Raw genomic sequence first — 61,067 nt, forward strand, 5'->3', positions numbered from 1 at the left:
TCTACCCATGTTGCTCTTATGACATCCCTGTTGAGTGCATTGCTAGATAGGTCTAGATAGAATAGGGTTTTGGGGAGATGAACAGTGCCCAAATTAGGGTATCTCATTACAATTTATATTAAGAATAATTACAAATTTGCCTTTTGCTAACACAAGATTACACACATGTGGTTCACATGTGCAACATGTGTGAAACACCGAAATACTTCCCCTCAAACTGATGGCAGCTATGGCAACATTACTTTATAGAAAGCAAAACCAAGAACCAGTGAGACAATTGGTAAAGACATCAATGGTCTGATCAGTTGAGGGAACAAAGAAAACACACAATTCAATACACATGTCCAATTCCCAAACAAAATGATAATCTATCTTAATGTGCTTTGTCCGAGCACAAAACACAAGATTACAGACACATGTGTCACATGTCATGCCTGTGAAATATCCAAATAGGTTATGTATCTTTGTTTTGGGCATTGCAGCTTCCTCATTGTGGCCAATGTAAGTCGCTAGAAATATCATCATCATCTAACCCTTTTCCATATCAATATCATTTGGGGTTGGGGTTGGATTTTAGATGATAAATCAGCAAATCCTTTACGATTGGCATTGAATCTTTATATATATATATATATATATGGGAATGGGAAATGGTACTATGAGGTCGACCTCATGGGAACTTCCCATGAGGTCGAGTTGTGTGGGCCCCACTTTTATGTGTGTCAAACATCTATCCCATTAGTCAGATGCACCATCCCATGGTGGGCCACAAGCTTAAACCTCGAGCCAATGCATGACTTGGGTGGGCCACACCACATACAACAGTTGAGAGGGGTTATCCTCCTGTTAAAACATTCATAATCATTTATTGGGCCCACTGAGATGTGGTTCACAAATCCATTCCATCCATTGTGTGTGTCACATTTGTATGAGGGGGTCAGACCAAGTTTTAGCCGCATCTAAAAATTAGGTGGGCCCCGCAAAGTGATTTTATATACTTTAGGCATGTCCTCACATAGTTTTAAATTGTATGGCCCACCTGAATTCCATATATGCTGATTTTTGGGATATAACATAACCTAAAGGGGACCCATCAAATGCACGGTGTTGATTTTTGACACACATAACGGTGGGGCCCACACAGCTCGACCTCATGGGAAGTTCCCATGGGGTCGACCTCATAGTACCATTTCCCTATATATATATATATATAAAGGGTGATGGTGTTGATCTGTTCATAGCCATGGGCTCAGTTTGGAAACATGCCCAAAACAACATTTAGCCCCATTTGAACTCCTGCGAATGACACACAAAAATTCAAATTCAGCCTTGGGAGCAATCTCATGTGCTTTCTTCTGTTAAACCAGATCTAAATGGTGAGCAAAATGCCACACCCAGCTGAATTTCATTAAAATGTCCATTCCTCTCGATAGAAATGTAGCAACTTCCAAACTAGGGCTGTACACGAGTCAAGCTAGCTCTAAAAGCTCGCTCGACTCGGCTCGACTCAGCTCGGATTGACTCGGCTTGAAAGGCCAACTCAAGGCGAGTCAAGCTTGTTTACTAAAGCTCGAGTTGATTTCAAGCCAAGTTTGACCATGGTGTATTTCAACTCAACTCAACTCGAAGCTCGAGCTCGAGCTCGGGTAATATATTTTAATAATGTATATTATATATATTATATATATTTAAGTTTAAAAAAAGAAGTTAAAAACTTAAAAGTTTTTACTAAAAAACCCTACCCGACCCTACCCGTCCCCATTCCCTCTTTTTCTTTCCCTTACACTGCCGAGGTAAACTCGAACAACTAGCTTGACTTGAACTCGACCCGAAAGCTTTGGCAAACAAGCCAAGCTTCAATGTTGAGCTCAAGCTCGAACTTGAGTATAGCATGGACGAGTCAAGCCAAGCTTGGCCCACCTCGACTCGACTCGGCTCAATGTACAGCCCTATTCCAAACACACCATTTGATCCTGTTGCCTATGACTTCTCGACGAAGAATATCTAGGCATCAAAGGTTTCAGTGTTGTTGTTGAAGACTCATTCTTACTTAGTGGTATATGATTTTATCGATTTTGGGTATCGGGTTCCTCTTGTAGATAACTGGGTTGTGCTAACATGGGCCACCTGGTGCATCCAAAGGGTGGGTAAGATGGTACGGTGGGGTCAGTCTTAGGGGTGTTAGTTTGTTTTGGGCTACCAAATACCAATCTGAAAGTGTCATGTACTTGTGTTATTTTTTTTGAGACGTGACGAAATATTATAAAACAAGAAGAAGGATACAAAAGAGGGGCTTGAGCCGCTGAGATAGCGGACCAAAACACCTATGAAAAGGGGAATGAAGACAAATTACAACTGCTTAAATGCAGCGCGTGGGAGGCCCATTCCACTATAAGGAAATGAACCCTCTTAATAAGAAACCCAACAACATGAGATTCCCCTTTGAAACATCTCCCATTACAGTCTTCCCAAATTACCCACCACACTGCCGCCAGGGACATTCTCCAAACCAGAATTTTCTGCTTACCGAAATCTGCCCCATGCCAGGCTTTAAACTAGCAGTCGGAAGAGTAGGGGAGGACCCATGAGATATTGAGATTAGTATCCGATAACTGAGATCATGGATTAATCTACTTAAGTGATAATTCCAATTTCCAAAGATGTTTGGATGCACTATTGAATTGAATTTGAATAATTAGCTCAGGAAAAGAGGAAATGACCACATCATGATGACCTTAGTATTCATGACGAGGAAGTACGTCAAATTGCAGTTACATCCTGTTTCAATCCAACTTGAAAAAAAAAAAACCATAATGGAAATTTGGATCTGAGTTCCTCAATATGAAGTCTTAAGGTAACTGCAACTTGCTCACTTGCATGTTATTGCAATTCATTTGGCATCCAAACACGACCTATGCCCCAAATTTGACGAAATTTCACGTCTCCTCTCACCATCCAACAACGTTATACATCCCAATTGGTTGACAGATTATTTTTTTTAGCAAATTATGTTTATATAGGAATCATACAATGCTCATTCAAAGATTTTGTACTGTACTGTTCAGGTTTTCAGTTTCTGCAACCATAGTTCACTGATCCAGACCATTGACATTATTGTCCCCACAATGCATGATTCTTTGACCAAAATCCCCCAGATTGGAAGACTCCCGAGTCCTGACCCTTAAATAGGTAGCCAACAAATATCGGAAAGAAAATAGAGCCAAAGTTCATGTTCAACCTCAAAGAAATTCAAGTACCGTCTATAGCTATGATCTTCCAATATGGGAAGTTTTTTTTAATTAATGGGTTATTTTCTGTGTGGCCCACCTTGTCTGTGGTTTGGATCACTGAACAATGGGCATCACTAGTACAAACTGAAAATCCTCACAGTAGTGTATGAACTTTTGGTCCGAGCATTGTATAACCCCTTGTGCTGTACAAGAAGGATACACACTGATCTGCTGTTACCAGAAAGGCAGAAACAGATGGTGGGATGAAAATACATTGTTTTCACTTGGGGTTTTTCTCTGTCATTTGTACATGCAGTATCCATCAGCACCTCGGAAATCAGCATCGATGCGAGTGCGTCCTGAAAATGATGGACAGAAGGAGACTGAACAAGTCCCCAGCAAAAGCAAACGCCTCCTCAAGGCCTTGCTCAGCCGGCGTAAATCAAAGAATGATCAGATGCTCTACAGCTACTTGGATGAATATTGAGATACAAATATAGATAGGCATGAGAACGCAAGCAAACACAACTTCTTTTCTATGTTTTTCCTTGTTTTTGCTTTTTCTCATTTCCAGAGTAGAGAGGGATGACCTTCAATAATGTATCATGGATGATTGCTTCTGTTATATCTGATTGTAATGTATCTTCCAAAATTTATATGTATACCAAATCGATTTCAATATTCTGAAAAAAGAAGTTAAATTTAGAAGTCTGCTATAGTCAGTTTGGTATTCAGGAACGAGCAATCTACAAGAGCACAAGAAACTTAGGGCATGTTTGGATGGACAGAATCCATGTGGAAATGGAAACTGTTTTCCATTGACGAGACAATTGGGGACTTTGGATATATTAATTCCATGCAATAACTATTACTCTCATCCATGAACAGAGTTTTCTGGCACAAGAAATAAGATGATAGCTGTCTAATGGATCCCTGGATTCCACTTGCTATCTTGACAGGCACCCAGTTTTTTGAAATTGTATTTTCGATGACGACGGCCATGGAAAATTTATCATTGAGTTATTATTAAATTGTCCACAAAATCCAAATGAATTCCACATCCAAGCATCTTTTTAAACATGTTTTTAAGGGTCAGCTTGGATAAGAGAATTCCAAGGTTAAAGAAATGATGTAGAGCGGGTCGCGGACAATTACATGGCCAAGATGGATCAGAAAAGGCCCGGTCGACGACAGAAGTGATCCAGACTATCGAACCTTAAATCGGGCGTATCTTGCAATCCGGAATGAGTTATGTGACGTAAAATATATGATTTTGGGGTAGAACGAGCTACTGAAGCCAACCAACCCTACTACGCTGGGTTGCGCAGCCCGGAATTGCGAAAAACCCCTGGATTGATGGTCGTTTCCCTGTTTTAATTTCGTTTTTACTATAAATAGTAAGTTTTAGTTTGATTATAACTCTTCATCCGTCGGGCTTTAGGAGTTGCGCCCAACGTGAAAAGAGCTTAGAATAATTAGGAGAACGGTTTGGTGAAGCCAAATAGGACACTTACTATTTTTGGCCGAAAACCTTGCGCACTAGTAGACATCACGACCGTCTATAAATAGTAAGTTTACTATTTATAGTAAGTCGCGGATTCTAAGAGTTTGAGTTGTAGTTTGATTCTAATTTCTTTCCCATTGCTTGGTAGCCGTATTTAAAGGGTTGTAAACTCATTTTTATTCATCAATTAATCAATTTCAAATTTATTAGAATTTATTTCTATTTTCTGCTTTCTTTCCTCGTGGATTCGAGAAGTCTCTGTGAGGAGTCCAGAGAAGCTCCGTGGATTCGGAGTAGTTATCCTCATCACGTTCATCCCTGCGTCAATTTCTTTCAAAGCGAGGATTTTCCTTGGGCCGATGGCAAACAACGAAGGTATGAATCAAAATCCTGTGGACGGTGATCAGGGATTCGTTATCTTTCGAAAGAATGAAAGCTTTCCACCGGAGAGTCGATTGACCATGCAAGGGCCGCAGCAACTCTCGACCGTCTTGCAGATGCGCTACTTCCGCCCGAGCCTAGGCGGTGCTCCACCACCCGTGGTTGTTGTATGATACAACCCCGATTTTCGTAGAGCACTACCGTGGCAAACCGTAGGGCTACACCGAGATGATTCAAGTTCTAGCGACGAGGACCTTAATGAGAGTTTTGCTCGACGACCAATCCATGGAGGTGATCATCTAGATCGTCGTTGAAAGAGACTATCGAGGTAAGGTGAACTTTCTAGTTTTAACGGTTTATTACGTATAGAAGATTTTCTCGATTGGCTAGCAAGTAGAGAGATACTTTGATTACATGGACGTGCATCATAAAAGGGTAAAATTGGTAGCGTTTAAATTAAAATCGGGTTCCGCATGGTGGGAACAATTACAACTCTCACGAGCCCGCCAGTGAACAAGGCACCCATCTCATCATGGCCACGATGAGACGTCTTCTTCGATCACGATTTCTCCCCTGATTATGAGCAGATATTATTCCAACAATATCAAAATTGCAGACAAGGAAATCGAACACATATTACATCAAGAATTTCAACGGTTGGCTACACGAAACGATCTGTCAGAATCTGAGTCACAGAAGGTGGCACGATTTGTAGGTGGGTTGCGACCGATAATTCAGGATCGAGTTCAGATGTACCCAATCGGGACCGTGGATGAAGCAGTTCAATTGGCGGGTAGGGCAGAAACACAACTTGCAAGAGCTCCTGCTCGTCCATATCCTTCAAATCGACCCCCCATGACGGGTCCCACGCAGGATCCAGTGCTGCCACGAGGAAAAGATCCAGTACCTCAACTTCCTACAACCGCAAACTGTGATACGGGGAGCGGCTCATCCAGACCTCAACGTGCAGCACCCACAACAGCAGGTCCAAGTAGAATTTCAAATCCTTATACTCGGCCAAGGTCGAACAATTGTTACCGCTGTGGCCAACCAGGCCACTTATCAAACACTTGTTCTCAACGTCCCGCAGCGCACTTGACTATAAACGAAGGGGGCACTGAAGATGAGGCCGCAGAAGAAGACCATCGCTTTGATGAACATGAACAAACCACTGAAGAAATAGCAGGTGGCGATGAAGTGACGGGCGAGGATCGTGGTGAATTTCTAGTTGTGAGGCGATTACTATATGCCTTATGAAAGAAATTACATCCACAGCGACACAATATATTTCGTACTCGGTGCACCGTCAACGGAAAGGTCTGTGATGTGATTGTAGATAGTGGTAGTAGCGAAATTATCGTCTCGAGAGTAATGGTGGACAAGTTGCGGCTACCAACGATGAAACATCCTTCTCCATACTCTATTGGCTGGATAAAAAAGGTGAATGAGACCAAGGTAACTGAACAATGCACTATCTCGTTTTCAATTGGCAAAAATTATAAGGATCAAATACTTTGTGACTTGGTCGATATGGAAGCTTGTCATATGTTACTCGGTCTACCCTGGCAGTCGGACCGTGATGCGACCCATCAGGGACGAGATAATGTCTACGTATTCGTCAAGGATAGTCGAAAAATAATCCTTGCCCCTATGGCACCAGAGAACCACCCTGAAGCCTCTAAAGTGGAGGGGAGTTCCCTCTTGACCATTCGGGATTTCATGGAGGAATCCAAGGAAACTGGTGAGGTATACGTCGTAGTAGTAAAGGGCGAGGAAGAGGAACCCTCAAACATCCCTCCAAATTTAAGACTGTTGCTAAATGAATTCAAAGAAGTTTGACCTGAGGATTTACTTGATGGATTGCCTCCCATGAGGGACATCCAACATCACATAGACATCGTCCCTGGGGCTAACCTGCCCAATCGCCCTCATCATCGGATGAGTCCGAAAGAGTGTGAGATACTTCAAGGGCAAGTGGATGAATTGATCCGTAAGGGTCTCTTGAGAGAGAGCATCAGCCCTTGTGTCATACCAGCATTATTAAAGCCAAAAAAAGATGGAAGTTGGCACATGTGTGTCGACAGCCGAGCAATCAACAAAATTACTATCAAATATCGGTTTCCAATACCACGGTTGGACGACATGCTCGATATGTTAGAATGGGCCAAGGTGTTCTCTAAACTAGATTTAAGGAGCGGGTACTATCAGATTCGTATTCGACCCGGTGATGAGTGGAAAACGACATTCAAGACCAAGGAAGGGTTGTATGAGTGGCTGGTCATGCCCTTCGGCCTATCGAACGCACCAAGTACTTTTATGCGTTTAATGAATCAAGTTCTAAAACCGTTCACTGGCCGATTTGTGGTAGTATATTTTGATGACATATTGATATATAGCCAGGATGAGGCGGAGCACAGGAAACATCTCAGGCAGGTGCTACAGGTCTTACAACTTAACAAGTTGTACCTCAACTTGAAGAAGTGTAGTTTTTTAACTGACAGCCTATTGTTTCTAGGATTTGTTGTAACGTGCACAGGCATTCGTGTAGACGATGAAAAGGTGCGAGCTATTAGGGAATGGCCGATCCCGACAAACATTCATGAGGTGAGGAGTTTTCACGGGTTGACGACTTTCTATCGTCGATTTGTGTGAGATATTAGCACCATAGTCGCGCTTATAACAGATTGCATGAAAAAAAAACCGTTCCAGTGGACCGATAAAGCTGATAAGAGCTTTCATGAGATCAAGCATCGTTTGTCTACAACACCGGTCTTGGTGCTTCCTAATTTCGACAAATTGTTTGAGGTTGAGTGTGACGCTTCATACGTCGGAATTGGAGGAGTATTATCACAGGAAGGCAGGCCGGTAGCCTTCTACAGCGAGAAGCTCAGCGAAGCCCGAAAGAAGTGGTCGACTTATGAGCTTGAGTTGTACGCAGTTGTTCAGGCGCTGCGACATTGGCGGCATTATCTGATTCAAAGAGAGTTTGTTTTGTACACTGACCATCAAGTATTAAAGTTTATTAATAGTCAGACTAACGTGAATCATGTGCATGCTAGATGGGTTGCGTTTTTACAGGAATTCACGTTCGTTCTGAAGCACAAGTCAGGGCAGCAGAACAAGGTGGCTGATGCACTTAGCCATCGTGCATCACTACTAGTTACAATGAGCAACGAGGTAGTTGGCTTCGACTGTCTCAAGGAGCTGTATGCCGAGGATGAGGACTTCAAAGATTCTTGGATGAAGTGTCAAGAAGGTCACCCCAGTGACTTTCATATACAGGACGATTTTCTCTTTAAAGGGAATCGATTGTGCATCCCCCAAAGTTCTCTGAGGGAGCAGATTATTCAGGAGCTACATGGAGGTGGCCTTGGTGGACACATAGGGTGAGACAAGACGCGAGCTCTTGTGGAAGAGCGGTATTACTGGCCGCAGTTAGTACATGATGTGGGAAAAGCCGTACAACGTTTTCATATTTGTCAGACCTCCAAGGGGCAATCTCAGAATACGGGCCTCTACACCCCGTTACCTGTGCCTAACGACCCTTGGGAGGATTTATCAATGGACTTCGTGCTTGGTCTCCCATGAACACAATGCGGCATGGATTGTGTTCGTAGTGGTAGATCGTTTCTCAAAGATGGCGCACTTTATCCCATGCAAGAAGACCCTCGATGCAACACACGTGATGAATTTATTTTTCAAGGAGGTCGTTCGGCTACACGGGGTCCCCAAGACCATTACTTCCAATCGTGACATGAAGTTCATTAGCTACTTTTGGTGGACTTTATGAAATCGATTCGATACACGATTTCAATTCAGCAGTGCTTACCACCCATAGACTGATGGGCAAACCGAAGTTGTAAATCGCACATTGGGAAATCTCCTTCACTGTATTTCAGGAGAAAAACCGAAGCAGTGGAATTTGTCCTTGTCCCAAGCAGAGTTTGTATTCAACAACATGGTGAACCGCTCGACAGGGAGATCACCGTTCCAGATTATCTACGGACGAGTGCCTCGCCACACACTTGACTTGTTCCCTCTACCCAAGCACCTGGGCACGAGCATTGCAGCAGAACATATGGCAGACAAGATCATGGGCATCCATGCAGAAGTGCAGACCAAGCTACATGCCTCGAACGAGAAGTATAAGGAACAAGCGGACAAGTATCGGCGACAAAAAGTGTTTGAGGTGGGCGACCGCGTTATGGTCCATCTGCGCAAAGAGAGATTTCCGACCGCGACGTACAACAAGTTGAAAATTAAGAAGATTGGACCCGTCCCAATCATCCGAAAGATTAATGATAACGCTTATGTTGTTGATCTTCCAGATGATATGGCAATCTTACAAACTTTCAATGTCGCGGACCTGACCGAGTATCATAAACCAGAGTATGACGAGAACTCGAGGACGAGTTCTTTTGAAGTGGAGAAGACTGATGTAAAGCGGGTCGCGGACAATTACATGGCCAAGATGGATCAGAAAAGGCCCGGTCGACGACAGAAGTGATCCAGACCATCGAACCTTAAATCGGGCGTATCTTGCAATCCGGAATGAGTTATGTGACGTAAAATATATGATTTTAGGGTAGAACGAGCTACTGAAGCCAACCAACCCCGCTATGCCGGGTTGCGCAGCCCGAAATTGCGAAAAACCCCTGGATTGACGGTCGTTTCCTTGTTTTAATTTCGTTTTTACTATAAATAGTAAGTTTTAGTTTGATTATAACTCTTCATCCATCGGGCTTTAGGAGTTGCGCCCAACGTGAAAAGAGCTTAGAATAATTAGGAGAATGGTTTGGTGAAGCCAAATAGGACACTTACTATTTTTGGTCGAAAACTTTGCGCACTAGTAGACATCACGACCGTCTATAAATAGTAAGTTTACTATTTATAGTAAGTCGCGGATTCTAAGAGTTTGAGTTGTAGTTTGATTCTAATTTCTTTCCCATTGCTTGGTAGCCCTATTTAAAGGGTTGTAAACTCGTTTTTATTCATCAATTAATCAATTTCGAATTTATTAGAATTTATTTCTATTTTCTGCTTTCTTTTCTCGTGGATTCGAGAAGTCTCTGTGAGGAGTCCAGAGAAGCTCCGTGGATTCGGAGCAGTTATCCTCATCACGTTCATCCCTGCGTCAAGAAATTAATTATGTAACTGGTTCCAATGTACGGATAGATGAATTTCGCAAAGTAATCATTAGGCTCATCCATAATTAAAAAAAAAAAAACTCTCAAGTGAGGAACGAGGCGACCATCATCTGTAAATGTGTGAATTTGACTTGCTAGTTGCTATTGACTCCTACTTTCCACATTAAAGATGGAAATAATTATGCACAATTATTATAATTTCCATATTCATGCCTTGGATCCCTTCCCATCCAAGCATAGTAGAACTATAAATTATCATAATTTCAATTGTGATTTCTTTTACCATTTTTCTAACAATGACCCCAGATGACATATTATTATTTGACGGTTGATTTCACTTATGGTGACTTGCTTTGTAGTACATGTGGAGAAATGTTTGTGACATCTGAAACAATAATCAAGTAGTCTAAGCTTTGGGCAGGCCAATAAATCACAGCGACATGACAGTATTAGCCACTTGATCGGTGAGGGTTTGGATCCATGGCTCAGATAGACTTTGTTTGAACACAGAGATCATGGGAAGGAAAGTGTATGGGTGTGTTTGTTAAAATAAAAAATAAAAATCAGATGGATATCCGTATCTATGCTTTATGTAATTTCAAATCTTCCAACTGAATGTTAGACCATTATCCATTTTATTTTCCTATCATTGCGTTAAGACCCACCAGATGGATGTGATCATCTGATCAATGTGTATTTCCAACCCCTTTGTTGTTGAGAGTATGGTAAACTAGATGGACGGATCCGATTCTTATATCATCATACCAGTCTACTTGGGAGAGATGGCTCTTTATTATCCTTGTTCTTCTGCTCTACCACATCATATTATGACCGAATTAATGACCGTTAAAGACTGTATGGCCCACCAATCATAGGACTTTTTTTTTTTTTTTGAGAGGCGGATTGCTTGCACGGTTGCCCCGCCCGGCTGCAGGGGATTCCTGCAGCACTAAGCTGTGTGGGCCCACTGTGATGTATATGTTATATCCACGCTGTACATCCGCTTCGCCAGATCACCTTAGGGCATGATCACAAAAATGATGCAGATGTAAAGCTCAAGTGGACCACAATGCAGGAAACAGTGGAGATTGAACATTCATCATTAAAAAATTATTGAGGGCCACAGAAGTTTTTGATAAGGTTATACTTTTTATTTTTCTCTTCATGCATGTTGCAGTGATCTTATGAACGGGTTGGATGGCATCAAGGTGGGCCCTAGGAAGGTTTCAACGGTGGGCGTCATTATTCCCAATGTTTCCTGTGGTGTGGTCCACTTGAGGTTTGGATCTACCTCATCTTTTTTTAACGTCCTAAAATGAGTTGAGAAACGGATGGACGGCATGGATATAACACATACATTACGGTGGGCTCCACAGAGCTTAGTGATGGAGGAATCTGCTGCAGCGGGGCGCTGCAGGTAATCTGCAACCGGATATTCGAGGGTATATTTCTGGGAAAGCGAATAAAACTTCCAACCAGCGTTAAGATACGAAGTTTCATAATTCCATACGCATGTGGGATCCGTACACATCCACACGGGAGAACATGTGTCGGATATGACACTGGTGTAAGATCTGAGCTTTCCATCAGGCGAGCTACATAGTTTAGATCTACCAGCATAAAAATCAGGCTATTCTATTCTTCATGTGGGCCACAGTATATCAAACAGAAGGAATTGCTAGAAGGAAAATCCAACCGTCAATTTGTTTTGTATTTTGTGGCCTATCTAAATAGTGAAATTATCTAATTTTTCAGGAAGAAGATATAAGCGTCCTTTCAAATCGTATGAGAAGCTCAGATCTCACAAATATTTTATATTTAAGGATCTCCCCGGATGCGGATGTGTACGGACGTACATGGGGAGTTGGATGAGCAAACCTCTTAAAATACCTCTCTCTCTGTCTCTCTCGGACGGAAGCTCTTTTCTTTTCGTTTGAAAGCTGCTTGAGAAGAAGAAAAATGCAGGTCTCTCTCTCTCTCTCTCTCTCTCTCTCTCTCTGTTGATTTTATTTGATATCTTGATCTGCTTTAGCGTTTGGATGTTTTGATTATGAAAATTCCGTATTGGAAGAATTTTCAGAACGTTTGACATATGTTTGTAGAAAAGAGAGTACATTAGCTACGAACTGATACAATGCAACCTCTCTTCTTCATACACATATACATCTGGCCTTTCTTTCTACTACTATTTCAGCCAAAACGGCACCATTCAAGAGATAGAATCGACGCTGTAGTCGGAAGCTAGGTGGGGCCTACCGTGATGTTTGTGAGAAATCCAACCCGTCCATCCGTTTTTCCAGCTCATGTTTGGAGGTGGATCCAAAACTCAAGTGGGCCAGACAACAGGAAATGGTGGGGAAGAAAATGCCTAGCGTTGAAACTTTCCCACCTTGATGTTTATATGCCATCCAAACCGTTCATAAGGTCATTCCCACTAGGATAAATGAAACACAAAATATTAGCCTGATACAAAACTTCTTGTGGCCCCACAAATGTTTCAACAGCAAGCGTTCAATCCCCCCAGTCTCCTGTTGTGTGGCCCACTTCAATTTTGAATCTGCCTAATTTTTAGTCTTATGTCCTAACATGAGCTGGCAAAACGGATGGACGGGATGGATTTCTCGCAAACATCAGACTCTCAGGCAATCCGCGACCAGATATCCGAGTTGGATAAATTGATGGCTGACATGCCCAACTGGGACTCGGTCAACCAACATGCAAAAGCGGGCCTGGCTATGGGTTGGGCCGGGTAGCGAGGTTTCCAGGCCTAGCCAACCTTTTTCTGGGCCTATTGTAGCCCACCCTATCAATGAGCCCGTCCAGACTCTTTTTCGACTCCCTTTTCTATTAAGATCCATCTTCAGGCCCATTTGGAGCTGTCGTGAGCTGGGTGCGGGCTATGTTTCGGTCATGATTAATCATTGGTCTAGCATGGACTGAGCCTCAGGCCCACTAAGAAAGCCCATCCATTTCCACTAGTTTTGGTACACAGATGGAATTGTGAGGGCTGCCGTTGTTTCTTTTGGAAGAGCAAAAATCCAAGTACTAGTGTTGAACAGGTAGGTGTAACTATCATATTTTAAAAAGCTAATTCGAATAGATGTTCAATCGGATTGGCCTGCAAATGGATGTTTTGTTTGGAAAAAAAATTTATTAATTCATGTATAACATTTCATGATGTACCTTAGGAAAATGAAAGAAAGTCCTAAGGATAAAGAAAGAAAATTGCAGAGGAAAGCAAATATTTTCTTGCTTTTCATTCTCAGTCATGAAGAGAACAAAACCTCTAATCTGATAATAGGCATTGTTTCAATTCCTGGGAAAATTTATACATTGGCTACTTGAAAACTAATCCTCACCAATCTGCCCTTTGGTTCTGTGGTAGAAGACAGTTTGAGCTATAGGGACCGAATCGCAGCCTACTTCTCAACACCAATACCCTCTCCGCATTTCCACTGTGAACTCTGTTGGACGAGCTGTGTAAGTGAGTACATGACCCTTGTCTTTGTTTGGCAGCAGAAAAAAAAGAGCGCCTCGATCTCTTAATGGGGATTTGAACTCAACACTGCATTTGTATAGATTCTCTAGCTCCTACCAACAAAAGGAAACATGCTAATTAGGCTACAAATAGTTGAAACTCATCCACTGTACAGATATAGGAATCTAGTGCTTGCAAAACATGCTAATCAAACTGATCAGATTGTCTGAACCATCTGATTTTGTTGGCTGGATTTGGACCACTGTCCAACTTGTGGTCACTGGTTGGACAGTTGAATCATTCAATCAGCGTGATTTTCAGACTACAACACATCACAACGGGCCCCACAATTTGGAAGTTCTGGCTTAATATGCATGTACACTACGTATATCAAGCATTTAGAAATTGTGGTGAATGGTGAATGCAAAACGTAGTCTTGTAGTCGGCAAGAAGTTTAGAAGCCAAGGAAATTGCAACTCGAGCTCAGGAACATATTAGGAAATGATGAGTAAGAAGAATTTAAAATAATCCATACCTTATGAGATGGATGATCCAACTCTAACTGGTTTCCAGCTTGTCAAAAATTTTCCCGCTTGTTCGAATGCCATCATCAAGAAACCAAATAAGTATACAAAGCCAATCTGCATCTTTGCTAGGACATCAAAGATACATGCGAGACGATCTTGTCCCTCGCTATTCCTTCTACTCAATGACAATCTTTCCCCCATTGCTGACAACGAAAGAACTAACCATATGAGAAATCTAATCTGCAACGAGTGATGGGACTGATGGCAGCTTACCCAAGTGAAAAGAGGGGGGGAAAAAACATAGAATGCTTGTACCAGAAAAGTCTACACATACCAGTGCTGTTCTTGGGCAAATTCGACCACTCCTGTGGACTCAAATTTGATTCTGATGCCTTGATGAGCTCCATAAGAGCTGCATTGACCTGAAAGTCCCACATTAAGGTAAGCATCCAATAGCCATGAAATGTTAATCCATGAAGGAATTCTAATTCATAATCTATTAGCTGCCATGTTCTGGCTTCCTCATGCCAGACAGGATCCAATCTTAGACATGCTGAAGCTACTATAAACCAAGGTGTTCTGTAATGGTAACGGTAGCTGTAACGGCCATCACCGTTACCTTTACAATACAGGGCATAACGGCTGTTACGGCCCCATAACGACCATTACGGTCTCTCTTTTTTATTTTTTAATTTATTGAAAAAACCCCCCAAAAACCTGTATCTGCCCTGTAATGTTGATTAAAAAGTATGAAAAACCTCTATATGTCCCGTAATAGACCATTACGAGGTTATTATGGCCTTTATAGGGGATGTAACATGTCGTTAACGGCAATTACAGGTCATTTTTTTCCATAACGGCTGTTACGGCCGTTATGACCCCGTAACGTGTAATGGTTGCTACCGTTACCTTTATGTAACGGCCCCGTAACGGCCTTTACGGCACACCATACTATAAACTAGGTGTGCAACTTGAGTTGGTTGGGTTGGGTTGGGTTGGGGATCAAAACGAGCCCAACTCGACCTCAAAAGAACCCAACCCAACCTGGTGTGCCCAATCCAAAGTTCTATTTACTTGACCCAACCTGACTTGCCAGCCTGACCAAACCCGACTTGAATTTGCAAATGAAATACATACCTCTTCGGGCCTTTCATGGCTCACTAGATGTCCTCCATGAAGATCTACCATTTGCGCAGCTGGCTGCAGCTTCTTCGCAAGTTTCTTTGCATGATATATTTGGGCAATGATGTCAAACCTATAAGAAAAAGGCCAAACCTTGTATCAGTCCACAATTTTCAGTGACCAACCAGTTTCATCAGTCTTTCCTCCGAAATGAAATAGCACATCAAACACAATTGGATTCCAAGGGTGACAATATGAGGATGGGCATTTTGAACGCCAACCTGCCATGAATGACTGAAATAAGAAATCTGGCAGAACGGATTGTGTCTATTTCTTTCGATGTCATTTTGTGCGTCCAGCATGCATTAACTTGTCCTTCAAAACCATAGTTAGACTGCATCCCAGTTGATGATATATTTTTCACATATTCCTGCAGAAAACAAATTTGGTCATTGCCGATTGTTAAACACATCATACAAAGAAAACAGCCACATCAAGATGAAAATATTTTCACACTAGTAATTTACTCTTTAAGCTGTCGCACTTTTATCTAATGAAGTAACCCCTTTTTGTTTTGCTTTTTAAAAGCTGAAAGCTGAGATTTAGGATTACAAGTTAGAAAATCTAAGAACTGGAGTAGCTCAGCTGGTCAGAGCTTCTGGCTGGTAACCACAAGGTCGAAAACTCAAAACCCTTTAGCGGGGAGAGAGAGCACTTTTATCTAATGAAGTAATCCCTTTTTTGTTTTGTTTTTTAAAAGCTGAAAGCTGAGATTTAGGATTACAAAGGTAGAAAATCTCAGAACTGAAGTAGCTCAGTTGGTTAGAGCTTCTGGCTGATAACCACAAGGTCAAAGGCTCAAACCCTTTAGTGGGGAGAGAGTCATTTGATGAATGGTAGATAAGGCCATTTTGGTGCAAATTATACGCATGGGGTTAGCTCTTCAGTGGTAGCATAAGTCGATATGGCCCATTCTTCCATTACATCATCATTCTAGGCATAGTTACAAATCTGATTCTCAGCAATTTCTTGGCCCAGTAACTTCTCAGAAGATCTTTAAAATTTTGAAGGGTAGATAAGGCCATTTTGGTGCAAATTATATGCGTGGGGTTAGCTCTTCAGTGGTAGCATAAGTCGATATGGCCCATTCTTCCATTACATCATCATTCTAGGCATAGTTACTAATCTGATTCTCAGCAATTTCTCGGCCCAGTAACTTCTCAGAAGATTTTTAAAAATTGATGTTTCTCTCTAATATTCTCGGGAAAATCTTGCTAAAAATAAAATATTATATATATATATTTTATTATAAATCAGTAAATGATTTTAAAATTTAGAAATATAATTATAAAATGATTTATTTTAACTTTCAAATAAAACTTTTGGTAAAATTGGGATAAATTTTGCAGAAAAAATGGCGTTATTTTGAAAATCTTGTGATATTATTGCAATAATATCGTTCGAACAAAATGTCGCAATAATATCCTGATTTTTAACAAAATTCTAAGCAATATTTGCCACACTGCTGGTAGATTCCTCAGCTTCTTGTTGAGCTTCTGGGGAACTTATTGCTTATGTATGGGATTTTATTATTATTATTGTTTTGGGTAGGTATCGGTATTCGACATTTTAATAGTTCTCACTAGAACATCTTGTGTGTAAATCTTGAGAAAGCTGCCCATAGGGCTTGGAAAGGCTGGACTTTTCTGTTGGGTTTCCTTGCCTGATTGTAAGGCTTGATAAGCTTCCTGCCGTAGTCTCGAAAACCTCTTCTATATGCATCCTGCAAGCCCAGATCCAGTCCCATTTACACTTGTTATGTAGCTGATGACTGGGCCTGTTTTTCAGGCCTGATAAATAAACAGGCTACAGGCTGCTCCAGGGCCTGATTTCTAGCCTCAATACATGAACAGACTGACTGGATTAAGGCCAAACCCGACCCATTGCCACCCTGTGTGATAAAACATGCACTTTAATTCCACAACATTAGCATGTTTTTCTAGGTTCAGTTTTTAGCAATTACAACATGATCCAACTGTTGAAAAAAATGATCAGATACCACTTCTCCATATGAGTCATGTGATTGCCATCCTAGCAGTAGCATGGCTAATGCACATAAGTAATGATATTGGTATAAAATTGTGGCTTAGTATACAAAATGGTGGACTGTAGGTTTTCCGGTACATTGAATTACAAAGGAAAAAAATCCACTTCTGATTTCAGACACTGTTACTCTGAACTAATGCATCAGAAACATCAAGAAAATCCATGGCTGGACAATTGGAAAATCAATCCAGAAGCATCAAGCCATGACAGGCAAACCACGAAGTACAACATCTCAGTAAAGATTGTTTTCATAGAAAAGCACATGTGAATCTCACATGGATGATATCCTGCTTCAATTGCAAATTCGCAAAAGAGAAAAATCTAAATTTCAGCATGATTTTCTCAACTTTCTTAGCTATTGCGCAGAATTCATTTTAGAATAATCAGCATGCTGGTGTTCCTTACTTGATATAACATTTTTCTTCGTGTTGTGGATCCAACATATTCATCAAGGTATTCCTGCGCATCAAATGAATCGTTGAAAATTAACTTTGAATGATATCATGCACGGCACAAAGATTACAAGATAAATAGCACTTCGAATAATGTTGGAAAAGATAAGAAAGAGATAACATGACTTCTGCTGTCAACAATAATAACCCATGATTGTAACGAAAAATTAAGATCATATTCTAGCTTACCTTTGTGTAGTGGGTGTCCAAGTCAACGGCAGCCCTCTGTTCAGGAGTCCTTGCCCTTAAGAAACGGATTGCAATGGATATCATTTGTTTGTCGATCTGCAAAAGATAAACAATGACAATCAATTCTCTCAAAAAATCATCGAATTTTGTCATTTCAGTAATATAGACAATGATGCATTAAATACTTGCCGGGATCATTTATCATTTATTTATATGCACTGGGAAAGAGTAAGAAAAAAGAAAAGAAAAGAAAAAAGAAGCAAATAGAGATCCTCATTGTCCATACATGTGTTAAAATCTGGACCATTGTGTCTAACTCACTTTTTTGTATGGACAGTGTGGATCTATGATCAGCGTGGGGATTTTATTTTATTTTATTTTATTTTATTTTTTGGTCTTTTGCTGAAAAAGTTCATATATATCATAGGAACAAAGCTTAAAGGAATGAGTAGCTGACAGTCCTTTAGTTAATGAATTTTAGTTAAAGTCCAATTATCATCTATGATTTATCTTCTCTTTAGAATTATTCATCATGTCATGTTTTTATTTGACAGTGCTTTATTCTGTTTCTCATCTCGTATTATATCCCTTCTGGCTATTTATTGTAGGAAGCCAACTTTATTCTCCCACACATAACAAGTTCCTTCATATCATGGTATCAAAGCCATTGCAATAAGCAGCTGTGGAGCCCTAAAGGCGAAGAGCGGCATGCCGCTCAGGAAGCTTCTAAAACCATGGATTCACATCACTGTAAACATAAAGGTATGCAGTACATAAACAGAGGAAAATAAACCATATTAGAAGTGTCTGCAAGGGACAGTTTCATGAGCGTACCTTTGGAAAACATTCAAAACCTCCTCCAGTGACGTTAAGTAAAGCCAACGATGATATCCTATCAGGTGCCATTGCTGCCAACTTGCAGGCTATCATAGCACCTGCTCTGACAGCAAAGATGTTCAACAAAAAGTTAAACGGGCCAAAGCATCACTGAAATAGCTAGCTGATCATCCTGTTTCAACATTTCTTCTATTCTAATTATTCTAGCAGAACAGTCATCCACATACCCAACCAATTCAAGTTTTTGGGTTATATGAAACTATCAGGCTGTGTTTGGATCCACAAGTGAATTGAATTGCAAACATTGAGTTTAATTAAGAGGAAATGGCACAAACCAATGACGTCACCGACATTCATAATGAGGCAGGAGCCCAAAAATTGCAGTTGGGTGCCTTTCAAATTCAACTTGAAAGCAATGCAGTTGCAATTTGGAGCCCCATCGAATGCTAAGGGATGCAACTAAAAATTGCTAATTTCCACATTAGTAAACTAATTATTGCAATTCAATTTAATAGTGTGTCCAAACACACCCTTAGAGATCTTAGTTGACATCTCAAAACTGGATAAGAGGAATTAAGGTCTCTGACTCACCCATCGAATGCCCAAAAACATGAGCCTTTCTCCAACCTAAATGATCCATCAGAGCTAACGCATCTTTAGCCATGATGGTCGTTCTGCCACCCATTACATACAAAACTCTATTAATTCCAATCTCCATATAATCTTCAAAAACCATCTTTGTAGAACAGAACTTGAAATTAATTGCAAACAGAGTAAAAATTCACTATCAAATGTGATTTTCTTTCTTTCATCCTCTCAACATCTCAAACACTAGATTTCAAAGTCATTGCTTGCTTATTTCTTTTTGGGTTTCTTCCATTGCCAATCTAGATTCCATGTAATTACCCCATTAAATAGCACGATCTTCCCAAAATTCATAGGAAAATTCACATTTTCTTTTCTTTTTTCCTCTTCCCGCTACACGGAATTCTTCATCTAATCAAGCAATGAATTTGAAATCTTACCTACGTTTCCGACAAACGTAGTAATCAGAAAAAAATTATAAAAAAATAATCACACAATTTAGATTTCCACTTTCATTTGAATGAAAAATAACCCCCTCAAAATGATAGACACCCCCTCATAACCCGAAAAAAAAAAAAACCAATTAAGAAAATCGAAGAATAAAATGAAAGAGGCTTACGTGTATTCCGATTTCTTGGTGGGCACTGAGCTCCGGCCCATCCCACGGTTATCAAATGCGCACACCTCTATCCCATCTTCTTCCTGATCATCTGGGCCGTTGAGATTCTCATCAACGGTCAATGATTCAGCATGGCTGGACACCTCGGTGCCCGTTAAACCCTTAATCTGAGGGCCCCAGGAATCGTGGGTCCCTGCCAAACCTGCATGAAATTCAACAGAAAATTAAAAATAAAAAATAAAAAAATTAAAGAAATAATTAAATATAAAGAGAAACATAAATTCAGAGAGAGAGAGAGAGAGAGAGAGAGAGAGAGAGAGAGAGAGAGAGAGAGAGAGAGAGAGATACCAATGATGAGGAGAACTTTGGTTTTCCCATAGCCATATCTTCTGTAGAAAATCTTAATTCCATTGCCTGAAGCTGATAATCTCTCTCCTTTCTGGTGTTCGCTTGTATCACAGAAGGGCATTTTTGGAATCTCAGAGAGAGATGCAATGCTAGAAATGGAGACGATTTCCAGAACAGAGACAGATGTTGGGTTCTTATGGAGAAGGTCAGACGTTGGCTGAGAGACACGTGGAGAAATTTGGCTGGATAAGAACCACGTCGGATGGTCGGCTCCGACTGCTTTTGTAGGTTCCAGGCGCCCTCCCTCCAACTCCATCTTCGATCGCCAAAAGACGGAGTCTCCACACGTGCTAAGGTAGCTCGTGTGCGGGATCTGGCACTTTCCAAAGGTGGGCAGTGTTCCCTGATGAATATATAGCCCGTGTACATATAAAGGTAGACGTTTATAAAAATAAATAATAAACGTCTGCGTTGAAAATGCACGTATTAGTGTCCCTAGTCAACGTTCTATCCTCGCACGCGCATGTGCCACGTAGGCACGTACGGGGAGTGGGTTTTGGTGCGTGCGTGAAGATGGGCGGCTGGAATTAGCATTCCTCGTTAGTTACGTGATACTCATGAGCCAGAGATCTGCATAGTAGCGTAGGGTTTTCGGTTTCAAAGTGAGATCAACGGTTCAGATGCTAGTATCTTAGACATCAGATCTAGGCCCTTTCAAGCTGAAGGTTGATCCAACCATATTTTCCTTACTCAGTTCTTCTTTCTTCATTGGGTTCGTATCAACGGTCTGGATCACATAACCATGTCCCACTTGCACCTAAAGCCGGCTGGATGATCGCATACATGACACATTCCCTCAGGTCGCGGGTTTCACGAAGACATGAAATATGGTAGAACCATCACGCCACGGACGCGGATGGGTAACCACCCCCGTCCGTCCCCTACCTACTAATGGACAGGGCCTCTGGGAGCCACCGTGGTGTATGGGTTTTATCCACACCGTCCATCCATTTGTTTTCATATCATTTTAGGGTAGAAGTCCAAAAATAAGACAGTTCCAAGGCTCAAATGGACCACACTAGGGATTAAACATCTACCGTTGAAAATATTTTTTTTAGAGCCCACAGGTTTGGATCTACTGATATTTGTGTCTTCCCTTCTTCCACTGGGTGTACGTGACCTTATGAATAGATTGGATGGCAATTAACCATCACGGTGGGCCCTAGGAATTCTTCAACCGTGGGTGTCATCATCAGTACTACTGCCTATTGTGTGTTCCACTTGTGGCTTGGATCTGACTCATTTTTGGTACAAAATGAATGGACGGTGTGAATAGAACCCATACATCATGGTGGCCCCTAGTACCCAATCTAGGTCCTTACGCTAGAGGACACGTGGCAGGATGATATATCCATCGGGTGACCCATTTACTCTCCTCATATGGGACGCGGATTGGGTCCTTACTGTGGGGCCCACCTTTGATAATGTGTTGTATATCCACGCCGTCCATCTATTTCACCATATCATTTTAAGGATGTGATTCCAAAAATTAAGCAGATTCAAGTCTCAGATGGACCACACTACATGAAACAGTGATGTTTGAATGCCTCACCATTAAAAAATCCAAAGGGCTCATCCTAAGGTTTTAAAAAAAATATATACAAAGATAACCTTGATCCAAAACTTTTGTGGCCCACACAGAGTTTGTAATGGCTATTTGTCATTGTTTCTATGACATGGTCCACCTGAGATTTGGATCATGCCCTTAAAATAAGATGAAAAAACAGATAAACGGCGTGGATATACACCAAATGCATAAAGGTTGTCTCAACGTAATTAAGATAACGCCCACTAAAGTGTTACTGGGTAACAGCTAATCAGGTGCTGGCCTTACCGTGGCCCCCACATTAATGTATGTATTCTATATTCATACTCACTATCCGTTTTGCCAATTCATTTTAGGGCGTGGCCCCAAAAATGAAGAAGATCCAAATCTCAGTAGAACATACTATGCTATGGTCTACCTGAGAATTGGATCTGCCTCATTTTTAACTCATGCCCTAACGGATGGACGGTGTGGATATGGAATACAAACATCAAGGTGGGCCCCATGGCAAGGGCTGCACTGTCTTGGGTGAGGCTAGGCAAATAAAGTAAAGCCCTAGCGTGGGAATCGGATTGGCTACTGACCCTACCATCGGTGCTCTGTGGGCCCACCATAATGTATGTGTTTCATCCATGCCGTCCACCCATTTTTCCGGATCATTTCATGGTATGAGCCCAAGAACGAGGGTGTTGATCCAAATCTCAAGTGGACCACAAAGTGTTGATTGAACGCCCACCATTAAAAACCTCCTGAGGGCCACAAAAGTTTTGGATCAAGCTGATATATTTTTTTCCCTTCATCCAAGTCTTAATGACCTAATCAACAGGTTACATGTCAAATAACCATTACAGTCGGCCCTAGGAGGTTTTTAATGGTGGACATTCAATAACTACTTTTTTCCCATGGTGTGCTCCACCTGAGACTTAAATCTACCTAATTTTTGGGAAAAAGCCCTAAAATTATCTTTCAAAATGGATGGATGGCGTGGATAAAACACATACATCATGGTAGGGTCCACGTAGCAACGACCACTAGCCACCTGGCTGGTGGTAAGGTTCGATCTGTAAGAGATCAGGCCACCTAAAGCATGCGTGAAAATGATTTGTCCGTGTCTCCTTAATGGCTTACATTTTAAAACGAAATTTAGGAAGATTCAGTCGTTTGCTTTTCTACCGTTTATCTCAATGTAGTATATTTGGCCGTTAATGTTTTTGTTTTTCACGTCACTTCAATGGCTAGAGAAGCAATTTATTTTTAAAAATGACTAGTTTTTGAGTCAATCTATCCATGTGCCCTGCTTGTAGGTGAACCCAGTGTTTGCACATCAGTGCATCACTCACCCAGCCATACACATGCATCTATAGAGAAATGGACCAATTGTAGGAAATATTATTTTGGATACACTGAAAATATTTTTAAAAAATAATTCGAAAATCAAATGTTTCACTGGGCTGAATCACGTATAAATACGCTGTTCTTAAAGCGTGATTCGCCCCCTTATCAATTGTTGATGGGTTATAGGCGAATTGCTTTCAAGATAAGAAAAGCCTTCTAGATCCAGCGTGCAGCAATCACGATAGGTCCATTGGGAACAATTTTAACGTAGTAGATTTATTCTGGCAGATTCAGACGGTGGAGATATTCTACGTATTTTAGAATGAAGTTTGTATCTGATCTGATGTGAGAGGGGAGTGTGTTGAGATTATGAAAACGGACTGGAATGGTCCAGTTTATATAAGCATCAGGTAGTGGACCATTGCTAGACTGCCATCAATGGTCCAGAATGCTTGAAAAATATTTCTGGCCGTTGTCTATTAATCACAGACGTTTCTGATCGTCGGATCAAAGGATCTAACCGTCGGATCATCATGGTCCGTCCGTTTTCGGACCGTTTGGCTTTCAAGGCATAGAGCCGTTTTCTGAAACTACTGATCGTTTTGAATTTAAAATCCGACTGTTCTCAGTCACCTATAAAGCCACATGCCATTTCAGATTCACACCGCTTTAAGGCTCTGACCAGACTTATCGCACTAGACCCATCGCACCGTCTCGCGTCGGTTCGCGTAAGGTCACGAGGGAGCGACCACTCTGCGACACGATGCGCACGTGCGAAGTGCGCTATCTAGCGCCACTACAGCCACACTGCCTCATTGCCCACGCCCACGCCCGAGCCCGAGTACGTGCGCGTGCGTGCGTGTGTTCCAGTGCGACGCACTGGAACACGCAACCCGTGTATCACCTCCTCCAAAAGCTCCAAGTAAGAATAGTCTTCACAACATCTCATATAAACCATAAAAAGATTTCAACCATTTTCGATGTGGGACAAAGCACATACCGCACTTTTTTAATTCAAAATTTTTAAAAAGCGTTTTGGCTAGAAAATCTCAAAATTTTGAAATTTTTAAAATTTTCATTTTTATTTTGAAAAACCATTGATTTTCAACAATCCCCCACTGGTTTTTTTAAAACAATGAAAACTCTGCCAGAATAATAACAATTAGTATGCGTAAAGAAAGATATCTTGCGATTTAAATCTTTCCTTAGTATAAGTATTTTAAAGTTATTTCGAAATTTCTAGTTGTCACAGTATTGAAGCAGTTATTTCCATATGATATAACCGAAAATACCACACACATAATAGCTCTCTGCGTTACGTGTTTCTTCATAATCTCGCTCAACACTTTTAATGGTCATGTGCTCTATCCTGTTTCATGAACAATTCCGAGATAACTCTAACTCTCATGAGAAGCAGCACCACTTCTACGTTCATATAGGTGAAATCCTTCCAGTGTTTCCGTTTAAAACACTTGTCCCATTTGATTGGACTTTATTGAGAGTTTTAATACTCATCCCTCTTTTATAACGACCAGCACTATCATCCTGGATGAGGTTATTAATTTATTTAGTACTGAAACGTTTCACTTATTAGTGAATTGTTGTTACCCATTAAACCCAATATTTAGAGATTTTCTAATTTAAGATTGGGTTTCTTTCACTGGTGAAACTTTAAGTAAAGAGTTTCAACCTCATCCCTCTAACTGTTGTCCTTACTACCTCTCTCGTTAGAGGTTTAGTAAAAGGGTCAGCCAGGTTATTACTTGACTTTACATATGAAATTGTAATGATTCCATCTTGAATCAATTGCCTTACATAGTCATGTCTCAAACTTATGTGTCTAGACTTTCCATTATAGGTACCGCTATAGGCTCTCGCTAGAGTGACTTTACTATCACAATGAAGTGAAACAGCCTGTATAAGCTTCGCATAGAATGAGATTTCTAATAGAAGATCCTTTAACCACTAAGCCTCTTTACCTGTAGCAGCAGCTAAAGCTATGAATTCAGATTCCATAGTTGAGTGCATTATGCAAGTTTGTTTTTTGGATCCCCAGGATACAGCTGCACCTCCTATGGTGAATATCCACCCTGTAGTGGACTTGTTGTTCCCTGCACTCGATATCCAACTTGCATCGGTATATCTTTCTAACACTGCTAGAAATTCTGAGTAAAATAGCCTTAGTTCTTTAGTTTCTTTAAGATAACCTAGAACTTTACTTATTGCTTTCCAGTATTCAACACTTGGATTACTCGTAAACCTGCTTAGTTTACTCATAGCGTATGCTATATCCGATCTTGTGCATTGCATCGCATTGCATACATATGATTACCTATAGCACTAGCATACTCTAGTTGTGCAACTGCTCTTCCACTGTTTTCTTTTAACTTGATACTTGGATAAACGGGGTCTTTGCCTCTTTAATTTTCAAGTGATTAAACTTGTTTATTATTTTCTCAATATAATGAGTCTGGCATAATGCAAAACCCCCACTATGTTTTTTAACTTTGATATCTAATATGGTATCCACTTGTCCAAGATCCTTCATTTTGAAAACTGAAGAGAGAAACTTTTGATTTCAGTTACAACTTCCATTTTATTACTGATTATTAACATATCAACTATATACAAGCATATAATTACAATATAATCATCACACACTTTAGAATCAAATTTATCATGCTACTGTTTTGGTGCTTGCTTTAATCCATATAAAGATTTAATAAGTCTACACACTTTTCTTTCATTTCCTGGTAGAACAAACCCTTCTGGTTACTCCATGTAAACTTCCTCATCGAGATCACCATTCAGGAATGCTATCTTCACGTCCATTTGATGGATATGAAGATGATGTATGGATGCTAAAGCGGATAAGATCATAATCGATGTTATTCGAACTACTGGTGAATAAGTGTCAAAATAATCGATTCATTCTTTCTATCGAAAACCTTTAGCAACTAATCTAGCCTTAAAGGTTTGAATTGTACCATCTGTGTGATATTTTTTCTTAAATACCCACTTACAACCTATTGGTTTAGAATCTGGAGGTAGATCTACAAATTTCCATGTTTGATTAGACATTATGGAATCCATTTTATTATTAATGGCTTCTTTTCAAAAAACGAAAATGAAAAGGCCAAGCTATATGTCCTAGAGGGGGGGTGAATAAGACAATGCCAAATAAAAACTTATAACAGCGGAATAATAAAGAAAATGATAGCCAAATTAAATAACAATGCAGGAAAGTAAAACAACCTCAAAATTCAGATCTTGAGAGGTTGATACAAACGTTATTCTAAGGACAACCTTACACCAAAAACAGAGTTTATGGTAGGACAACCTTATTTCTAGAAAGGTCTTTGTATCAAGTCTCAAATCGAAGAGGAATACAGAATTAAATATAAACTGAAATGAAATAACTTGTAATTAAAGATGTATTGTTCTAGGGACAGCCATACACCATAAAAATGGCAGGGCAACCTTGCTGGAACAACTTTCAAATGAAATTGAAAATCAAGCTTATAAAGGAATAGCAGAAAGTAAACTCTAAGCTATTACAACATTCTCACAAAGCTTGAAATAATTACAACATTCACCACCATACATACATCCCACAAAAAGAATAAAAATTAGAAGAGTAAAACAATCAACCACAACACAAGGGTTTATAGTGGTTCGCCTGTGTGTTCACCAACTGTTATACAACAGCCACACAAAAGCTACTCCACTCCTAATATCCTCACACAGGGGATATTAGCGTTCACTAAAAATAGGTTTTCCCAGGTTCACCCAAAACCCTTACAATTGTGTCTTTGTATGTGGGCTTACACAATTTAAAAAACCCCACTTCTGAGTTTTCTGGCTCTCCTCGGATAACCAAAATAACAAGATTTTTAAGGCAAATCTTGAAAGAAACCAAAATAATAGAAAGGAATTTACAATATGTAAAATACCTGAATATCTTCTTCGTTGTAGCAGCCCGGTAGAACCAAATCAAAGTAGATGATTGAATGTCCAAGTTCAATGTCCAGTACTCGATTACAATGGTTCTAGATTTAATTGATTTTAAATTAAACCAAACAGGGCTTGCCTTAATTGATTTTGATTCCAAAGAAAGGGAATAACAATTCCTCTTTTCAAATCAGATTGGAATAACAGAAACAAAATCAATTAAAATAAAGCTAAGGAAAGAAGATATTATATAAGCACACTTAGCTTAGATGGAGCACAGAATTATCTCTCAGAAGTTCGACGAAGATTGGCTTGAATACTATAATTAAATTGATGATTTCTTCTGAGATTCATTCTCTATTTATAGGTGAGAAGATCGGGTCTTCGACTGGTGTAGAGTGCTCTTCGACTAGTCGAAGTTGTAACAGATATTTGAAAAATCCGGCGGGATATGCTCTGACCGTTCTACGACTGGTCGTAGCCCTCCTACGACTGGTCGTACGTCACCTATGACTGGTCGTAGGTTTCCTTCGACTGATCGTAGGTCCTGCAAAGGTTCGCTGGACTTCGAGTCGTAGATTCTACGACTGGTCGAAGATGAAACTCTTGTTCCTACGATCGTCGAGCAGTTCGGGACTAGTCGAAGGCTAATAGATTTTATCCTAGGAATTTGTAACAAACTTACGAGTGATCGAGGATTCTTAGACTGGTCGAAGTAAGTCTAGGACTAGTCGAAGCAGACCTAAGACTGGTCGAAGAACAGACCAATCACATGTAAAATAACATTCGACTTATGTATCTGAAATGACTTACTTCTAAGGTCATCCTATGGTCAAACAAACCTCAATCATGAAATATGGACATTGAAACAAGAGACCATGAAGAATGAGCCTTGAAGTCTTGATGTAGACTAAACCTTGAAGTAGCTCAATCTTGAAAGTGGCTTGAGTTTCAGCTTGAGTCTTGAGTTCAGCTTGACTTTCAACTTGAGTCTTAAGTTCAGCTTGAGTCTTGCCTTGTACTTTCTTTTTCTTTTCAGCTTGAGTCTTGTGAGCAGTTCTTGCATTCAAGAGTCTTGTCTTGTGATCAGTTCTTTCATTCAAGATCCTGAGTCTTGTACTTGAGAGCTTTGCTTGATGTGAGCTTAGTTTGTTCATGAAGTCATGAATGTTGATCCTTGAGAGAGCTTCACTTAAGCAGGTTATATAAAACATAACAGAGATTTTGTCACCACAAATTTGACAACTTACAGGGATATAAACTATAGCAATTACAATCTCCCCCTTTGTCAAATTAGTGACAAAACACATAACCAAACAAAAGTAAATCAACTGGTTAATACATGCAAATCAATATTCAACATTTAACATTCAACCAGTTTCAACATTCAACCAACTTCATTCAACAAGATCAAACATATACTCCCCCTAACTCCCCCTGGGTAACATAACCACTGCTATTCCCCTCACACAATCACATTAAAAACAAACCATTCTCCCCCTTTTTGTCACAATATGACAAAGGAGAACCAAATAAAGGAAGTCATGAGAGGAAACATGAGGAAGTAAGAGAGTATAGCAAAAGAAATAATCAGAGTGACATAGAGATACTCAAGATAGCATCACATATATTCAGCATTACATCAAGAACAAATATTCAGCATAATACATAAATAGAATCCAACTCATACCCAAGCAAATAAGTGCTAAGTAAGAAAGTTATTACAAACCAAAAAGTCTCATAAAAACTAGTCAGAATTAGAACTTGAAGATGGAGCAGGAATAGAAGGATCAAGTTGGTGCATGCCTTTGTTCAAGCGCCTAAGATATTTGCGCATATACTTGAATTGCAAATCATGAGCAACAAACATGTTTTCCAACTTAACATTTATATCCTCAACTCTACCTTCTAATGTACTCAGACGTGCATCAACATCAGATGGTACAAAATCTGGATCATTAGCAGAGTCAGAATCCAGTTCCTCAAAAATATCATCCATATTAATATCAACACCAGCTTCTTCAGGACCACCATCAACACCACCACCTTGTTCAGGAAGCAGATCCAACTTCATCTTATTAATATTTGTATTGTTGAAGATCAGATGATGGATTGGTGCTTCATCAACAGGCATATCGACTAACATATGAGTAGCCAATACAGTCATAAAGTATGCAAATGGAATGTCACTATAACCAGGATGGAGATGAAACTGAAGAATAAAATGACAGATTAAGGAAGGCAAACAAATTCAATTTTCTAGCAATTTTTACAAAAATTGAAATACAATATAGCAAATATATACAATATTATACAAGAAGGCATAAATTATCAATTTAAAATGCACATGCCAAGATCAAATTTCATCTTTTTGAACCTACTTTTATCAAGAGGTTTTGTGAAAATATCAGCACGTTGATCTTCAATAGGAATATATTCTAGAGATATAACTTTTTCTTCTACTAATTCCCTTATATAATGAAATCTAATGTCAATGTGCTTAGTACGAGAATGCTGAATAGGATTTTTTGAAATATTTATCGCACTGGAATTATCACAGTGTAATAACATAGAATCCTGTTTAATTCCATAATCACTTAGCATTCGTTGCATCCAGACAAGCTGTGTACATGCATTACCAGCTTCAGCTTTTGAAAGTGATATAGAATTTTGTTTCTTACTAAACCAGGAAACTAGACAATTTCCAATGAAAAACAACCACCACTGGTTGATTTTCTATCATCCAGTCAGCATCCGAGTACCCAGCTAATTGGACATTGGTTTCATGAGGATACCAGAGACCAAGATTTACAGTACTTGCGACATATCTAATAATTCGCTTGACAACAATCAAGTGAGATTCTTTTGGATCAGATTGATATCTTGCGCAAATACCAACACTTAGAGAAATATCAGGTCTACTAGCAGTTAAATATAACAAACTACCAATCATACTCCGATAAAGTTTTGAGTCAACATTTTTACCATTAGAGTCTTTTGATAGTTTCAGGGTAGTACTCATAGGAGTATCAAAATTTTTGCCATTTTCAAATCCAAATCTCTTGATTAGGTTTAAGGCATACTTAGATTGAGAAATGAATATTCCTTCAGGTTGTTGCTTTACTTGCAGTCCAAGAAAATAAGTCAATTCCCCAACCATGCTCATTTCGAACTGTGATTTCATCAAATCTGCAAACTCAGCAGTCAAGTCAGTACAAGTTGATCCATAAATGATATCATCAACATAAATCTGTACCATTAAGATATGATCATTATGTTTCTTAACAAACAAAGTTTTATCAACAGATCCCATTTGAAAATTATGACTTAAAAGAAATTTTGTTAGTTTCTCATACCATGCCCTAGGTGCTTGTTTTAATCCATAAAGTGCCTTTTTAAGCCAATATACATGATCAATATTTTTGGAATCTTCAAATCCCATTGGCTGTTCAACATAGACTTCTTCATGTAAATCGCCATTTAGAAAAGCACTTTTCACATCCATCTGATAGATCTTTATATTTCTAAAACATGCAATGGATATAAATAGTCTGATAGATTCAAGATGTGCTACTGGTGCAAAGGTTTCATCGAAATCAATCCCTTCAATTTGAGTATAACCTTGTACCACCAGTCTCGCCTTGTTTCTAATTATATTTCCACATTCATCAGACTTATTTTTGAAAATCCATTTTGTTCCAATGATGTGTTTATCTTTAGGTCTTGGTACGAGATACCAAACATCATTTCTTACGAATTAGTTGAGTTCATCTTGCATCGCAACAATCCAGTTTTCATCAGCCAGAGCTTCTTTTACGTTAGATGGTTCAATTTGGGATGTAAAACATGCATAATTACATATATCCTCAAGTTGTCTACGGGTGCGAACACCGGTGAGAAGGTTTCCAAGAATTTATGTTGTTGGATGATCTTTAACAGTCCTTAACTCAGAATCAGTCTGATTCGATGAAGTATCGGGTTTATCAATGATTAGTACTTCATCATTATCTGAATTAGAGATTGGTGTGTTTAAGTGATCATCAATGACAACATTAATGGATTCTTGAATCACACCAGTCCTTTTGTTCAGAACTCTACAAGCTCGACTGTTTAAAGAGTATCCTAGAAAAATACCTTCATCACTCTTCGTATCGAACTTTCCCAAATTTTCACGATCACGTAAAATATAGCACTTGCTGCCAAAAACTCGAAAGTATTTAACAGTAGACTTTTTATTGAACCACAATTCGTAAGCCGTTTTATTATTATCTTTTCTAGTGTAGACTCGGTTAATAATATAGCAAGCTGTGTTGACTGCTTCAGCCCAAAGATTTTTAGAGAGCTCCATGCTATTTAACATAACATTAGCCATTTCTTGAAGCACCCTATTCTTCCTTTCTACAACTCCATTTTGTTGTGGAGTTTTAGGAGCAGAGAATTCATGTAATATTCCTTGGTCGGTACAGAACTTCTCAAAATTGCTATTCTCAAATTCAGATCCATGATCACTACGAATTTTACTAATTTGAGAGGATTTTTCAGTTTGAATCCTTTTGAGAACTTTTCTTACTTCTTCAAGGGTTTCAGATTTATCCCTTAAGAAGACTACCCAAGTGAATCTGGTAAAGTCATCAACTATTACCAAGATGTACTTTTTACCACCACGACTTTCCGTTCTGGTAGGTCCTATCAGGTCCATGTGGAGAAGTTCGAGTGGTCTTGATGTGGTATTTGAATTCACCTTTTTGTGTGAGTTCTTTGTTTGTTTGCCTATCTGGCACTCACCACATATTTTATCTAATTTCTGAAGTTTGGATAAACCTCTTACAAGTTCTCGTTTGCTTAATCGATATAGATTTCGATAATGTACATGTCCAAGACGTTTGTGCCATAAATCAGTCTCCTCTGTATGGATCATGTAACATGTTTGATTAGATGAGCTGGATTCGCTAATAATATAGCAATTTTCAGACGTTCTACGTCCAGTTAATATTACAGAACCCTTATTATTTAGTATTTCACAGCTTTGATTAGAAAACCGAACATTATGGTTATTATCACATATTTGTGATATACTAAGCAAGTTGTGCTTTACGCCTTCAACATATAAAACATTTTTAAACACTGGAAGATTAAAAAGTTGAACCGTACCTTGGCCTAAAATCTTGCAGTTGCTTCCATCACCAAATGTGACTGAACCATCAGTCATATCTTTCAGATCGGTGAATAAGGCTTTGTCACCTGTCATATGCCTGGAGCATCCACTGTCTAGGTACCACTTTGAATGACTTGTTGCTTTGAAAGCAGTGTGAGCAACCAAGCAGGTGACTTTAGGAACCCATTTCATAACTGTTTTGGGTTTAGGAACATAGTTGGTCTTCTTTTGTGTATACTTATAGGAATGACCTATAGAGTTAGATTTTAATAGCTCCTTGAGTAAATCAACTATCTTTTCAGCTAGTGAATTTCGATTCTGATTAAAGTTGACATGGCTGTTTCTAGGTTTTTGAAAAGTTTTTGAATTTTTAGAAAAACCTTGATAAGTACTTTTCCCTTTTGAGTTTGAGGACTCTCCTTTAACAAACATCGGAGGAGTATACTTTTGTTTAGGAGGTAGATTTTTATCATACCCCAACCTGGATCGATCGTCACATTTTCTTGATCCGGATAAAAGTTTTTCTAACTTTGGATCACCTTGGGCATATTTCCATGTGTCCTTTAAACTCAGAAGAGAAGATACTTCAGTTTTAAGATTCTCAATTTCAGATTTTAAATCAACAATTAGTGAGTTTTTGAATTCCAAATCACATTTTGATTTTTCAAAACTATCTGAAATTTGTGATTTTTCTAAGACAAGTGAATCAAAACAATTTTTGAGTTTAGAAAACTTTTCTTTTTGAAGTTTAAGTTTGACAGCAATTTTACAACTTTCCTTATATAGGGCATTGTAAGCGTCTTGAAGATCATCTTCATTTTCATATTCACTATTCAGATTTTCTTCACTTGTAGAGTCATTATCTGAAAATGTGAATTTGGCTAGAGTCATAAGAGCTTTGACCTCATTGCACGACTCGGTTTCAGAATCTTGATTCAGAAGAACCTTCAGAATCAGATGATTCATCCCATGTAGCCAACATACCCTTCTTCTTGGGTTTGTCCCTTTTAGGACATCTATTTGCTAAGTGCCCATATTCTAGACAGTTGTAACATTGACTATCTTTCAAAGATTTTTGAGATTTGGGTCTAAACTTCTTTTTGTCATTTGATTTTTGAAAATCAACCCTTTTCTTGCTTTTGAAAATCTTATAAAATTTTTAGCCAAAAGAGCCATATCATCTTCTGAATCAGATTTTCTTCTGAATTACATTTAGAAGATTTTAGCGCGATAGATTTACCTTTAGGAGCTTTAAAGTTTAACTCGTAGGTTTGTAGAGAACCAACTAGTTCTTCAACCCTCATATTATCCGTATCACGAAGTTCCTGGATTGCGGTTACTTTAGAATTGAACCGTTCAGGAAGTGAGCGTAGTATTTTTGCACACACTTTACTTTCTGGGATTTTATCGCCAAGACCCCACATTGAGTTTATAATGTCATTCAATCTAGTGTAGAAGTCCATAAACATTTCATTTTCCTCCATATGAATTTCTTCAAATCTGGTTATGAGGAGTTGGACTTTAGATTTTTTGACAATTGTAGTACCCTCGTGTGTCATTTCTAATACATCCCAAGCTTGCTTTGCAGTATCACAAGAGATGATTCTTTTGAACTCATCCGGTGATAGTGCGCAAGTAATTGCATTTAGTGCTTTAGCATTTGCACTACTCTCACTTTTCTGAAGGGTGGTCCATTGGTAATATGGTGTGGTTTTCATAAACTTTGAACCATCAACCCTAGTAACTTCCATGATAGGAGGATTCCATTCAGTCACTGTGGCTTGCCACACATTTTCATCCATTGATTTGAGGAAGATCCTCATTCTGGCTTTCCAATAAGCATAGTTGGAGCCATCAAAGGGTGGAGGCCTAGTGACTGAAAGGCTATCAAAATTTGACATCTTAAATAGCTTAAATCGTTAGCTCAGGAATTAAATCCAAAAAAAAAAACGAGCTATTAGGCTCTGATACCACTTGAAAAGGCCAAGCTATATGTCCTAGAGGGGGGGTGAATAGGACAATGCCAAAAAAAAAACTAATAACAGCGGAATAATAAAGAAAATGATAGCCAAATTAAATAACAATGCGGGAAAGTAAAACAACCTCAAAATTCAGATCTTGAGAGGTTGATACAAACGTTATTCTAAGGACAACCTTACACCAGCGAGTTTATGGTAGGACAACCTTATTTCTAGAAAGGTCTTTGTATCAAGTCTCAAATCGAAGAGGAATATAAAAATAAATATAAACTGAAATGAAATAACTTGTAATTAAAGATGTATTGTTCTAGGGACAGCCATACACCATAAAAATGGCAGGGCAACCTTGCTGAAACAACTTTCAAATGAAATTGAAAATCAAGCCTATAAAGGAATAGCAGAAAGTAAATTCTAAGCTATTACAACATTCTCACAAAGCTTGAAATAATTACAACATTCACCACCATACATACATCCCACAAAAAGAATAAAAATTAAAAGAGTAAAACAATCAACCACAACACAAGGGTTTATAGTGGTTCGCCTGTGTGTTCACCAACTGTTATCCAACAGCCACACAAAAAGCTACTCCACTCCTAATATCCTCACATAGGGGATATTAGCGTTCACTAAAAATAGGTTTTCCCAGGTTCACCCAAAACCCTTACAATTGTGTCTTTGTATGTGGGCTTACACAATTAAAAAAAACCCCACTTCTGAGTTTTCCTGGCTCTCCTCAGATAACCAAAATAACAAGATTTTTCTGGCAAATCTTGAAAGAAACCAAAATAATAGAAAGGAATTTACAATATGTAAAATACCTGAATATCTGTTGTAGCAGACCGGTAGAACCAAATCAAAGTAGATGATTGAATGTCCAAGTTCAATGTCCAGTACTCGATTACAATGGTTCTAGATTCTAATTGATTTTAAATTAAACCAAAAAGGGCTTGCCTTAATTGATTTTGATTCCAAAGAAAGGGAATAACAATTCCTCTTTTCAAATCGGATTGAATATACGAAACAAAATCAATTAAAATAAAGCTAAGGAAAGAAGATATTAAATAAGCACACTTAGCTTAGATGGAGCACGAAATTATCTCTCGGAAGTTCGACGAAGATTGGCTTGAATACTATAATTAAATTGATGATTTCTTGAGATTCGTGCTCTATTTATAGGTGAGAAGATCGGGTCTTCGGCTGTCCAGAGTGCTCTTCGACTAGTCGAAGGCATAAACAAATATTTGAAAAATCCGGCGGGATATGCTCGGCCGTTCTACGACTAGTCGTACGTCACCTACGGATCGTCGTAGGTTTCCTTCGGCCCAGTCGTAGGTCTGCAGTTGGACTTGAGTCGTAGATTCTACGGCCGATCGAAGATGCGGCTCTTGTTCCTACGGCGGTCGAACAGATTCCAGGACTAGTCGAAGGCTAACAGATTTTATCCGGAATTTATAACAAACTTACGACTGGTCGAGGATTTTCTTAGACTGGTCGAAGTAAGTCTAGGACTAGTCGAAGCAGACCTAAGACTGGTCGAAGAACAGACCAATTACATGTAAAATAACATTCGACTTATGTATCCGAAATGACCTACTTCTAAGGTCATCCTATGGTCAAACAAACCTCAATCATGAAGTATGGACATTGAAACAAGAGACCATGAAGAATGAGCCTTGAAGTCTTGATGTAGACTAAACCTTGAAGTAGCTCAATCTTGAAAGTGGCTTGAGTTTCAGCTTGAGTCTTGAGTTCAGCTTGAGTCTTGCCTTGTACTTTCTTTTTCTTTTCAGCTTGAGTCTTGTGAGCAGTTCTTGCATTCAAGAGTCTTGTCTTGTGATCAGTTCTTTCATTCGAGATCCTGAGTCTTGTATTTGAGAGCTTTGCTTGATGTGAGCTTAGTTTGTTCATGAAGTCATGAATGTTGATCCTTGATAGAGCTTCACTTAAGTAGGTTATATAAAACATAACAGAGATTTTGTCACCACAAATTTGACAACTTACAGGGATATAAACTATAGCACTTACAGAAAAGTTTAGTCATAGCTTCACTAAAGGTTTTACGTTCATCTTCTATAGTTAAAACCATAAGTATTTTCCTAATTACTTTTTCTTTATCACCCTCAACTAGATGAAAAGAGAGTTGTTGAGAGTCTATTTGATCAGGATTAAGACTCTTTTTTATTTTTGCTCTTTGACTCTTACAAGGTTCACTAAGAGTTTTCTCTTCTATTTGTGTTTCTTTTATAGTTTCATTAGGAGATTGAATCTCAGCATTCTTTTTCTCCGTGAATACAAAATTCTCAAAGAATTCTACATCTCTAGACTCTATGATTACATTGGTATCTAAGTCTAGAAGTCTATAGGCTTTACTATGTTGTGCATATCCTACAAGAACGCACTTAATAGCTCTTGGTCCTAATTTAGTTCTTTTAGGTTCTGGTGTTCTGTAGTATCCAAGACACCCCCACACTCTAAGATACCCTATGTTTGATTTTCTTACTTTCCAAATTTCATATGGAGAGGTCTTAGTTTTTTTAAACGGAATTCGGTTTAAAACATGACATGCAGCTAACAGTGCTTCTCCCTATAGGTTTAATGGTAACTGTGCTTGTATTAACATTGAGTTAATATTTCTACTAATGTCCTATTTTTTATCTCTGTTACACCATTTTATTGTGGTGTATAAGGTGTTGTGCACTGATGTATTATGCCGTGTGCTTCACAATAGTTAGAAAATTCATTAGAGAAATATTCTCCTCCTCGGTCACTCCGAAGGATTTTAATATTTTTATCTAATTGATTTTTTACTTCAGATTTATAGATCTTGAATGCATTAAATGCTTCATCTTTTGATTTTATCAAATATACATATACATATCTTGAACAATCATCTATAAACGTTATAAAGTACCTTTTACTTCCACGGGTAAGAACGCCATTTAATTCACATATGTCAATGTGCACTAGGTCTAATATTTGAGATAATCTCTCAACGCTAGGGAATGGTTTCTTAATAATTTTAGACCGTATGCATACTTCACATTTATCTTTGTCACTGTCATTGTATGATATTAGGCCGTTCTTAGCCATGAGTTTTATGGTACTGTAGCCAATATGAGCTAATCTACCATGCCATGGCGTTACAGACTCAATCATGTAAGCAAAAGAATTCTTTTCATTCAGAAATAATTTAATCATTCCATTACAAGCGTATCCCTTACCCACAAAGTTCACATTCTTAGACAAGATCAGCTTACCTGATTTAAACACAACCCTAATCCCAAGCTTACTTAAGAGATCCCTTGAGACAAGATTTCTTCTTATGTCTGGGACATGCAGTACGTTGGTCATAATTACTTTCCTTCCAGAGATAAAGAGTAATTCCACGGTTCCTTTTCCTGCAACTTTAGACCGTCCTTCATTTCCCATTTAAACCTCCTGATCATTGGTCTCGTCTTTATAGGTTTTGAAGGTAGATCGATTATTACATACATGGACTGTGGCACCTGTATCATACCACCAACTAGGAATTTTTTTTCTTGATAGGTTCACTTCTATAACCATGGCTACGATTTCATTGTCTACTGCATTAGCCTCTTTCTTAGGCTTTTTTCGGTCCCTACAGACTCGAGCAAAATGCCCGGTCTTGCCGTAGACATAACAAGCTCCCTTAGGTTTACCGTTTTTCTTCTTTTGGGTTTTCTTGAATTTTTCTTGATCTTTGTTAGGTTTAAGGGAATCAACTTTCTCATATGTATTATTTTGGGATGGCCGTTCTACTGCGTTCACCTTAGATGAGGATGCACCATTAGCACCATCCTTTTTGTCTGGGTTACGGGATTCTTTTTCAGATGCTTTTGGATTTGTTCCAAGGTGAATTCTTTAGATTTATGCAGTAGTTTCTTCCTGTAGTCTTTCCAGCTCGGAGGTAATTTTGCAATTATAGCTCTAACTTGAAAGAATTCAGGAAGATCAATTTTTATGGCTTTTATTTTATTTACAATAAGCTACAATTCTTGGATTTGGGCAAGCAGCGGTAGATTGTCTACCATCGTGAAGTCGAAATACCTGGCAATTAGAAATTTCTATGTACCTTCCTCTTCAGCCTTATATTTGTACTCCAGTGCGCTCCAAATTTCTTTCGTTGATATGGTCTCCATATACAAATCGTACAAATGATCAGAGAGAGCATTGAAGATGTGGCCACGACACAACAATTCATCTTCTTGTCGCTTAATCTTAGCAGCAACTTGTTCAGGAGTATCAGTGTCATTTGCTTCAGGCAGAGGCTGAAGAGTCGGGTCCAGGATGTAATAGATCTTCAAAGCAGTTAATAGGAATTTTAGTTTGTCCTGCCATCTAGTAAAATTTGAACCATCGAATCCGTCCAATCGGATCAGATCCTGGTTCATCAGTTTGACTGATGCAACACTTTCGGTGTTCATGGAATCACGCTTTAATATTGTAGGAAATATTATTTTGGATACATCGAAAATATTAAAAAAAATAATTCGAAAATCAAATGTTTCACTATGTTGAATCACGTATAAATACGCTGTCCTTAAAGCGTGATTCGCCCCCTTATCAACTGCTGATGGGTTACAGGCGAATTGCTTCTAGGATAAGACAAGCCTTCTGGATCCAGCGTGCAACAATCACAATAGGTCCACTGGGAACAATTTTAACGCAGTTGATTTATTCTGGCAGATTCAGACGGTGGAGATATTCTAAGTATTTTAGAATGAAGCTTATGGATTGTATCTGATTTGATGGGAGAGGGGAGTGTGTTGAGATGATGAAAACGGACTGGAATGGTCCAGTTTATATAGGCATTAGGTAGTGGACCATTGCTAGACTGCTATCAATGGTCCAGAATGTTTGAAAAACATTTCGAGCCATTGTCCATTAATCACAAACGTTTCTGGTCGTCAGATCAAAGGATCTAATCGTTGGATCATCATGGTCCGTCCGTTTTTGAACCGTTTGGCTTTCAAGACGAAGTGCAAAGTGCGTCATCTAGCGCCACTACAACCACACTGCCTCACTGCCCACACCCATGCTGGAACACGCAACCCGTGTATCACCTCCTCCAAAAGCTCCAAGTAAGAATACTCTTCACAACATCTCATATAAACCACAAAAAGATTTCAACCATTTTCAATATGGGACAAAGCACACACCGCACTTTTTTAATTCAAAATTTTCAAAAAGCGTTTTGGCGGGAAAATCCTGAAATTTTGAAAATTTTGAATTTTTCATTTTTATTTTGAAAAATCATTGATTTTCAACACCAATGGTTCTTTGGGTTTCATGGGCTTATGTTGATGGTTCAAAAGGGTAGGGGAATTATTTCATGCTATGGTTTGGTGGTACAAATAAGGGTGAACATCGAGTCGAACCGAGTCAAGCTGGCCTCAGCTCAACATGGCTCGAACAGTGGCTGACCTCAACTCGAACTCGGCTCGGCTCGGTCCTCAAGCTTGATTGGCCAGCTCGGCTCGGTTCGGTCAGCAGCCCGAGCCAACTCGGGCGAGTTTAAGCCAAGATTGAGCCGAGTTCACCATTGAGGCATTTCCACAAGCACATGAACTGCAACTTCAAAATCCTACTATTTTACAAACAGAGGCAATGGTTTTATAGGTATTTTCTCAAACACCTTCTAAGTAAAACAAAAAATAAAAAAATAAACAAAAATAAAAATAAAAATAAACAAAGAAAAAAAATGTATTGGTTTCATGTACATACCTTCCTTGCCACCAAGTAAAATAAAAAACAAAAAAATATTTTAAAAAAAAGAAGAGAAAAAATGTATTAGTTTCATGTACATACCTTCCTTGCCGCCAGCCACATTTCGTTGAGTCATTTTATCAAACAGTTGGTGAGCAACATTAATGGCAAAGTAACCGAGTCACTGAACTGGTTTGATCCGAGTTCAATTCGAGTTGGATTCGATCCGAGTCCAGTCAACTTGGGGCCTGCTCAAACTCATTTTTGAGCTCAAAAAATCAGCTCGACTCGGCTCGAACTCAGCTTCGAACCGAGTTGAATCAAGCTTTTTAGAGTTGAGTTGAGCCAGCTAACTGAGCTAGCTCGGTTTGTGTACACCCCTGGGTACATACCATTGATCTGTTGCCTCCCAACTTGGATATTTCATCACAAAAAAATATAATAGACTAGAAGATCTTAATCACTGATCTTGGGGCTTTCTTTTTTCATCTGAACATAGATTATAAAGGTGTTCTTGACTAATCTTTGTAAGACAACTTTAAAGGTAATGGGTAGATTATTATTTTTTGAATAGTATAATTATGTTTATTTAAAAAAATCACTATACATCAAATCATCATTTTTTTTCCCTTCTTTTTCATGCTACTCTATTTGCATGCATTAGTAAAAATGGATATAGGCCGAGTGGGCCTAGCACGATAGGCCAAAGCTCTAGCCGACTAAAAATTGTTTACCATCTTTCTCGAAAATTTAAAAAAATCTCTATTTTCCACTTGAAATTATTCAATCCATCCCTTGTTAAATGGGTTACATATGTAATAATAAACAGACATTTTAGAGATATGTAAACTAACCATCTACATTCAAGATAGATGGGTTGTCAAATTTAAGATTAATGCATGTTTGCAAGATATAACACATTCATATTGTTTATTATTCAATCAAATATAAAGTTACACGTTATATATCAAAAACTCGTATTCAATCAAACGTGTGCGGTTAGGATAGTGTGGGCATACCAGAGTCATATTAGACCCAAGTTCAATTAAACGCTTTGTGACCTGAGACGCTGAAATAGATTGATTAAGATTGGATACTTGGGATCGGTCGTCTTCCCAGCCACCTATTGTTGCAGGCGATTAAGCGATTTAGAAGAAGCAGGGTTTGTCCTTCTAAATGGGAACTATTTTTCCTTGTGTTCAGGACTTTTCTTTCAACAGTAATTATAAGTCTTGTATTTCTCAATAGAACAATGATGGATGAAAAGAATAAAAATTAAAATGAGCTAACGATGCCAATTTTTTAAATTTGTATTTGAGGGTCAATACAATCATCGGATGAACAAAATAAGAAGATAAATATATACAATCGCTTGTATGGACAAACAATTGAAGATGTGACCGGGGTGTGTTATTCTAAGTAAGGATTCGGTTGATTAGTAATTCAACGATGGTACTTCGTGTATATTTATACTACTCATAGGCATACTGTAATGATGACGCTGAACAATAGCCATATCAGCCAAACTAAACTCTTGACGTTTCAGTAAGACTGGATAGAAGTGGAGGAATTTAAACTGAGATAAGAAACATTGTGTTATGTAGAGAGATTGTATTTGATATGGGCCCCAAGTTCTTCATCGCATGCTCCTTATATAGCTTGGGAGGTGGCAAACTCTTGTTGTGTTTCTTTGCTAGTCCAGGATCCTTGGCGATCACAATGTCCATGAAGATTATAGTACAAAACCGTTTTCCGATCTTTCCAACCTAGCTAAAGAGATCTTCGAACATTGCGGTTCAAAGCTATTTTCAAATCTCCTTGACAACATGATTGCAGAGATCATTGACCGTTATGGTATCGTGAGATTATGTGGTGGGATATATAGTCTACCACAACGTGTGCGGAAGCTTGGTGGAGCTATAGAATTATACCTAAGTTTTATAGGATGGGTGATTAGGACCAATTAAAAATTATATTATTAAAATAACAATTCCCTACCTTAAATCAATTTACCAATTATAGCTAAGAAGACAAATTAATACTAAGGCTTTGAAGCTAAAGTGGGTCCAATTACATTGACTACAAATGAGATTTCGATCAAACAACTAGTCTATAGGAGAGAGAGTGAGCTTGTCTGTGCTTAATAGTTAAGTATCTAGCATACAACCCAATTGAAATATTTATATGATTTAACTAATCAAACACATAAGCATGAATTAGAATTACAAACATTTACAATCACAAACCAAACATGTATAGTGGTTTGGTTTTCCTATTGTACTTTCGATGGATGCACTCTCCTCAAGTATATCGGTATTCACTATCAGAGGTTCACCTTTAATCTTTACAAGCGTATACTCCTACTAAAGGCCTATACAAGGACTTGCCCATGTACTCACCCGTGTCGGTGTCTCCCACGGAAACTTAGTTGGTCTTGTATCAGCTAACATACAACTATTATCAGTCATAATTCAATGCCCTACGTACACTTCCGTCGAAGGCTCCAATGAAGACTAACACATATACACTTGTGCCCAATGGACCATGTACACATTCATATCAGTGAATTTGGCCCTACAAAAGATCTTAGGTCTTATACAAGAACTTATTCAAGTTTAGGTCACAAAATCTTATTCTTAATCCTACACAAGAAAATAGTGATGGACTCACTATTTACAGCTCACTTGTCGGATTTAGCCCATTTTGTAGTGTCTTGCTTGAGATGCTTCTTAAGTACTCTCCCGTACATATATCAACTCCTCAATTACTCACCTAAACATTGATGTCGATGCTTTAGCTCATACGAATGTTCGCCTTGCATTTAATGTACCAATGAGGTAACCAAGGTAAGGGAGGTGGTAAAATCTCATATAACTAAATGTGTGAATAGGCTCGTAGAAGGGATTCACCTAAATGTGTCTCCCTGAAGTGTTTAGATAAGGATATACCTTTGGTGATGAATATGAGTGGAGAATTACATAGTTTTATATTGCACAAAAAACTCATCGAAATACCCAAGAACCACATGTCCTATATAAAGAAACTAAGTTCCAATAGTAAAAAAAACAAGTAAAAAATTGCTCTCGATTGATCGAGCGATGCCTTCAATTGATCGAACTCTCATTCGATGGCATTGAAGGATCCTTCAATGGGTCGAGAAACTCCAACCATTTAGTGAATTTGTTGCTTGACGTTTTTAGTGACCTTCGATTGATCGAGCCCTGAGTTCGATTGCTCGAACCCTGACATTCGATTGATTGAAGGTTCGCTCAAGACACATTGTGGGTCTGTCGATTTCTCATCAAGCTTTACTCGAAAACTAATGTTTTGGGCATATGTTTTCACAACAGCTTTACATCTTTTTTAGCCTTACTTATCATGTTTTAATTTGGCTCCTAAAGCTATTTAATAATCAATCAAGGTTTATAAATAAATGTTAGGATCATCTAGAGGCTAAGGTTATTTTTGGTGTAAGGTTAAGATTATCAAGGCACCTTATTTATCTGTTATTTACTCATTGATGCTTCATGTCCACTTGTGTCTTCGGTCTCCAAATTACAGGGTCTTAACCAACTACATGACATATGAACTCACGTGATTAACAAAACAACTACATAAATAAGTACACTAACATATTAATCTTACTGGACTTAAATTCCTCATGGCTTCTTTCAATTTCTTTCTATTTCAAGATCTTGAATCTTCATAATTGCTGCAAAAGCACTAATCATGTGTGGGAAGGGTTCCCATCTTAGAAGGATAGTGTGAGACAACCTCATCAAACATATTTGTATTATGATGGGATTCCTATCTTCATGGATCTTTATAGACTTGTCAAGCATACTACCTCAACCACATATGACACTCATGTAAGTACCATGTGTCATTTGTTATAATGTCTCATTTGTATATATGCACGTGGATATTTCGTCCACCATTTAGTAAATGGTGTTGACATATAACTCCATCTTACTTGTTCGTGTCAATGTGCCCGGCGAGTGTGAACGACACACGCGTGCCTCGAAAATTAATTGGCTCATGCATATAAGGTAAGCTCAACATGCGAGCCTAGTTAATAGGACCAAGCCCCAGCCTAAATCAAGCTGGTAGGGTCCATGGCCTATCCACCCGCAGATCAAGATAGAATTATATAGTTAAGGCATGTACCTCATGGGTCTTGATTGAATAAGCTTATTCTACAAATGTTATTGGTCAGCCAATTGTGACGTGTTTATTGAACGTAATCAACCTACTATGGTCCAATCACGATGAAAGTTGGACGCGATCCAACCATCATGTAAGTCAGCATTTGAATTTTGAGGTTTTAAGGTGGTTGGCCATCATTTTCTCTGGTGTGGGCCGCAGAATGTTTCTATAGGACTGGGTTTTGATTAGTTAGACCATCATGGTGGGGATCATGTAATGCACGGTTAGGATGGCATATACACCAATACGGTAGCCCCATCATAGAAATCAATGGACATCCATTCAAAACCTCCAAATCCGTGCAATGGTCCACCTAACGGTTGGATCGACCCGACTTTTAACGGTCAATAATCGTGGTGGGACCACCCTCTGGACAATTTGGATGCCATGCACGTTCCCCTGGTGGGCCCACCCGCAGACCAACGATCTCCTTATAATCAACCTTTTTTAAGTGGATATTTTTTTGGAGTTTTAGTCTTTATTGAATCGGGATAGGAAAAGGTCTCTTTCTTGGAAACGGCCTCTTCTTTGATTTTTGTCAGCACACGTGATAAACGTGTTGCAGTCAATGACGCTATCTGTTGTCCCACGTGTCAACGTGGCGCCGATCTAGACCGTCTGATCCATGGACCATAGCCGGAAATTATATCGATGCATTGTTCAATGGACCATCATTACTCGTAACGTTTGCAGACTGTCAACAAACGTATTAGTGATCCGACGGCTCAGAATATCCGTCCTATCGTTAGCTCTGATGTGGCTCTTAATCAGGTGAGCTGACTGATGGGCAAATGCTCTTATCCGGCGGTAGAGATTGATTAAACAAAGGAAAAGTGTCGGATCATACGTCCTGCTCATAAGCAACCTTGCGGTTTGCTGATGCGCAAGATTCCGCACATGTGAGGGCATGTTTCAGTGATCCAGACCGTTTAAAACATGGGCCCTACCTTGGATTGGGCAACTGAAAAACATGTCACGTATTGAGATATTCCAACCCTTTGATCATTAAACACTTTTTTTCTTTTGAATACTGACCGTTTATTTAACTGTTTTTTGTTGGCCATTGTAATCACTGAGTTTTTTTGGAGGAAACCTTATTAGCTGTGTATCTTATCATATCAACGGTTTGGATCACCAAACCATGGCCCTAAGGGAACGTTTTCTGATGAGCAGGACCGTGTAGTTATTCTACAGTAAAATATACCTTGGAAAAAGTCCTGACTTTTGACTTGTTGCAACACCTTTCGGTTGGTGCGTACAGCAGGCCCAGTCAGGGAGAAGGCTCCCATGGTAGTTGACCACTACTTTAATGGTGGTGACTCCTCAACCTCACAAATGACATACTGGTAGGACAATCCAGACCGTTCTAATCGCTGGTCCACTGTAGATATATTATCTTGGAAGTTATACTGAACAGTCGATAACATCTCGCTTGGAATCCAGACCACCTACTATGTTAAGGATACATTTGATAACCATCAATTGGATGGATGTGATTGCTTGATTAGTGTGATTTATGAGGTATATACTCCATCTAAAATGTGGCCCCACATTTCCGATGGGGTGGATTACCTACACGTGAGTAAGATGGATGAGTCAAAATCGTGGTGAACCATCATGGATTTACTCACGCAAAGATGGCTTCTATTGTATGGATGTGTAGAGAATACAAAACTGATGGGCGTGCTTTCTTGAATTAGGAAATTTGCTGGCCGAACACCATCTGTTACCGTATTATAACGTGGTAGTTGTGGCCTGTGGGGTGGACGCGGGAGCGGATTATGTGAGACCCTGGATCCACCGAGGTGGTTGGGACCCCTGAGTTTGGGGTTCACAGTGATGTATTTGTCTTAAATCCACACTGTCCAACGATTTTGAAAGCTTATTTTTGGGTATCTTCCCAAAAATGAAGCTGCCTTAAAATTTAGGTGGACCACACCACTGGAAACAGTTATGATTTAAATCTCTACCATTGAAAACTTCATGGATTCTATTGGAATGTTTATTTGCTATCCAACCTGTTTATAAGGTCACAGACACCTTGATGAATAGACCACACAAATATCATCTTGATCTAAAGCTTTTGTGGCTCACGAGGAGTTTTTAATAGTTAATCACTGTTATTTCCAGTACTATGGCCCATATGGGATTTGGAACTACATTTTTTGGATCATGCTCTAAAATGAGCTTTCAATACGGATGGATGGTGTGGATGTAGTCGCATATATAACAGTTGGGCCACTTGGTGTATCTGGGTGTCACTTAATCCGCTCCGTGGCATTCACCAATGCGGATTGGCTAGGCTCCACTATGATGTATTTGTTATATCCATACCGTCCATTTATTTGTCCATATCATTTCATGGCAGGCAAATCAAAAATTCATCCCAACCACATTAGAGGAAACATTGTTGATTAATAGCTCACCATTAAAAGCTTGTTTTTAACGTTGGAGGCCACAAAAGTTTTGGATGGATCTGTCTCATTTTTGGGCTCACATAGCACTGTCCAGTAGCCAGCTCGTCAGCAGGCAATCCGTGTCATGTGGATTGCCTAACCATGGGCCCACCTTGATATACGTTCATGATATCACTGCTTTCCATCCATTTTTATAACTCATTTGAGGGCATGAACTAGAAAATGAAGTCGATCCAAATCTCATGTGTACTATGTACCATAAGGAAACAGTCATTATTGAAGCCCCACCATTAAAATCTTCATATGGCCATCTAGAATGTTTATTTACCATCCAAAACTTTTTTGGCCCATGAGAAGTTTATAAAGGTCGATTAGCACTGTTTCTTTTATTATGGTTCACCTGAGATTTGGATTCACTTCATTTTTTGTAGTGCAATAAAATGTGTTTTAAAAACGGTTGGACGGCGTGCATATAAAGTAAATATATGAAGTTGAGCGCCACTGTCAGGGATCCCACCCACTTTCCGTGGATGGGAGGTCTACCGAAGCCGCTCTGGTGGATGTGTGAACGCGAATTGCCAATGACGGACGCGGATCAGCCACTGACGGGTTGAGTACCGAAACTTGCTACTGAAGTGACGTCATCCAGTTCTGTGATATATGTTTTATATCCATGTCATCCGTTCATTTGTAGGGATCATATTAAAGCATGATCCAGAGAATGAGATAGATCCAAAGTTTAAGTGGATCCTACCGCAGAAAACGGTACAATTAAAAACTTCTAAGAGCAACGAAAGTTTTGGATCAAGTTGATATCTGTGGTTTCCCTTCGTGAGTTAACACGTGAACAGGTTAGGTCTCAAATAAACATTATGGTGGACCTCAAGAAGGTTTCAACGGTGGGCGTCAGTCTCTCAGCTCTTTTCTATGGTGGGTCCATTGCAGATTTGGATCTGCTTAATTCTTCGGATCATGCCCTAAAATGATATCTCCAAATGAATGTACGGTATGGATATAAAACATATATCATGGTGGGGTTCATAACGTCACTTCAGTAGCGACCCTTGCAGCTCAACCTGGCCGTATCTAATCCGCGTCCGCTTTTGACGCTGCCAGTAGCCAGTCACTAACGGATTGTGATCTGTAGCCCATCATGACGTGTTCATTTTTATCCACACCATTTGTTCGGCTGACTTTATGGTATGAGCTCAGACGTGACGTATATCTTATCATTTAAACCAAGCCACAGTAAACATACGTGATTGAATCCCACCGTTAAAAACTCCCTTGATGCTACAAAAGTTTTAGATCGCTTATATTTGTAATTTCCTTTCATCGAAGTATGTGTAACCTAGTAATAAGGTTGGATGGAGGAAGGTTTTAATGGTGGGCGTTTAATTGTCATTATTTTCCTATGGCATGGTCTACCTTTGATTTGAATCTTTTTTATTGTTGGATTCATACTTTAAAATTATTTAAAAAATTCGAGGGATAATACTAGAGGTGTACACGAATCGGGCTAGCCCGATTAACTTGCTCGACTCGGCTCGAAAAAGTTCGACTCGAGTCGACTCGGAACTGAGTTCGGTTCGAGACGGGCCATTTTCTTCAACTCGAAATTAAGTTCGAGCCAAGTTCGAACATGTTTCAATTCGGCCCGACTTGGCCGTTTATATATATTCTAAATCCTTATCTTAACCTTTTGAATTTGTCAAAGCTCTTCCTATGAACTTGCTTTAAGGTCCGAAATTGACCTGAACTTACCCGATTGCTGACAGGGTTGAGTTCGGGCTAGATATGTTAGCTCGGTGACCGGGCCAGGCGAGGTTCGGGATGGATTTGACTGGTGACCAGGCCAGGCTGGGTTATACCCAGTTCGACTAGGTTCGGCCCGATGTACACCCCTAGATAGCACAGCTTGAATAAAACACATTCATTATGGTGCGGTTATTAGGTGTGTTGAGGGTTTAGTGAAAGCAAATCCAAACTCAATTAAACAAACCAAACATGTATAAAACACATGAATTTTATATAAAAAATATTCCGTTGAAAAAATTATAGCATAAAGCGAGAAACATTCTATTGTAGAATCAAAATTATAAAAGATGGATGTATTTATAGATTCTAACAAATCAAAAAATCTCATTGAAATCATAACAATGCTCTCGAACTCTTAAGATTATCTTAGAGAACTCTAATAATATATTAATCCCATTTATACTAATTATTTATACTATCATCATTCATTATTGAAATAGGAAACAAATTGCTTACTTATGTAGATACGTCCCTTCGATGGCATTGACACATATTGAAGATCAATCATTGATATTGGAAATCCTCCAGTACCATCCAGTAGCAACCTCAAAAATTATCTAATAACAAATTATGTTATTTTTCAGATTTCCGTGCATATGTCAATGGCATCGGCATTATCCACTCATGTTCGATGGACTCAAGTGGCCTATCAATAGACCCTGTTACGGACCAATTTAAAATACTAGACAACAAGACGGGACCTTATAAATAAGGCATGATTGAGAGCCCTTTTACCCGTTTTATAAACAACTCATATATGACAATTGACCCTGCTCATTTTTTTCCTTCGGTGATAAAGAAAACCACTGATACAGAGTAATGGAAAAAAAATAAAAGAAATCCAAATGTCAGAAACATAAGACATATCCAAATATCAGTAGACCACACCAGCAGGAAGGGGGTGATTAAATGCCCACCATTAAAAACCTCCCGCGGCCCACCTAATGGTGGCCCTGAGAAACTTTTAGCGGTTTTCTGTTTCCTGTGGTGTGGTCTACCAAAGGTCTAAGATCCACGTCTCTCTTCATTTTCTAGCTCATGCCCGAAGTGGAAGCGGATTGGCTGGTGTACCTCACACCAGCTATATAAATGTTTTATTTACGTCAGCAAATTCTGTGGATCTTATCATGAGGTATTTGTTATATCCAAACCGTCCATACATTTGGTGAACTCGTATTAAGGCTTGAGACAAAAAAATAAGACAGATCTAACCATAAAGTGGACCACAAAGAAAAATAGCAGGGGGATTGAATGTTTACCATTGAAACCCTCTTGGGGTCGCCGAAGTCTTGGATAAATATGGAAAAAATAAATAAATCCTCTTCGTTCAGGTCTTTTTGACATGGTGAACAGATTGGATGGAAAATAAACGTTATGTGGGCCTACGAATTTTTTAACGGTGAAAATCATTATCTCCGCTGATATTTGTGGTGTGGTCCATATGATCTTTGGATATGATTCTTTTTTTGGATAATTTTCTAAAATTATCTCTAAAAATAGATGAACGGTGTAGATATAATAAATACATCACTGTGGGGCACACGTAACTTTGATCTCCTTTGAACCGTTCGTACGACTAAGAGCTCGAGGAGCGTCGGTGCTCGCCTTCGCACGACACGTACCCAGCTATATATCTGATGTGATGTACACCTGCCCATCCGCTCTCATAAATGAGCTAGAAAAACGGATGGACAGCATGGAGATAAGACCCAGACGTGACGGTGGGTCCTATGGTCGCGGATCACCGACCTCGTGTTCACCGGAGAATATGTACATACATTGCTGGCTATGAACTTTCTCAATACACCTCGTTTATTATCTGCTTAGGCGTCATGTAAGTGGAAAATCTGAGCCGAGAAAATGGTGGGCCATATTACGAATATTACCAGGAGCGAAATTTAGAACATCCACTCATCAGGTGAGCCCCACAAATACATCGAGTCAGGCCATCGGCGGTCCATCTGATTTCAACGGTGTAGACCACGTTACGAACGCAGTATGCACCATCTTAGTTTTCGCCTCGAGTCGATCTGTATGCTGCCGTTAACCTTGTTCAAGGAACGGATGTTATGCCATGCTGGCAGGAAATAAACCGTCGTACGTGAAAGTTCACGTACACCGTTGAACGTGGACATTAGAGTGGTACAGATTCTAAAGAGGCATGATCGCGATTGATTTCGAAGTGTGTACAAAAGCTTCTCTTATACGCACTGTGCAGTAATCCCGACCGTTGATGTTTTTTTTCCTTTTCTGGGAACCTATGTGGATAATCATATCCAAAAAAGGAAATAAAAAGGAACGAACTTTGATAACCATCCAAGGTAGGGGCCTTGAACGTGGGGGAGCCTCACCGAAAGCCCTGACCGTGGGGCCCACCTTGCTATATATTTTGTCAATCCATGCCGTTCATTCATTTTTCCAGCTCCTTTTAGGGGTTGATTCCAAAATGAAGCATATCCAAATCTCAGGTGGACCACACCATAGGAAACAGTGGTGATTGAACGCTCACCATTAAAAACTCCCTGGGGCCCACCGAAATGTCCACCTTAATGTTTATTTTCCATCCAACCTGTTTATAAGGTCCCACAGAGCTGGATGAAAGATAAAAACAAATATCAGCTTTATCCAAAACTTGTGTGGCCCTTTATAAGTTTTTAATGTGCAAAGGCACAAAAATCAGACGTTTCTGCGTCTCTAATCAATAAAATTTCTGGCCAATAAACCATCAATGTGGTGGCCCACTAATTCAACAGTCTTGATCGCCAAAATTGGTTTTGTTTTTTTTTGCCTCGTGAACGCCCTAGAGTAGGACCTGCCCCTCTGGAAATTTCTTCCACGGAGAGAAAATGATAGGACCCGGCCAAAACGTGTAGTAATCTAAATTTTAGTACATGCATGGAAAACCAGACCGTTCATGTCATGGGCCTCGTGGTGGATGCAGTGTAGGCTGAAATCACACTGATCATTTGATCTTTAATACCTGATTTTTCCCATTGAATTTGGACCGTTGGTCATTTTCTTTTAAAGTCCATTTGGTGATTACCCGTTGGACGGTTGAGATCATTCCATCAGTCCGGTTTTCCGGCTATGCCCCAAATATTTGAAGGCTCCAGATTGAAATGGTCGAATGTATTGTGCTATATTTATGGTGGATGGATTGCCACAATTCGAGTGCGTTGTAATTGATGCGCATTGTAGTTCAAGTGGGTAATTTGGTTCCGTGATCTGATGATCCCCCACCGTTGATTCCCTATGCCTAAACAATGTTCCAGATCGGAAGATCCTGGCCACCGGCCTTTGCCCTTTTTTAAGGTGAACGTGCACTAACGTTGCATTTCTCTTCTTAGCCACTTCCTTGCAGACCACGAATTGAATGGTTAGAATCATCCAAGCTAGAAGATTTTCAATGAATCATGGCCCACTATCAACTTGCTCATCTCCACCATATACTGTTGTACAAATACACCGCATATTGGATCTGGGCCGCTCATTAGTCCGATTGCCCCATAGATTTGTTATGGACCGTAAACCAGGCTGATTAGACAATCTTAACCATTTGATTTTAGCATTCAACTTTTGGCCGCCGATATCATCCGTCTGTGGTTCCCCATTGCGAAACCGCCTAAAAATCATGATACTTCCCAGTATTATCCGATATTTCACAAAATATGTATGGTGGAAATATTAATAGTAGCGGTATTTTGTAAATATTGCAATTATAAACTCCAAATATTCCAAAGTTAGTTCATTTCTAAAATTTAGAAAAAATAAATAAATAAATTCATTTCTTTGAAAATATTTCCTTTTATTTCCTTCTTAAGCTGATTTCAATCATTCCTTTTTTATTGTTTTGGGAGGAAAACAAATTTGGATGAAAAAACCGAGTGAGGAGGGTGGGTGGGCTCGAAAAGAAATTAGGGATTTTTTTTAAAAAAAAATTATTTAAAGAATTAATAATTTTTTTCCCTTAAATTACATGGAATCAATAAAACAAAAAAGATAATCTGTAATTTTGTATGCTCAACCATAAAATTTAACCTCCCATTTGTGAATTTAGGAAAAATGACAGAACTTGGAAACATTTCAAAAGTTTCCCCATTTCACCAAATTAATTTGCAATTAGAGTATATATATATATATATATATATATATATATATATATATATATATATATATATATATATATAATAAATCATATTAACATAAAATCCTTTTTCCATGGCTTTTAGAATTTTTTAAAAAAGAAATTCTTCCCTAATTAAAAAATATTAAAAAATTAAAAATGATTTAAAAAATCAGTCAACCAAATGTTATTTAGCCTTAATATTTATATGTTTACCGGCGCTACTTGATCTTAATATCAATTATATTTTAATTTTTAAATTAAAATAAAAATTACAAAAATTAACCAACAACACCAATTTAACTTGCAATTAGAGTGGGGAAAAAGTAATATTAGAGAGTTTATCCCGGCTAAGGAGTTTTGCGAGCTAATTATAGAAGAAAGATGCACCCTGCTTGGTTTATGGAAGGCTTATTTAGAATACAAACGTTTAATCAAGAGGGACCTCTTGATTAGTTGGGTCTAAGGATTTGTATAACTTCTATCTTAAAAATTTCACAGACCATTGTCTGTTGAAATTACTGTATTCATCCATGGGTGTGATGTTCCGATCGTCGCTAGCTAGCGCCACTTGTACGTAAGGATTATATTATCCCTACTTATTTTTTATGAAATAGGAGAAGCTCATTAAATTATAAGAAACTAATCTTCACCTCGATGACTCCAAATAGTTGACGGAGTCTTTTTATGTTAGGTTGTAAAGGAAAATTGAGTAACCAGACTCTCATTATATTATGAATGGGGAATAGATGAGGTTCTAATCTATGGGTTGGTGGAACTTAAAAAAATAAATCTTTCAATTAAAAAATATTGGGCATGCGCTCGTTGTCCATGGTTGAAGACCATGATTCTCGCCCTTGTCCTCATTCACATATTGTTCAAAACTAGACTTGCACTCATCTTCGGAAGAAGCAACTGAATGGTAATAAAGAAGATTATTTAGCTCAGAGCATGAGGTCCATGAACATCAGTAGTAGGAGGGACAATTCTAGTTTTGTGCTGCAGTACAAATATGGATCATATGATTATCGACGAATGACTCCAATAGCTACAATACACATATTCAACTACAAACAAGAGTAGGATCCTTACTTTAAAACAGGTGTACCGAGGGCACATCACAAGCATATTTTTACTTTTACTTTAAAATGTATAGGTTGTGTTTGTGTACATGTCTTTAATTATTTTTAATACAGTCGCATCATCTCCGTTTGGCCTTGCATAGTTTAAAACCCTACATAAAGAAAACTTATTATGTATACTTGTTTTTTTAATAATTGTTTGAGTTATATGTAATGCCGACTTTTTAAAAATGTGCAGTGTTTCTCAGTGTTTTCGAAAAACATGGATGCATGTGATATTTCTCATGCAATACCTAATATGTTGCCATATCCCGACAGTGCGAAACATGCGCTATTATCGATACTGAAAACAGTGCATTTACATACATCACAAATCACATATGTACACAAAATACATTAGGCTCAGCCCATGTACCGAAAAGGTTGATTGATACAGTGCTCTGCATTGGCCCCGACGATGGTTGGACCAAACCAAAAAATGCGCCAAACTGGAAGATACCAGCCTTTCAATCTTTGGCCTTTCTTTCAATTGAACATGGACCATTGCTGCATTTCCCATTAGCATCTATCTGTAGGCCATTGATAGAACGGTTGGGATTGTCATGGTCCACCTGCTATGGGTCCCACCAATCAACTGGATCACTCAACCTTGAACCCCACTTGCAAAAGTGAAGCAATCTAGAAGGCTGGCAGCAACCACCCCATGGTCCATCCCAAGAAAAGCCCAGCACCAACTAGGCTCATCCCTACCACAATAGCCACAGCATACTTACCAATGTCATATTTCTGCCGGCCCACCCTTCTCCGTGTCACCTTATCTGCACCCTTCCTCAACTGTTTCGCCTTCTTCGACGACATCCATGGCAAGAACGGCGAGAATGTGATCCGACGGCCTTTGGCCTTTGGCTGGAGAAGGGTCTCCAGCTGCAACACTAGCAGCCACTGCTTGCACACGAAGAGATGATACGCTTGCCGGAAGAAGAGTTTGATGATGTGTTCCTTCTCAGTGTAGGCCTGCTGGGCCACCCTTTCAGCTTCCCTGGCCCGCGTTTGGGAATGGCGAAGTGCTTCCATCAGCTGAGCCTCCTTGCTAGGATCGGTCTTGGACAACCGACTCATTTGGGTTGGACCCTTGATGGCATCATCGGAGCCATTGGTGTTGCTGCGAACGATCATAGAACACGAGAATGAAATGGTAGAAAGGCGTAATTGAGAGATGGAGAGTGGACAATTGGAACCTTCCATCTTGTGGGCTCTATTGGAGATGGACCATGATCGAATAATTCTGAACTGTTGAAAATTTGAAGATCAACCATTAGAAGTTCTCTTTACAATGGTCCCCATTAATGGTCAGATATTGATTCAAGTTGAACTATACCATGTCCACTATAACCCAACATGATGGGTGGTTAAGAGAGTCTGCCCACCTGCATGTGGGCCCGGAGGGATTCAGAACTGACTTGAAATTAACAGATTGTCAGGGCAGTTACAATACCAGGTGTGGGGTGACAGCTCCAAATTATCAAAACTGTAGCTAACAACCTAAAATATGTACCATGGAAGTGGTACTTCCCACCATGAATATCAGCTGGCACTAAAATAAGGCTGGTCTTCTCATCAGGCGGGTGAGCCAACAGTCTGGCTCAACATACCAGTGCAATCCACCTACTGTGTGGATCAGCCTGAGTTTCGAGAAGGGTGATATTCATGGTGGGGCCTACCATTTCAATGGCAGCGATGTCTTGCATAAGTGGCACATTGGGAGAAAAGATGGTATGGTACCAGAAGTTGTGGTACTGAGTGAATAAAAGAAAAGAAAACCTCCATTCATGCATGTTGATTCCACTTCATGCTTACTATTTGGCATTTTGAGCACCGAAATCATGCATGGAAAATTTTCATGCCCGACGTTCATGTGCATTAAGAAGTACCTGCAAAATCTTTTGGAATCATAGAACAAGCGGCCCACTTCATCAGAAGGCCGACATCTTCCATCCATGCTCCCAGAAGCAGGACCAGTATGTGTGCAATCAGAAAACTTGCAGAGGCCAGAACATATCTTCCAGTCTAAAGGCACTGATAGAATTGGATTGTGATCAAAGTTCTCAAGATATTCAAATGGGCCTTTTCAAAAATGCATAGCTGTGGGCTGTGGAAGATCACAGTTCTCAATCTGCTCTGTCGACTTAAGTGCAACCAAGGTGGCCAGCTCATTTTTATCAGCGGTCCACCACCATCGGTCGATCCAGTCACCTCCCATCGTATTCATCACCAAATGTAAAGAAGCTTTTTCAGGGGCATCTGAAATTGACCCATCAACAATCCGTATTGACCCACACACAACTTGGGCTTGAGCGGCTGCAGTGTCTGCTTGTTTACATCCCTCAACTCTTGCACTCTTGCATCAGAATCATGCTTCAAGCAAGGGGCCGACACCCTCCAATTCAACTCCAAAGATGAGCGACCGTTCTTTTTAAGACCAACATCATCATCTACAGATGTAAGTGGAGCCTGCTGAAGCTTAGAAGTGGGGTTTACTTCGCCATCTCTCAACCTTTCAATCTTGGCCTCCAAGGCATCTAGTCCTTCATATGTGAAATCCTTGTGATTGGGTTGTAACTGGAGCCACCATCTTGTGTCAGCCTGTAGATTTGAATTGCCAGGATTCCAGTTGATAGGCATGAGACTTGGGGCAGGCTGATCTGGCCTGCTTGCTGCATCATTATCAGATGCATCAGACTGCAGTTTAGATGATGATGACAGGCAGCAAGTTAGCTCCGGAGCTCTCTTAGCATCTTCTTGGACAAAGCAATGGCCGACCCTTGCTTCCGCAGCTGCCATCACCTTCTCATTATTCAATACATGTTGCTGAAGCAGACAATCTTTCAGACAAATGGGCGGAAACATTTAAAACAGGGCATCGTTTCTAACTAGTGTGAATGCAAACGAAATAGAAGAAATGTTGAATATTGAATAAGAAATTCAATCTTTATAAAACAAACTAAAATCCAACCATGGAATATTTAGATAAGAGATGGGTGATTTTGTAGAGCTTCACTAAGCCCACGTGTGTACAAGACGGCTTGTGTACACACCACACATCTCACTGTGGCTGACAGGTGCAATATCTGAGCCATCCATCAGGTGGGTCTGGCAATGTAGATGCTTTCATGAAAAAATAAATCTGGTGCGGACCATGAAGTTAGAAATAGTTGGGTGGCTAAAAATACTTCAGCCAACTCTTTTTTTCAGCTGTACATTTGTTTTGTATAACCCATGGCCCACCTGACGAGTGGACCGCCTTGATTCTTGAGTGAGAGCATCTCCATAGTGGTTTGTACATGAGAAGGAACTGCAGAACATTCAACAATTTTCATGAGAAGGAACTGCAAAACATTCAAGAATTTTCAATTCTAAAATTGGCCTCAGAGAGATAGAGATACTAAGAGAGAGAGAAAAACACTCATTGTTTGAAACAGAAATCCAAATTCCCTAACAAGGCATTCAAAAGCTCTATCTTTCCTGAAAAAGCTTTCCATTGATAGATAATCCACAGCCGTGTGTTTGGATACCATCCACGGAATGGACCCACTAGTTTAAACTGAAACTACAGCTCCAGGAAATCCCAAAATCCAATATAAAATCACTTAGAAAATATGATGAAGCCTCACTCAAGTTAGGAGCTTACAACATAACATTCACGACATTTGGGTCACAGGTTCAATCCCACATTATCCAAAAGCAAAGAGCTAGAACATGGTAAGCTGTTGCTCATTCACCATAACATGGCATGCATGGAAGCAGTTCAAAAATCACACTGATCTGATGATCTTAATCACCTGATTTCACCTGATGAATTTGGACTGCTGAACGTGTTCTTTCAACAGCCCAATCTATGGCATTTGACGGTTAGGATTATCTGGTAAGTGTGATTTATGGATATGCTCCATCCACGGTCTAGTTCCCAAATCAAAATACAACTTTACCATGAAAATCAAAGGAAAAATCATTAGAGACCAAATCATGGAAAATCACCAAAACCCATTGCGAAATCAGCAGCAAAACACTCAAACAGACCGACAGCCTCTCATAAATCACATAGGCAACACCATCCCCAATTCAAACACTATGCATGTCACCAGGAAAACAAGAAACCCAATTGAAGTTTCCCGCCATAATAATCACCAACCGAGTTTTGCCTCTGTTGTGACTCAGGATCCAGTGTATGTCACCGTCCACTGGGGCCCACATACTGAGTGGTCCAATTATCAGAACCATCCATTTTAAGAACTCTATGCTATACAGGCCACCATTGAACTGATTTCAACCATCACTATTGTAGATGAATTTAGAACAATGAAAAGAAGAACTTCAATAGCTCGCATTCAGCTTTAAAAATTAAAGGTTAGGATCCTTACTGAAGGGTGATTATGAAAGAATCACTTATTTATGATAGTAACTAGAATATGGTCGTTCAGACCATTCGACCATTTTAGCATGTGGGTCCCAATGGGTGATGAAAAGAACTTGATGGTTGAGTCGTTGACAGAGGGAAAACGAACTCATAATAACCATGATAGCCCCAAGGCCAATTCCAGTCCACCATAATCAGCAAGTAAAAAGAAACCAATCTCAAAGAAAGAGACAGTCCCACTTCTTAAAACCCCTCAAAATCACCACAGAAATCAAAACTCAATTCAAATTCCACCACAACCCCATAAATCTCAAAACCTAATTCAAAATTCACCACAGCCCCGGAAAAACCAAAACCGAACTCAAAATTTCACCATTACCACCCAACTTCCTCATTACATTTAAAAATTAAAAAAATAAAATAAAAAAAATCATCATAATCAGACCAAATAACAAAAACCCAATTCAAAAAATTCCCATACCCACCCAAAGAACCAAAACCAAGTTCAAAGATTCCCAAAAATCATATAATTTCCACCAACAGTCACCAAAAAAACTGCCAATGACAGAAACGATACCTGCGTAACAGAGTTATTGCGAAGAGAGAAATACGTTGTAGTTGAAATTCAGAGGTTATTATTAGATTAGATTGCATGGAACATCCAAACGCTTCCTACAATATATAGAATCTTACAGACGCAATTTCTCTCTTATCTTTTCGAATCCAAAGAATCTCTGACGGAGAGATCGGTGACGAGTGCCGACTCTTCCGCATCTATCCTTATGAGAATCGCTAATTCCAGGCGCCCCAACATTCAAGCGCCAAATACAAACGCAGCAGATGTGCGGTTATGGAATCTCCGCGTGGGATCTGGGACGTTCATAAGGCAGTTATGTACACGAAGAAATGGACGGCTACGAAAATGACAACATTGGTCGACCATCAACATGCATGTGCTGCTCACGTGATGAGTGGACCCGCCTGATTTCTTAGATGGGGCCCATTCATCATGGGGATACATTATCATGTCCCTTATCTCGTACGGGTCCGGGCCATCATGGCCCAAAACAAACAGACCCAAGCCCAGCCCGTGATGATTGTTCATGTCATGAGCTCAGGTCTGACCTGGGCTTCCTGCTTTTGTACACGATCTGAGCCGTTCATTAGGTGTCCACCATTTTGCATGATATATGGCAAAAATGCCCTTGAAATCCTAAACGGGTTGGGCCGGTCCAAGCTCAGTCTAGGATGACGGGCTCATAGACGTGGCCCGGTCCAAAGTGGGCTACGTCCAAAAGGCCAAGGGCCAGCCCAGCCCATTTACAGTTGGAATTTTGATACACGGTGGAGTATGATCCCGTCCATACTCATGAATTGAGTTACTGTACATGTGGTAGATAAGTCCTTCAATCCAACCCTTCCAAATTGTGGGCCGTACATTGAACGAGTGATTCTAAAAGTACAGTCGGTGTCCACCAATAGATGGCAATTTAAAGAAGTTCGATGGTCCAAATTCAACAAACACATGTCCATCAATATGGACGTTCTGGATTTGATGTAGGGAATTTTGAGGCACGTTCTTGCATGGTACAGAGGGTAAATCCAGTCCATTTATCAGGTAGGGCGCACTGTGAGGATGCTCTGGGGTAAAAGTCAGGCCGGTCCAATCAACTACACGTGTACATTTGAATGGGAACCATTGGCCTTTTGTTCTAACCGTCCATCTTGTTTACACACGTGTTCCACCTGATGAGTAGACCAGTCTGATTTTGAGAGCGCCCTACCTGATAAAGGGCCTCCATCCCTCACACCTGTGCAATGTCGCACGTGTTTCATGTGGGCACGGGCCTCCATCCGTTTTATAATACTGTAATTTGCATCTCCAGGGAATTATTTGATACTCTGGCAGTATACGACGCTTGATACGCAGGCACTCAGAAATTGAACATGTGGCATGCATTAACTCAAAATCAGACGGCCTAAATTGTGGAACCCACAGCAAATAAGTCACAGCCTCATGATAAGAATGGTTGAACGAAAGCTAACCTCTAATCCTCGGACGTTTTTTCTCCTGTAATAGGACCGTTGGAATTTGTCATTTCCACTGTCCAACTGAATGTCCACCAATCCGATAGTTGTATATACATCTAAACCAGGACCATCATTTGGCCAGTTCAATTTGAATTATTTGCGTGCCACGTGTACGAATTCTCTGGGCCCACCAATCCAATAATTGTATATACATCTAAACCGGGACCCATAATTGGGATGGTTCAGTTTTAATTACTCGTGTGCCACGTGCGAGAGATGTCGCAGCGCCTGCTTATCAACCATCACGCTCTGCGTGAGTAACAAAGTTTTCTTGAGGCATCGAATAGACATTGGGAATTTGATGAAATGCCCTATTTTGGCTGGTTTGTATGCCTTTGGCAATGGGAATCAAAGCAAGATGAAAAATAGCCATAAGGTTTGTGTTGATTAAGACCTCAGTTAAGAGATGATGTTGGACTCTTAATAGTTTTTTTTTAAAAAAAATTTAAAATATAAATGATATGGTACAAGGCATCTTTCGTCGTCGATTCATTACGTGTAGTAAATCTAATCCGTGTGAAAAAGTTAAAAATAGCATTATCCATTCATGTGGTAGGCCAAACCTGTATGTCAGATCATATATTTGGCTGGTCATTGATTTTAATAATGTGGCCCACCAAATGCTTAGATCAGCA

At 39.4% G+C, this 61,067-nt stretch overlaps 4 protein-coding genes and 1 long non-coding RNA gene across 8 annotated transcripts in view; 2 read left to right on the top strand and 3 right to left on the bottom strand.

Moving 5' to 3' along the window:
• The window catches only part of LOC131245215 (protein ABIL2-like), a 7,229-nt gene extending 3,281 nt beyond the window's left edge, over window positions 1–3,948 (top strand). For both annotated transcript variants that reach the window (XM_058244520.1, XM_058244521.1), the window contains exon 10: window positions 3,547–3,948. In XM_058244520.1, coding sequence (XP_058100503.1) covers window positions 3,547–3,717 — 171 coding nt within the window. In that variant the 3' untranslated portion in view covers window positions 3,718–3,948. The remainder of the gene's footprint in view (window positions 1–3,546) is intronic.
• A 9,471-nt stretch (window positions 3,949–13,419) lies between these two features.
• On the bottom strand, window positions 13,420–20,841 carry LOC131245217 (uncharacterized). 3 transcript variants are annotated; one of them, XM_058244523.1, is made up of 11 exons: window positions 20,526–20,841; window positions 20,178–20,379; window positions 19,565–19,647; window positions 18,971–19,071; window positions 18,137–18,232; window positions 17,901–17,954; window positions 15,671–15,819; window positions 15,405–15,522; window positions 14,602–14,689; window positions 14,276–14,470; window positions 13,420–13,726 (listed from the first exon to the last, which is right to left on the bottom strand). In XM_058244523.1, the coding sequence occupies exons 1-10, from the start codon at window positions 20,839–20,841 to the stop codon at window positions 14,277–14,279; spliced, it is 1,401 nt and encodes a 466-aa protein (XP_058100506.1). In that variant the 3' UTR covers window positions 13,420–13,726; window position 14,276. The 3 variants fall into 3 exon arrangements, with proteins under 3 accessions (XP_058100506.1, XP_058100505.1, XP_058100507.1); XM_058244522.1 differs by having other exon boundaries at window positions 13,420–13,853; XM_058244524.1 differs by lacking the exon at window positions 17,901–17,954 and having other exon boundaries at window positions 13,420–13,853.
• On the top strand, window positions 18,521–21,293 carry LOC131245218 (uncharacterized). Its single transcript, XR_009170802.1, has 2 exons — window positions 18,521–18,898; window positions 20,639–21,293. It is a non-coding gene; the product is annotated as an uncharacterized LOC131245218 (long non-coding RNA).
• Window positions 21,294–54,226: 32,933 nt separating this feature from the next.
• On the bottom strand, window positions 54,227–56,245 carry LOC131245219 (uncharacterized). The gene is made up of 2 exons (XM_058244526.1): window positions 55,859–56,245; window positions 54,227–55,089 (listed from the first exon to the last, which is right to left on the bottom strand). Exons 1-2 carry the CDS (start codon window positions 55,924–55,926, stop codon window positions 54,606–54,608), a joined length of 552 nt encoding a protein of 183 aa, XP_058100509.1. The 5' UTR covers window positions 55,927–56,245; the 3' UTR covers window positions 54,227–54,605.
• On the bottom strand, window positions 56,196–59,154 carry LOC131246895 (uncharacterized). Its single transcript, XM_058247362.1, has 3 exons — window positions 58,919–59,154; window positions 57,213–57,279; window positions 56,196–56,795 (listed from the first exon to the last, which is right to left on the bottom strand). Exons 1-3 carry the CDS (start codon window positions 58,993–58,995, stop codon window positions 56,196–56,198), a joined length of 744 nt encoding a protein of 247 aa, XP_058103345.1. The 5' UTR covers window positions 58,996–59,154.
• Between the last annotated feature and the right edge of the window lie 1,913 nt (window positions 59,155–61,067).

The sequence above is a fragment of the Magnolia sinica genome, chromosome 5 (assembly GCF_029962835.1).
Source record: "Magnolia sinica isolate HGM2019 chromosome 5, MsV1, whole genome shotgun sequence".
Taxonomy (NCBI): domain Eukaryota; kingdom Viridiplantae; phylum Streptophyta; class Magnoliopsida; order Magnoliales; family Magnoliaceae; genus Magnolia; species Magnolia sinica.

Excerpts from the sequence above, each read along its gene's own strand:
- LOC131245217 (XM_058244523.1), bottom strand. The coding sequence starts at position 20,841 with ATGGAGTTGGAGGGAGGGCGCCTGGAACCTACAAAAGCAGTCGGAGCC. Across the intron at positions 19,648-20,177 it reads ACCAAGAAATCGGAATACAC|AACGACCATCATGGCTAAAG; the intron begins GTAAGCCTCTTT and ends AATGGGTGGCAG. Across the intron at positions 18,233-18,970 it reads GTTTTGAATGTTTTCCAAAG|ATCGACAAACAAATGATATC; the intron begins GTACGCTCATGA and ends TATCTTTTGCAG.
- LOC131246895 (XM_058247362.1), bottom strand. The coding sequence starts at position 58,995 with ATGCAATCTAATCTAATAATAACCTCTGAATTTCAACTACAACGTATT. Across the intron at positions 57,280-58,918 it reads GCAATAACTCTGTTACGCAG|TTCCTTCTCATGTACAAACC; the intron begins GTATCGTTTCTG and ends AATGTTCTGCAG. Across the intron at positions 56,796-57,212 it reads CAAGGCGGTCCACTCGTCAG|CAACATGTATTGAATAATGA; the intron begins GTGGGCCATGGG and ends TGTCTGCTTCAG.
- LOC131245219 (XM_058244526.1), bottom strand. The coding sequence starts at position 55,926 with ATGGATGGAAGATGTCGGCCTTCTGATGAAGTGGGCCGCTTGTTCTAT. Across the intron at positions 55,090-55,858 it reads GATTCCAAAAGATTTTGCAG|CAACACCAATGGCTCCGATG; the intron begins GTACTTCTTAAT and ends GATCGTTCGCAG.